The sequence below is a fragment of the Stegostoma tigrinum genome, chromosome 7 (assembly GCF_030684315.1).
Source record: "Stegostoma tigrinum isolate sSteTig4 chromosome 7, sSteTig4.hap1, whole genome shotgun sequence".
In the NCBI taxonomy this organism is placed as follows: Eukaryota; Metazoa; Chordata; class Chondrichthyes; order Orectolobiformes; family Stegostomatidae; genus Stegostoma; species Stegostoma tigrinum.
In genome coordinates, this window is record NC_081360.1 from 86,009,018 (window position 1) to 86,081,106 (window position 72,089).

The 72,089-nt window shown below is 41.0% G+C and overlaps 1 pseudogene; it reads right to left on the reverse strand.

Annotated features, from left to right (window-relative positions):
* Positions 1-3,022: 3,022 nt before the first annotated feature.
* Positions 3,023-46,185, reverse strand: LOC125454035 (large ribosomal subunit protein uL6-like; annotated as a pseudogene).
* Between the last annotated feature and the right edge of the window lie 25,904 nt (positions 46,186-72,089).

Sequence of the window (72,089 nt, forward strand, 5' to 3'; positions counted from 1 at the left end):
GATCTTCAACATTGGAAAAAAACAGAGTTAGTGTTTCAAGTCAAGTGACCCTTCTTCCGAAGAGCAGAAGAAGTGCCAATGAACTCAAAATGTTCACTCTTCTTTCTCTCCATAGACACTGGCAGACCTCCTGAGTTTCTCCAGGTATTTCTGTTTTTGTTTCAGTTTTCCAGCATCCGCTGTTCTTTGGATTTATTCATGATCTTGATGCCTCAGTCATCATAACCACTACCAGGGCAAAGGGAAATTCACAAATTGCCAAAATTTATTTAATTTACTTATATGTGCAGGCCTTTTATGGCATTATTGGCAGCTAAACAGAGTGTCATGCTAATTTTTTTGGTTAAAAAAGAAAAGCAATTTATTCTGATTTTGTTTGAAATATTTTTGATACGCCCCAGTTTTAATCGTGATTTTACAAGCATGTTGCCCTATGGATTGGTTAATTTTTTTGTGTGAAACATGCAGAAAAATAGTAATTTCTTACTTTTTTATTTGAAGAGAACAGGAATGAGAATTGCATCTTTGGTGAGTGTTCATTTCCACTCCCAATACAACCACCTCACACACATTCCTCCTCTCTCCTTTTGTCTCCTGCTCTCTCTGTCTCTGTCTCTCTCTTTCCAGAAACTAGTGACTGTGAATGCGCAGATATTAGCACACAGACCGGAACTGCACTCTAAATCGACATTTTTCCTGTGTGCTCCTGAACTGAGTGTTGACAGATCATTTAACTGTTGCAATCGCCATAGGCGAGACCAATCCCGTTTCCACCCACAATTTACAGCAGGAGAAGGCAGGACATCAGTGAATAGCATTTATACATATCTAAGATAACACAGGACAAATGAGGAATAGAATCTGGAGCTTAGTGATCTGGCTCAGTTCCAAACTATGCATTGCCTTTGAACTCTGAGTCAGACAGGGGTGCTGCTATTTGTGTGTTTTAAAAAATATTACATTTAATTCATGTAAACGTCAACTGGGTTCCTCTGTGGCCTTTCTGTGTTGGATTTGCCTGACTGAAAAATAATTGGATGAAATAAGAATTGGCAATATCCTGACTGTAGCTGCCTATAGGAGAAAGTGAACTGTCTTTGTCCTGAAGTGATCTTAAATCCAGTGTTCTGCCACTCTGCACATCCATTTTGATCTTTCATGCTGTTGTGGCTTTTCTTGTAAATTCTTCATGGAACAATGAAAAAGGAGAAAAAGTACTCGTCACCTCAGGTAAACTTACATTTCAAACTGATGTAAAGCAGTCGGCAAAGGCAGGCAAAAAAATTGCCAGTAGCAAAATTAGTTTTAAAATTCAAATGTTACAGTGGCATCAAGAAAAGGAGTTAGGCCTCTCGCTTAGATCATGGCTGAGCCACACCTCAAGGACATGTTCCCACAGCTGTTCCATATACCTGATACTTTTGCTGAACAAGCATGAAAAATCTCAGTCTTAAAAAAAATCACTGTGCAAACATCCATTTCGAGGCACAATTCCAGATTTCTACTGACTTTTCTGTGAAAATGTATGCGCTGACTTGACTCATCAACAGTTTTTTTTGTAAAAACTTCTGCTGGAGAGATGGAACCTGATTACCCATCGGGAGTTGAAAGTCTGATCACAGTGCATTATTGGGCAGAAGAGATAATGTGAACTGCAGCTGCTGGAGAATCCGAGATAACAAAATGTGGAGCTGGATGAACACAGCAGGCCAAGCAGCATCTTAAGAGCACAAAAGCTGATGTTTTGGGCCTAGACTCTTCATCAGAGCCCGAAACGTCAGCTTGTGTGCTCCGAAGATGTAGCTTGGCCTGCTGTGTTCATCCAGCTCCACACTTTGTTATCTCAGATTCTCCAGCATCTGCAGTTCCCATTATCTCTGATACAATTTTAACCTCACTGCGAAGCATCTTCCAGGGATGCCTAATCTGAAGAAGTTACCCTCCTCCCTCCAGCAAAACCCTCTCCCCATCCCCCTTTTCTGATGAAGGGTCTAGGCCCGAAACATCAGCTTTTGTGCTCCTACTTGGTCTGCTGTGTTCATCCAGCTCCACATTTTGTTATCTCTATTATTGGACAGAAGTTTAGTTGGTTGATAAGTACAATTGGAGGAAATTTTCCACCCTCCACCAACACACCCCCCCCCCACCTCCCCATGTGTAGGAATGGAAATGGAGTTTGGGGGAGGCAGGGTTGATGATTGGGGCTGGGGTGGACGTTGGTAAAGGACCAGGCTGCTACTCTGGAATGGCTCCTAGCAGTGTAATGACAACAGATTAGGTTCCACTCAATTAATGGTGAATAATAAATTTGAATGATTGGTCAATTAAGGAGTCTTTCTCCAGCATTTTAAAGGTGGCAGTGGAATTCCACTAAATTGCAGATCCAATAGGATGAGGGTTAGAAGCAGGTGGCAATGGGCATGTCAGAACCAGGAGTTGGGATGACAATGTTATTTAACCATTGAGGTTTTAGAGTAGATTTGTAGCTCAGGTTGTAGTTGGCTGACTCACTGAGCTGGCTCGTTGTTCCACAGACATAACATTACCCTGCGGGATAATATCATCAATGCAGTCTCCGATGAAGCACTGCTGTGTTTTCCCGCCTGGTTTGCTCTGTTGAGCTGGATAATAAAACGTCTGCAGAACAATGAACCAGCTCAGCGAGTTAACCAACCACAACACGATTAACCATTGGTCTCTCGAGTTGGCCCTACTTGCTTGGCTCACTTTAAAACCATAAAACACAGGAGCTGAAGTCGCTCATTTGGCCAATTGAGTCTGGTCCATCATTAAATGAGGTCATTACTTCTCTGACAGTCCTCAACTCCACTTTCCTGTCTTGATTTATTCACTGATTATAAACCTCTCTCAACCTAAAATATTTTCAATTTCTATTCAGTCCATAACATTTACTCACTGGTTACTGTCTTAAAGAAACAAAAATGAACTCCAGTGCTAAAAATCTGAATCAATAAACAGAAAGTGCTCAAGCAACTCAGCAGCTGTCTGAAAGAGTTGGGCATCAGAAAGAGCTGAATATTATTTGCTGAACTGCAGAATAGCAGTGGTCTTTTTCACTCACACAGATACCACTCATGAATGTATGAATGTTCTTTTTCATGGTTGCCACTTGTTGAACAAGAGCAGCAGAGTTCAACACCAACTCAATGTTGTTTCCCTCAAGAGCAAACTCATCATTCTGAGACTGGGAGGTTATACATGAAACATCTAGCTTCATATATAATATACTCTCTGAATATACTTCTGTGAGAGGAGTTGAGGGTTTCTACTAGAGATCCTGCTTCCTGAACAATCACATTAATGAGGAAAGGAGCATGGACTAATCTCAGAAAACTAACACAACATGTTCTATGCATGACTCAGACCTGTCCGCACTATGGCCAGCTCTTTACAGTTACTGTAACATTTGTCAGCTCAAAGCTTCTTTATCTCAGTGGCAACAAGGCTGATTTCTGGGTTAATATAATTACATTCCCTGTGTAATGTTCCTTGTGGTTCTTTTGCAATGATTTCATGGCCTTTCAAGTTAACATCGATGCTGTCAAGAATGTCAGCGATCTGGTTGCTGAGAATAGTCTCCTGTGGTCTTACTTAATGCTCACCTTTTTGAGAGTGCCTCAAAACGGAACAGTGCTATGTTCTCCTTGATGCCTCAGCTGCCTCTTCCTGGCTGAGGCTCCAGCTCTGCTGATCCCTTGAGCTGGCTGACAGTCTGGAAAGTTGCTTGTCGCCTTTAATTAGGCACCTCTCTCACTTTCCAGCCCTCGCTGACCTCCTCCTGACAGGATTGTTGGAGGATGAGTCTTTTTTCACCCCAGCTTGCTGGCCACACAACAACCACCTCAATAACAGCATTCTTATCAGTGTGATAAAATCTCACTTAATGTTGCTGTACTCCCATGTTAAGCAGGGGGAGGCAATGACCTCTTGGTATTATCGCTAGACTATTAATCCAGACACCCAGATAACATTCAGGGGACTCAGGTTCAAATCCCGTCCATGGCAGATGGTGGCAATAAACTTTCCAGAATTAAGAATCTAACAATGAACCGATTGTCAATTGTTTGGAAAAACACATCTGGTTCACTCATGTCCTTTCGGGAAGGAAGCTGCCATCCTTACCTTGTCTGGCCTACTTGTGACTCCAGACCTACAGCAATGTGGCTGACCCTGAACTGCCCTCTGGGAAATTAGAGATGGCCTGGTCAGAGATGCTGTTATCTAGTGAATGAATAAAGAGAGAAAAAAAACATATACTTAGCTAGTATCTTGACTGAAATGAGTTGTCCCACAACACTTCACAGATGCTCTATAAAATAAACTATGATACTGAGCCACAAGAAGGAGGTAATCTGTCAAATGACTAAATGGATTGTCAATGAGGTAGATCTTGAGAAATGTCTGAAGGCAGGAAAGTGAGGTAGCAAGGCAATGAGGTGAAGAGAAGGTATTCCAGAGCCTGAGTTTGAGGTTACTGAAGGGAACCAATGGTGGAGAGATTACTAATATGGATGCACTGAGACAGAATGGAAGGAGTGGTGTTATATAATAGGGCTGTGAGATTGTGTGAGGCTACCGTACAGAATGTATCATTCTAGGAATCACTAAACTGCCAGACAGATACAGCTTCTTTTCTGCACTTTGCATTATTTTACAATATTCTCTTCCTACATCAATTTAATGAGGCTTATTTACTTGCATTGTTTCGTGTAATGGAAAAGTTCAGTTAGGTACCCTCAAAAGTTATCATCTAAGCTGGAAAATTGGGATTCATTCACTTAGTGATCGTTTTCTTGGAGAGTATAATGTATCTAATACGTTCATAACACATTTGTTAATTATTAATGGAAGTTGCCTCACTCCTAACCTAGTTACATTAATGCATGCAGAATAACGTGAAACAGTTATGAATAGTAAAAAATGTTTCATCCAGACATAACACTTAGCCTTAGTTATGATTTAACTAGGCAGAAAATGCTCAGCAGGGTTTTATTGAAATTTCCTTGGTGTGAATAAAGCATTGAGAGCTAAAAATCAATTCCCCTCTGCTATCGGTGTACTATTGCTACAGTGTGTACAATGAGGCAGCTCACGAGGGTTTCTTCAGCAGCATGTCCAAAATCTGTGACCTCCACCAACTGGAAGAATCACTGTCTGAGAGCTTTCTGCCTTAATTAAAGGAGGTCTGTTCATGCCTCAAATGCATGCAAATATAGTCTTGTATGTGTAAGAGATGTCTTTGGTTTATTAGGTAGATTCAAACTCCACTGTTTTGTTTCCTTGATAAGTTACTATACAGAACCAATTTGTGACAATATACATAAAGATATTTTTATGAATAAGGTATATTTTTGAAATTAAAAAATATAAAGAAAGCTGGAGCATTTAAAACATTGCATTCTTTCTGTAAATAGACTGTCAAAAAATTCAGCAGCTTGACATATGTCAATAGTATTTTCTACATAAGATTGTTTGAAAAACATAACTGTTTTCATCTACATGATGTTAAAGAGACACTGTTCCAAAGCTGTATAGCAAACCTGTAATTTAGCAGATCTGAGTTTGACTGTGGCTGCATATTTAGATGTTCACTGGGAACAAAAAGTAATGATCATGGGCACTAACTCCATGTATACCAATTCAAAGTTTTGATAATTGTTGGTTTTTAACTTTTACTTTCTACACTGTAGAAATGTATATCAAAATTTAGATGAGCCACAGTTTGGTGGGGCATACTATGGGTGAGCTGCATTGTCAGAAATTGGACCTTTCAGAAGGGATGTGAAAATGATGTCTCTATTTGTGCTTTCAGGTGAACATAAACAGCACATGGCAATATTTCACATTAGGGGAATGGAGTTGAGTTCCATGGAAGCCCCAGCCAATATTGATCCTTCAACCAATTTCTGAAGAAGGGTCCAGGCTGAAGAAATGCCAGCTTTCCTGCTCTTCTGATGCTGCTTGGCCTGCTATGTTCATCCAACTCTACACCTTGTTATCTAAGAAACACACAGTTTGGTCAAAGCTGTTGTGGGCACTTGCTGTGCGTGAATTGGCTGCTGTGTTTCATACATGACACCACTTTAAAAATGCTTCTTGAGCTTTATATAGAGAATTTTGTAGCTTCCCGAATTTTTGAAAGAAATGCAGTAAATTCAATGCCTTGCTCTGAATCTTACAGCATTTTATGGCCAAGTATCAGTTGTATCGAGTTTTTTCGAGGGTAATTCTGTTGAGATTTGTGACTGTATCTTGACTAACCTGTCTCTATGGTATCCATCTTATCTGATTCTAGGTCCATCTTAACTTGTTTCATTTCTGAACCAATTTGCCTCACACCAGGTTTGCCATCATCCCTGGAGCCTGGTCCATATTTAAAAAGCTGCTGTGCAGTCTGAAGCTGCCCTACTCAGTCATGGACAAAAAACCTGACAATGTCAGAGAAAGAGAAGATGGCAGCCAGCTCTGAGTGAGATATCCACAGTCTGGAAGAACAGCCAACAAGAAGGTTAATAATTTTCTCCGACCCACAAATGTAAATCCTACACTCTTTCCTTTGCCCCCTGACATCACTGTATCTCTGATGCTACACTCACCTCCCAACAAGGCTCACACAGTCACTATTGCCTGCAATTTCTTCCATCATTCTCTTTTACCGCTTCAACATCTCATACCACGAACCCTGCAAGTTAACACTGCCTCCTCACTCTCTTGGAACACTAAGGTGTATAACCAACTGCCCCAAGCACATAATCATCAGGCTACCACAATAGGCAGGTTTAAATAAACTTACTTCTCTACGGTTGGATGGGGGAGTAATGTGGAATGGAATTGACTAGATAGCTGTGCATGGAGACCACATGGCCCTCTTGTGTTGAATGACGTCCTTCTGTGCGAAAATTATTCAATGATTTGACTCTAAGCTACAGTGACTTAATGGTTCATATAAGCATTTGCCGATTTTTTAAGCTTTACTGATCGTTTCAAACCAGAATGACCTCAGTGAGACAGTGCGACCAGAAAATTGTTCTCTAATGTGTTAGTGTGTGAACAAATTGTTTTGACAATTTCCAACATAATAAGTAGAGCAACAGTTTTTCTACATTATTGCTTTACTCTTCCAAACCAAAAGACCATAGTTAAGTAATTTGGAACAACTGAAAATACTGCAAAGTCTGCAATTACGAAATTAAAATGGAAGGAGATGTGTCAGTGTGTGAACAAATTGAAGAAATGATGCACTGAATCCACAAGAACCAATAGTCAAAATTCATAGCCCACCATAGCTTTCATTTCAGTTAAAAAAACTTGGTCTGAATTCCCAGCCCAGTGCCTTGAAATTAGTCAAAGATATTTTTGTACGATTATTCAACATACTTTGCAGCAAATTCCTCTATGCTATTTCAGTGCAGGTGGCACTTCATTTGGAATGGAATATACAGACCTGCCAAGTTTTGCTCACATTGAATGAGGTTTAACTATGTGACCTATTTTGGCATATTTCACTTTTGAAAAATAAACATAGTTCCATATGTTTAAAAGGCCTTGTGATCTTCCTGAGCCATTTTCATCATAAATCTCACTCCTACAAGTTCACTGATCTCAACAGCTTTGGAAATATGCCAGTAATTTAACTTCCCTCATGCATCCAACATTTAAATTCAGCAAGTCCCTCTGCTTGAGCTGATTGCAGTTTGCAATCTCTCATCTGATAAAACATGGAAATACAGAAATACAAAACACTTACCAACATGGGTGTTACAAATCTATCTTCCCATGTTCAACTTGCACAGAAAATGAAATTACTCATGTAAAGTATTCAACAACATTTTTCATGTCTGAGAAGTTATCCATGAATATTCAATACCTCTTCCTTTATTGTCATTGATTCATAGAGTTTAAATACTGAGATTTATATTGTGCCTTTCTCACCCTCAGTCCATTTCAAAGTTCTTTACAACCAGTGAAGATCATTATTAAAATGTAGTTGCTATTGAGTGAAACGTGACAACCAAATTGCAGGTAGTAATATCCCACAAACAACATTTGTCTTAAAGGTCAGGTCATCAATTTTCAGGTATTGGTTTGGAATAAATATTGATCAACATACCCTGATCTTCCACAAGCTGTGCCAGGAGACACTTTTTGTCAACCTGAGAGTACAGATGGCGCCTCATTTAAAATCTCATCTAAAAGATTGTCCTTCAGTCATTGTAGCACTCTTCGGTATATTGCAGTACAATGGCTAAATTCTGTGTTCATGGATTTGGAGATGACACTAACCATACCTAATGTGCTAGACTTCACTGTGAAAGTAAATGTTCTCAACATTCATTGTTACTTATGCACAAATTGTGCGGCTATTTTTAAAAATTGTTCGCAGATGAGGGCATCACTGTGTTCATTTCCCATCCCTATTTGTCAAGAATTAAGAACCAACCAGATTGTTGTGGATCTGGAGTCACATATAGGCCAGACTTAGTAAGAAAAATAGTGAACCAGGTGAGTATTTTATAATAAATCGGCAATGGTTTCATGGTCAACATTAGGCTCTTAATTCCAGATTATTTTAAAAATTCAAATTCAACCATATCGTATTATGGGATTCAAACTGAGGTTCCCAGCAAATGCATGGATCTCTGGATTAATAATAAAGCAATAAAACCACCAGACCATCATCTCCATCAGTAGATTACAGAAGTTGTGCATATGGACTAAAACAAAGAAATCCAGACACTGCTGTCTAAGAACATAAGACCATTTGAGATGCAACATTCCTCTGTTGGTTTCCTGGAAACACTACCTCATTACTAAAGTCACCATTTAACCTGTTGGCCAGTGCAAAGTTTCTGTATTTACCTCAAAGCTACAGAATAAACTTACAAGAAAGAAAAGGTCTTGTGCATTAGATAAAAGTGCTTTCACGATGGTATAAAAGTGTGGAATACTATTTCTTAACTGGTGTTGGAAATTTTTAAAGAAGTGCTAATAAATTATTATTTGCAATTTATTTTTGTCTGTAATTTAATATATTGATGAAATAGTTCTTTCCTATCTTTATTTTGCTTTCTGGATATGGTTCTGCACCTTCTTCCACAATGCTTGCAAACCCAAGAACTCTACCGCCTAGAAAGATGAGGAGAACAGATACATGGAAACACCATCAGTTTCAAGTTTCCCTTCAAGTGACACACCATCCTGAGTTGGAAATATATCACCACCCCTTCATTGTTATTGAATCAACATCTGGGAAGTCATCTCACCACCATCACCTTCTCAAGGCAAATAGGGATGTGTAATAAATGCTAACCTAGCTAGTACTGCCCACACCCTTTGAAGTTTTCCATTATTTTTGAAAAAATGAACTTGAAATAAATATTCTGACTGATGTTTCTTGGTTCACACACTATGCTGTTCATTAATGATTTTTCAATTTCAATCCTGTAGCGGAAACTGAACTTTCAACATGTTTGACTGTCAGGAACTTCCTATTCAAAAGACAATAGATAAGTGCAAGCATAACAAGTGACAAAGTATATATATAGCCTCTTAATTCACATTGACTTCTTAACAAAGTACATTGACCTTTTCCAAGTGATCACTAGAAAGATGATGAATAGGATTTGTGCAGAACTGGGTAATAGTGAGGACAGATTGCATGTTGTCAGTCTCACAATCTCAAGCTGACCTTTCTTTGTGCAATGGCACAAGTCAGTTTAGAGAGCTGGAGATAGTTTCAATGGCTGACTAGGGTGCATTCTGTGTCTCAACATACTTCTACTCTAAAATACGGTGCTGACATGCCTTAATGACCAATGGATATTAGTTGCTCTTAACTGATGTCCAATCCATGAGTATTAGTCTTTGTGCACAAACATGAACGAATAACTAAATCAGCGTGGATCATTCAAAGTAGGGTCTAGCCATTGCCACATGCTAATTTCTTAAGGTCACAGCAGTGAAGGTGAGGGGCAATATAGAATGAATTTTCTAAACAGGACTGAACCCTCCTGGGACAGTTGCAATCCCTCCCTTACATCCTTATAGTCTAACCACAGTCTGATTCATCTCCAAAGATTTAATTTGGTAACATTTCACGGATTAAATCAGAAGGTCAAGGGTTCAAGCCCTAGAGTTCAGTGTTGAACTTATCCTCTAAGCTGATAGTAATAATGTATTGAGGCAATATTGTGTTGCTGAAGGATCAGTCTTTCATACATGACATTAAAGAGCTTTTGTGCTTTCTCAGGTAAATCTAAAAGACTCCATGATGATATATAAAAAGCAACAGAATTCTTCTGAATCCCTGACCAACATTTGTCCATCCACCAGTAGTGGAAGTCTCTCAGGTTTCATTTAACTCATTGTTCCTTGAGGGTCTTTTCTATGTGCGCATTCAGTACAGGGTAATTTGTTTAAACATCAGTTACGATGCTTCTGTCTCTCGGACCACAGCTGAAAAGCCAGGGAATATTTGCTGCCTAAACTTAAACGGAAAGAATACTTGAAACTGGGACTGAATTGCTGCTAGAGTCTGTATAACTATGGTAGTGTTACATCTTCTGGAGAATCAAGAGTGAGGAATAAAATAATGTAAATTGAATTTGATGGTACATATTAATTTTTACAGAAATGTCCTAATGGTAAGGCACTTTATTGAAACCAATGTATGTCAAGTTGAATTTTCTCAGATACTCTCTCAGCAGTGAACGGTCAAGTGAATCCCCTCATACCACTCATTATAATCAGTGATGCTTATAATCTGCTCAGCCACATTTAAGCCAGGGAATTGCTTACAAATTCCATTGCAGTGAAAGTCCCCTACATGCTTCCTCCAGTCATATGATGTTGTTAATTTGACATTGCATTGTAAACAGCTGGCATCTGGGCTTTATAAGTTTTCCCGATTTCTCCAATCTCACTTGAGGGAGTCAACTCCCTATTGATTTCTGCAACCATAAGGATTTCCTCTTTGAGGAGGCTGTCAGAGCTGGATAGAGTTATGACAGGAAGGACATCCGCTGTTCTGTTCCAGCCTTATATTTTTCCCTTTCTTTAAACCTAGCAACATTTTTTTCCCTTCTAACTGCAATTTGAGGATATATTTTATTCATATCAGGGTATGTGGCCATGAGACATGAAACTAAGTGGGCTGCTTTGTTTCTATAAGAATCATATCAGCCCACATTGCTTTAACCAGTATTATTGCACAATGTCCCACAATAATATACATGCATTGAATATCTACCTGTCTTGGCAGACTGGCTGGCTGGAGCAGCAGTCAACATGATTCGGATCCATCATCCTTATGTTGCAGTGTCTCCATCAATACAGTTTGACAACACTTGAAACTGCAGCTCTACCTGTGTTTTGTACATGCGTTTCAAACAGTGTGGCTTAATAATTTTTTGTTATTATCAGTCAAAGGTGACATCCATATTCCATGAACAAATATTTTTTAAAAAGTTAATCACATGATTTGGTATCCAAATAAATAACATACTATTACCCAAACCGTACCAGAAAACAGCAATCATTTATTGATCATTGTAACATGGATATTTCTTAAACCAGCACGCATTGCTAGTCACTAATATTAACTCGAACTGAAACATCACTGCTCCAGTTGATGCTGTTGTTTGTGTACTCTGAACAGACTATATCTGAGGGTAGAGTTAACCTGCTCACAGTCCCACTTTTCTTTCTCACCTTGTTTCACAGCCACTTCACCTGGTTGAGCTCTCAATATCATCACCTAACAAACAGAGAGAGTCTGGCATTCCTGTAGAGCTTGTCATAACTTCTGAATAACACAAAATGCTTTACGTTCGTATAAACAGAAGCAGAGGTAGGCCACTCAGCCTATTGAACCTGCTCCACCACTCATCAGTTCATGGCTGATCTGATTGTAACCTCAAGTCCACCTTCCTAACTACCTTGGTAACTTTTACTCTCTAGCTTAACTTTAGCCTCTCTTTATCTTTTTAGATATTTCAAGAAGCTCTTGCTGTCTGTTTTGATGTCACTTGCAAGTTTATCCTCAAACTTTAAATTATCCCTCTTTTTATCTTGACCATCTCTTTTTGGTTTTTAAAACTCTCCCAATCCACTGGCTTTTTCCACATTGCATTTTTGTTTCTTTAAAATTGACGCTATCTTTAACATTCTTGGCTAATTATGATTGGCTTGTCCTTTCTTAGAATTCCTCTTTCCCTTACCTTCCTGCCCGCATGTAATTTGTTAATTTAAATTGAGATATGGCTGATTTGTTGGTTGTTTTAAAAAAAGCACATTTGTTACTCTGAGTATTTGCTACTCATATATCAACTGTCGGGAACAGAGTATATAACTCTCTGTAGTGCATTGCATTGATTTTGTGTCCCAGCTCGAAAGTGGACGACAAATTTTTATATTTTAAAAAGTAATTGATGCAATCTTAGAAATTTGGGAAAAAAACACACATTCTAATCAAAATAATGTAGTTCTGGTAACTTTAGTGATTAATGCACAGATCTGTACATCTTATCTGTACTCATAGAAACCAAGGTTGTGTATGAATTTTTCGTTGTCCACATGTATTATCCAGTTGGCCTTCAAATAATTTTCCAAATATCTACCACCAGGGTATTGGAGTCTTTTCTAGAATGGCCCTGCTACTATCGTGCTGTGCGTTTATCTCAAACAGGGTGTCTTATCTGTTGCAGAAATTCTAATATTATTTCCTATAATATAAGAAAATGAGGCATTGATATCATGGCATTGAAGTAGATAACAAACATTTCTGAAAACTAACTGCGGTATACAAGCATTACACACTGCAATCACATAAATGCTTGGTGACTGTGATCTATTATGTGACAGGGTGATCTGAGGTAAGAGTGAGTGAGCATAAGATCTATATATCCTCAGAGTATATGCACTGATGATATCATGATCATGTATTTTAAAGGTACACTGACTATGAGGCATAACACAACAGTAGAGAAACTGGAGGAAGAAGCATTGCATGGCAGGAGCTGAAATTGGGAAGGGGGTGGGTTCTGCCAGGAGGAGGAAAATCCAAGGGGGTGGAAAAACTGCAAGAGGTAACTGGAATTGAGGAAACAGCAACATTTGGGGAACAACAGTGGGGAAGATGAAGGATGAAATCACATGTATAACAGCATGGCTTATAGAGGGGAGGATTGCCCCGCCCTTCCCTGAAACTGGGACTTACTAAAACAACCTCTAAAACTTTGTGATCTCTGGTTTAATTATTTCCTACGATAAACTCACAAGCTCTGAGATTAGTTTTTTAAATCATAGCAGGCTTCTGATGAATGCTTTGATATGATGGATTCTTTTTCTGTTTCCTTCATGCCAATTCCATGTCGGTTCAACATTTCAAACAACTCTGCAGATAACTAATATTCACAACTGAGGTCGTTCAAGGGTTGCGTAATTTCATTTCACGTCGATGATTTCAATTTATTGCTATCGGATTTCAAGAGGCAACTAAATGAGTGCTTCAGAATGCAGGTCATCGCAAATGAGTGAAAATGAATATTGCTGAGCAAAGAACTATGTCAAAATTTTCCAGCAGGAATTTCTTCATGAAAAAATAAATTACAGAAATGTTATCCCCAACAGTGCCTTAACATTGCTATTCACTCCACACCACACTTACACATTCCGACACACTTTTCACAACGTTGCAGTAATTATAGGGAATTGTTGAATGACAAGCTCAATTTCCAACATACATACTTCTTTTCCTTTTGCTGACACATAACACTGAGTATATGTGTATTAATGTTTCCCTTGGCATTTGATAAGTTCCTAAACCAACTTCCAGTTGGTTTCAGCCCAGAGACCCCTTGCCCAAACTTTGCGAAAGAAAAACCTTCCAGTGTCCTTTAGTTTCCATTGGCTCTAGCTTTCCAACCAGTGGACATCCTCCCACTTACATTATGCCCAGTAGTTTACAGAGAAACGGCCTTTCTCCTTCTGTTGATCACCGCAGCTATTAACTGTTATGATCATGGTAAATGCGGATTATCAATATTCAATTTCCACTTTTGATTTTTAATACCAAAGACTGTAATGCACTAAGACTTTTAAAAAGGACATAGACAGACTTAAATTTGCTTGTAAAGTCTTATAAATTTGCTCCTTCATTCTGTACTCATTAATCGTGTTTTAAATCAAGTGTGACAGTTGGATGCAAAATAAAACAAAAATCTGTTGCAACTGAAACAGGGTTAAAAGGAGGGAAGTCTATAGCCCCCTCCACACATGGTGATAATAGTCACTCTCTCATTGACAGTCTGTCATTCATTGCCCGTGGTTTTGTTTAAAATTAGACTACTTTAGAGTCTCCATGACTGCATGAGGCAAAATAACCTTCCTTTCTCTTTGGTTTCAGGTGTATAACATGGCACTTGTGTTTCAATAAGCCTTGACCATTTCCTATAGTAACCACCAGTTCCTGTTTGCAGCCAAAGTCTAACACAACTTTCCACCATCCCATTTTTCCCATTCAGTTTTACCTTAAATTTAAAGAGACACTCTAAAACTTAACTATCTTATAACATACCAATAACTCCAACAATTTTTAATACACTTTAGCATGCGGCTATTGCACTTTAATTAAACATAAATAAACAGATCGAAACGTAACAATGTCTCAATTTTAAAATGCAGATTCCTGTTTTTCAGGAATCATCCATGGTTTTCTCCATCTTGTGTTTGTAATATCTTCCAACCCTATAATCCTCCAGGATATTTGGAATCCTCCAATGTTAGTCTCTTGACCATCACCAGTTGACAGTTGTATCTCCATTTACCAAGATTACTTGTTCTAAAATTCCCTCCTTAAATATCTCTCCCTTGTTTTCTCCCTTTAAGATGCTCCTTACAACCTATCTGTTTCCTCAGGCTTTTAGCCATCTGCTCTACTATCCTCTCATGTGGCTTGGTGTTGATTTTATTTATCCAGATTCCTGCAAATCACCTTGGGATATCTTACTACATTACGGGCACACTATAGATACAAGTAGCAGTAGCTATTAAAAATTCTTTGACCAATAAGGTGCACATGCAGATATCGTATGAGGTTTGGATAAATCCATTGAAATAGAACAGACTGCCAATCTTTCCTGGCTAAAATCACACAAGAAAAATAGTGCCCTGTATATGATTCTAGAGATTTTACCCTAGCATACAAAATCTGCTGAAATAGAAAGCAAAAAGATGTCAGTTAACAATCTAAGACTTTTTGTGTTATTAAGTTCACACATCTGAAATGCCCACAATTTTTCACTGCAATTGACGTCACTGTCTGTGTTGGGTTATGTATTGAAAGTAATAAAGCTTACCATTAGCTTCAAATCTCTGTGACCACATTGGAACTTGCCATAATGTTTAACCTTATGTTCAAACAATGATTGGGTTCATTAAAATATAATGTTATTTATACTGGATCAAATCAGACATCAATATACTAATTAACTTGTGCCAACATGTGGTTTTATGAATACTGTAAAGAACCATTTTGAATACCCTAAGTGCCCCTTTGTCAGAATTGTTGTAATGCGAGTGTTATGGAAATATTTAATCACGAACACTGTCTTCTGTGAAGCTCACAGCTGGGTAGTATAACTAAGCAGTGGAATCACCGGAATTAAACCAGCACCAGTCACATTTATTCATAGTCTACAATCTCTTTGGAGGCAGATTTGGCCATCAAATATAAGAATAAAGATATGGCAAACTATGTTTATGACCATTAATACCTTCATTCTTTTGAACCAGAAAGTACTAATTTCACCCCACAATGTACTAAGTTAATTTTGTGAAAAGCACATCTGATGGTTCATCAATTATGGAGAGTGACAATAACGGTGCCTTTCATGGTGCCAACTTTTAATTTATGCTAAACATATCTAAGCATAAGGTGCTTGCAGATTAATTGATTGCCAATTTGATAAAGTATTGTTTACATGCAAAGGCATAAAAAGGTTGGTTGCTTACCTCAGCTCCAAGTCCCTGCAGTGCAATGATAAACATTGATAAACAATGATAAATGATGCAAAGGTTTTTCATTGAAGCCATATAGTCATAAAGTTATAGTGTCCTACAGCACAGAGACAGGCCCTTAGCCCAAACTGGTCCATCCCAACCAAAATGCCCAACCACGCTAACCCCATTTGTCTGCACTTGGCCCATATTCTTCTAAATCTTTCCTATCCATGTATTTGTCCAAATGCCTTTTAAATGTTGTAAATGTATCCACCTCAACCACTTCTTCTGGCAGCTCACTCTATATGTGTAGGACAATCTGCGTAAAAAGGTTGCCCCTCAGGTTCCCATTTATTCTTTCCCCTCTTACCTTAAACTGATGCCCTGTAGTCCTCGATTCCCCATCCCTGGGAAAAAGACTGAGTGCATTTACTCTATCTGGGCCTCTCATGATCTTACACAGTTCTATATGATCCCCCTCAGTCTCCAATCCTCTAAAGAAAAATGTCCTATCTGATCCAAACTCTCCCTGTAACTCAGGCCCTTGAGTCCTGGAAACATCAGTATAAATTTTTCTGCACTCTTTCCAGTTTAATAGCACCCTACCTAAAACTGAACGCAATATTCCAAGTGTGGCCTCATCAACACCCTGTACAACTATAACATGAATTCCCAACTTCTATACTCAATGCCTTGACTGATGAAGACCAGTGTACCAAAAGCCTTCTTCACTGCCCTGTCTACTGGTGACTCCACTTTCACAGAACCGTGCACCTGAAGCCCAAGGTCCCTCTATCAACTATACTCCTTAAGGCCCTACCATTCACCATGGAACTCCTACCTTGACTTGACATTGCAAAATGCAACAACCCACACTTACCTATATTAAACTCCAATTGCCATTTCTCAGCCCACATCCCCAGCCGATCAAGATCCTGCTGTAATTTCTGATAATCTTCCTCACGGTCCATGATATGACCTATTTTAGTGTCATCAGCAAACTTACTAGTCCTGCCTTGTACATCTCATCCAAATAATTAATATAGAGAACAGGCAGCAATGGGCCCAGCACCGACTCCTGAGGCACACCACGAGTCACAGGCCTCCAGTCTGGCAAGCAACCTTCCACTAATATCCTCTGCTTCCTACCATCAAGCCAATTGTGTATCCAATTTGCCAGCTCTCCCTGGATTCCATGCGATCTAACCTTCCAGAGCAGCCCACCATGTGGAACCTTATCAAAGGCCTTACGGAAGTTCATGTAGACTACGTCTATCACCCTGCCCTCATCAACATTCCTGGTTACTTCAACAAAGAACTCTAACAAATTTGTTAGAATTTTGTTCAGACTAAATTTGTTTTATGCATGATCTCCCACACAAAGCCATGCTGACTACTCCTAATCAAAACTTGTCTTTCCAAATGCATGTATATTTTATCCCTCAAAATCTTCCCAAGTAATTTACCTACTACAGGTGTTACATTTGCTGGCCTGTAGTTCCCCGGTTTTTCTTTGCAGTTTCTTCTAGAATAAGGGCGCACAATTACACAAAGTTACAGAATGCAGCCACAGATACTCTTTCCTAAAAGTATTTCAATGCTCATCAAAACTGCTGACTCTTACATAAAAATATACTGTGACGTTTCTGGTATGAGCAGGACAGACTTTCATTCCTATGGCAACATCATTGGCATAATATTCCACATGTTAGTGGAAAGAAGGATTGAAAATCAATGAAAATGAGTAGTGGAGTCTCTCTGAGTGTACTTTATTTTTAAACACATTTACATCTAGATAATTATAAGCCTGACACTGTAGTACAATGGACTCCTTAAGTTTGCGAATACTTCACGAAAACACACTGTACATTTGCCTGTTCAACTTGATTGGCAATTAATATATTCTTTATTATTTTTTGCCTTTTGATTGCAATGAAGATACACTGATTGAAAAGAAGTTGCAGTGTTTTACTTTAAGTATGAATCAAGTTACAAAGATTTATGGTTGAATTGTCTTATTGCAGCAGTTGCATGGAGAATCAGCCGAGCGTCTAAAGATGTAATATATTTGCTAACTGCTTACAAGCAAACATTTCAAAGGGGAGGAATGAGGGCTGTGCTGAGTTTTTGCATTCTCCGCCTAGTAATTTGTCATTCAGGGAATGTCAAGAGTTTCTTGTTAGAGTGATTTAAAAAATGAAGTGCCATTAGCCGTGTTTATTCAGTCTCAAACATGGTTAAGGGGAAATGAATGAGGGACCTCTGATGGTTTTATAATTGTTGCAACCCAAATTCATTGTTGATTGCTTCCTTCCTTCGCTAATAATGATGGAATTCACACCAGCTGCAGCAGTTCAATTTTTTTCTCTGGAAACCACTTGCTTCTTTTTTCTAGGCAATAAAACAATGAATATTGGCAACCCTTGATTTCAAAATGATTGATCTTCATCAAATATCATCTAGTGCTTAGGACAGTAGAAATGAGATTATGCTGGGAGCTGCAAAGTCTGGCTCACTGGAACTTTTTGTGAGTTAAGACCATAGGCAATCTATGATTCTATTCTCTTCTATGCTTTGTATGTCTCCCCATCTGGGAGACTCAATTGGTTGTTGTTAGCTTGAGGGGAATACATCATTAGTATGGGGCAAGATAAAGAGGCAGGTCTTCAGGAACTAGTGCAGCAGCTATGAGAGTTGAAGCCGTGCCATGAATACCATTCTGACTATATAGCCACCTGAATGAAGCAGCCACTGCATTCAGTGAGGGTGCACTGAGGATGGCAATGACCGAATATATTCCCCTAGTGTATTGCCAAGAGTGCTTGGTAGTAACACCAGTCATCAGCTGGCTGAGTCTTAAGGATATTCCTGTCAGACCAGGCATGCAGCAAGTGGTCAGGCAATCAAGAAAAGGGAAATCCTGTCAGATCTTGTTCTCATAAACCTGTTGCAGATCCATCTGCCTGATACATTTGAGGTAAGAGTGACCAGCTTCGCACAGTCATCACAAAGGCAAGATTCTGCCATCATACTGGGGGTATCCTTCAGTGTGGTAAATGGCATCACCACTGGAAATGATAAATTCAGAACACATCCAGCAGTTCAGATCCTCCTCCATGAATCTATTGGCCATTGTCATCAGCTGCAGCTGAACTGTATTCAATCCAGCACCTCACAGTCTGTAAGCTCTACCTCAGATAGGTGGAAATTGTACATATGGAGCAGGTTGAACTGAGGAAAAAAAGTCTGAACCCAGGATGAAATGGTGGAATTTTTGACCAAATCCAGTGCATAAAAGAGATGATCATTTGCCTGGTAACGTGTCAAACCAATTACTTCATGTATAATGGGATAACAAGGTGTAGAGTTGGATGTACGCAGCAGGCTAAGCAGCATCACAGGAGCAGGAAAGCTGAAGTTTCGGGCCGAGACCCTTCTTCATGCATAAGTTCAGTTTTATTTGTAGGGCTTATCTACAGAAAATTGTATTTTAAATGAGGATATGTAAACAATAATACTGGGCAGTGAGTTGTTCCACACATTCTCTTACAGCCAGTATTGTAAAGTGAACAACAGAATGGCCAGTATGATCTCACAGTTGAATGTGGGGTACTTCTGGTGAAGAATAATTCCACACTAAAGCTTATTTCACAGAACTTTCCAATTGTACAACTTCAAGTTTTCTTTCAAAATCACACAACTTGGACGTATACTACTGTTCTTTCATTGGCACTGGGGAAAATTCTTTCTCATCTTACAGCACTATTGGATATCATCTTCATTCAGGCTGCATCAATAAGAAGGTAGGTGATGCGAGTCCTGGAATAGCGTGCAGGCAACAAATGCCAGAGCAGTGCAAGGGCAATGAGTCCCAGAGAAGCATGCAGACAGTGACTCCTGGGCGGACACTGGCGCCAGGTGAGGCAGTCCTGGAACTTACTTTGGAGCAGCTGAGTTCTGGCATGGAGCAGACTGGAGCCTTGGAGCAGAGTGCAGACAGCTGTTGGACTGGGATCTGACACTGGTGATCAAACCACAGAGACCCTGCACTGAGCTGCTACAATGTAATATTTATTTTGACTTTTTTTTAGTCTAATCTATGCCAATCCTTTAACAATGTCTTATTTCTCACTAATTTTTAACACCTGTAAAGTAAAGTAATGCAACTATTTTTATTCTTCTTCTGTATCCAAGATTTGTACCTCGGTACTTGTATCGTAAGATGGGGCCATAAGAGGCTGACATTATAAAAGCTTTTCATTGTACTTCGACAATGGAGTACATGACAATAAAAGACGTTCTAATCCAAAAGATGCTCTATTCTAAGTGCAACTGGTCTGTCAGAAATGCTGGTATCTCTAGATGAGTGATTTGTTTTCTTTGCCCTGCATTATAATAGTTATTATTTTGTAAGTAAATTATTGTTTAAAGTGCTCTGTGATGTTTCATTGTGGTAAAATACTCCTATCGATGAAAGTATTTCACTGTAAGTCTAATGTAATTATCACCTGAGCTATACTTTCGCTGTTACTGCCTTTGACATACAATCTCACTCTTATCAATAAGAAATCTAAATATTTTATGTTATTATTGAAATTAGGTTTTATTTCACAAAGAATAACAAATATCTGTCATTGAGTTTGTATCAGTAGTTCAATCTGTAAATTCAACTTTTGTCATGAGCCATTCATTCTTCTCTCTTGTGGCTTACATCATTAGAAGCACTCGACGTGAATTATGTTAAGTATAAAGTTACTTCATTTATCAAAGATTCCACATTTTAAACCTTTCGTTTCTTAGCTAGTTAGGGCATCTCTCATGTGTACATCTATCTTTCAAGAGCCCACTGTAGATAGGTGTAGAATCAAAGCATTGATATTGATATCACATCTTTCGGCCATCCCAAAGCACTGCTCTGAATATGAATTATTTTCAAAAGCATTGTTGGCTATAAAGGCAAATGCACTGCTAATTTTCTGTCGAGCAAGAGATGAAGGAAACTAACAAGAGCAATAGGAAAACTCACTACTCCTCTCCAAACAATTTTGAACATTCACCTGCACTGACCAACAGGAACTGACAATTTTTTATACAAAGGACAGTGAGGAATGCATTGATAGACTTCAAGCAGACATGGACAAATTGACGGAATGGGTAAGGGCATAATGAATGAAGAGAGAATAATGAGATGGTACAAAATGGTCAAAGGACCTAAGAGTGTTTGGGCAAAGATTTATGGAAGTTGCTGGTATGATGCTGCAATTGGTAAAGTATTTGTGTGTTATGAATAGAGGCATAGAATATAAATGAAAGGATGAATTGCTTAGCCTGCACAAAACAGTTGAGTGATCCTGGACAAAAAAAATTGTACTCAGTTTTGGGCATCATGCTTTAGGGAGCATGGGTATATTTGGAAACAGTATGGAAAGATTAGGTGTAAAGTTTCTAGGGGTGAGGGATGTTAGATATGTGCATAACTGGACATATTGAGGTTGTTCTCTAACCAGGAAGGTTTTATATAATGGCAAACTGTTCCAAAGGCTAAAAGCCAGGATGCATTGACTGAAATTATTGAGTTGAAAAACTGGAGGTGACAAGAGGAAAAATCTTTTTGTGTGATACATGCTTGGGATTTGGAATGCACTCCGTATCAGAATGATGGCTACAGATTCAATAGTAATTTTGAGAAGAGATTAGTTGAATATATTAATGAGGAAAATATTGCAATTACAAGAGAGAAGAGTGAAGAAATGGGACTAATTGTCCCATTCAAAGGAATGAACAGACATTCAATGAGCTAAATAGTGTGCTGTGACATTATACTGCCCTGTGGTTCTGTGACTTTATCCCAACCTAGGTAAGGATTAAGGATTCATGTTCTTGAAGGTTCATATTGTTGAATGGGGCTTGAACACTACCTACTAAACACAAGTGTACTACTTCTGTGAGCTGAACCACATCTCCATTATAGAATAATTATAGAAAATTCTAGATCACAATATTTCATTGCTTGTAAGGATCAAAACTAATTATGTAACATCCTACTGTAACGGTTACTTCACAAGCACAGACCAAGTAGTTCAATCAGTTGAGAGTAAATGCAAAGTCAGCAGTTAATTGATTCAAATCCTTCTAAAGTGACAATATGAACAGACACCTGAGGATGCCTATCAGCATCCTAGCCTTAAAAATCTGAATCTTGCAAGGGACCAGATCATGATCACTGCAATGTTGCAACATCTCCCCACTGTTTGATAACATTCAGCATTTTAAAGATTTCAAGGCCAGAATTTTGAACTTAGAAAAGGGCAATATGAGGGTGTGAAAACTGAGCTGGCAGAAGATGTTAAGGGATAGAACAATGGAAATGCAGACACTTAAAGAGATAATCCAAATGCGTGGAATAAATAGATTGTAATAAGAAAGAAAAATTCCAAAAAGAGGACCCACCATCTACAGTTAAACAAAAAATCTTAAAGATAGTATCAATATACAGGAAAACCACATAATCATGAAAAGGTGGGTTGTAGGTCAGAAAATGGGATAGAATATTTTAAAAAAGGGAATGACTACATAAGATTAATAGGGAGAAAAAGGCTGGAGTACAAGAGAAAGGTAGGTAGAAATATAAAAACAGATAGGAGGAGTTTCTGCCAAAACGGTTGAAGCTATGCAGTCACACTGCCACTGGGAAAATCCAAGCATGTGAATCAACATGGCAACACATGCTTCTGTTTAGGGAAGACTCTGTCATGGAGGAGGCTTAGGAAAATAGTTAGAGGGAATGGGACAAAAAGAAAAATTGCTGGAGAAATGCAGGAGGCCTGGCAGTATCTGTGGAGATAAAGCAAGGGCTGCATTGAGGACAGTGGCTTCTCATCAGAGTGAATATTGGCTTCTACAGATATTCGAGAAAGAAGAATTAATGAAGTGTGTAGCTCTCGAGAAAGTGAGTCAGGTGAATCAAGAATGGAAAATTAGTTCATAGCAGATGAAATTATGAAGAATTTTGCATGAGTTTTGACTAAAGAGGATGGAAGTAACATGTCAGGAAGAGTTATAAGTCGTAAAATGAAAGGAAGAGAAGAACTCAAGAAAATTACAATCAGTAGTGATGTGGTACAGAACACGTTTTTAGAGCTGTGGGCTGACACAAGATCTTTCTTCTTGTGGAACTATCAAGAACTAGAGACCACTACTTAAAAATAAGGGATCACCCATTTAAAACAGAGATGAGAATATTTTTTTCTCACAGAGCACCATGAGCTTTTGGAATTCTTGTTAAAGCGAACGTTGGAAGTGCAGACTTTGAATATTTTCAATGAAAAGTTATGTTGCTTCTTGATATGCAAGGGGTGAAATGTTATCAGCGGTTGTGGGAATGTAGGCCAATCAGATCAGCTCTTATTGAACGGCAAAATAGGCATAAGGTGCCAAATAACTTATTCACATTCCTAAGTTTTATATTCACATGTATGGATGTAAACCTTAACAATAACCTGTACCTCTACTTTTTAAGCTTGGAATCAATACTTGGTTGCCATCAAAAAGAGGCAATAGTGTGTAGGGTAATTGCTGCAACTCATATTTTTGGTAGAACAATGTATCAAATCACAAATATATGTTATATTCCAAGGATTACTGGCTACAGGGTTCTTGTCTGGTCAGCAGCAATGTGATACCATGTTTGCAGCATCGTTATTCACAGTGGCATTTCATGTTCCTTGAAGTCCATGGTGTGACCATACAAGATCTTTCACATCTTTCTGAAGTGACCAATTAGATCTTGATTTAATGATCCATCTAAAAGGTGTCACTCCTGATAGCGTAGCACTCCCTCAGGATGTATTTCAGTATCAGTCTTATTGGTGTGTTAAGCCCTGCGATGGGGCTTGATCTCGATAATCTTCCACTTCAGAAGCAAGAGCGTTATTATCTGAATAATATATGATGCAATTAGAGGAGAAAATAAACTAGATAAATAAAGGAGATAAAGAAGGAAAGATCTGGTGGAAACCAATAAACTAATTAACAGTATTTTAGATAAAATTAGATTAAAGTTATCAAAGGATATGGAGATAAAGTGGGAACATTGCATTCAGGTAAAAAATCCACCATTATCTCGTTGAATGGTGGAGCAGGCTTGGTGGCAAGATAACAAAGAACAAAGAACAAAGAAACCTACAGCACAGGAACAGGCCCTTCGGCCCTCCATGCCTGCGCTGATCAAGATCCTCTGTCTAACCCGTCATCTATTTTCTAACGGTCTATGTCCATTTGCTCACTGCCCATCCATGTACATGTCCAAATATATCTTAAAAGACGCTAACATGTCTGCGTCTACCACCTCCGCTGGCAACGCGTTCCAGGCACCCACCACCCTCTATGTAAAGAACTTTTCACGCATATCTCCCTGAAACTTTCTTCTTCTTCCTACTTCCCATGTTCTGTTATGTTTAGCTGGGTATTGCATTGGAAATCGAGCTCTGCTATTCCTGGAGATTTACAAAAGTTAAAGACTTTTTTAAAGTATGCAAAATTCCCTGACTTACACAAATTTCAGACTCAGGTTGGCAGAAAGCATAGGTTAGGTTTCTGTACTTAACACCAATTACAAATAGATAGATAATAAAGTGTGAAGCTGGAGGAACACAGCAGGCCAAGCAGCATCTCAGGAGGACAAAAGCTGACGTTTCGGGCCTAGACCCTTCATCAGAGAGGGGGATAGGGTGAGGGTTCTGGAATAAATAGGGAGAGAGGGGGAGGCAGACCGAAGATGGAGAGAAAAGAAGATAGGTGGAGAGGAGAGTATAGGTGGGGAGGTATGGAGGGGATAGGTCAATCCAGGGAACACAGACAGGTCAAGGAGGCGGGATGAGGTTAGTAGGGAGGAAATAGAGGTGTGGCTTGAGGTGGGAGGAAGGGATGGGTGAGAGGAAGAACAGGTTAAGGAGGCGGGGACAGGCTGGGCTGGTTTTGGGATGCAGTGGGGGGAGGGGAAGAGCTGGGCTGGTTTTGGGATGCAGTGGGGGGAGGGGACAAACTGGGCTGGTTTTGGGATGCGGTGGGGGAAGGGGAGATTTTGAAGCTGGTGAAGTCCTCATTGATACCATTGGGCTGCAGGATTCCCAAATGGAATATGAGTTGCTGTTCCTTCAACCTTTGGGTGGCATCATTGTGGCACTGCAGGAGGCCCATGATGGACATGTCGTCTGAGGAATGGGAGGGGGAGTAAAAATGGTTCACAACTGGGAGGTGCAGTTGTTTATTGCGAACCGTGCGGAGGTGTTCTGCAAAGCGGTCCCCAAGCCTCCACTTGGTTTCCCCAATGTAGACGAAGCCACACCGAGTACAATGGATACAGTATACCACATTAGCAGATGTGCAGGTGAACATCTGCTTGATGTGGAAAGTCATCTTGGGGCCTGGGATAGGGGTGAGGGAGGAGGTGTGGGGGCAAGTGTAGCACTTCCTGCGGTTGCAGGGGAAGGTGCCAGGTGTGGTGGGGTTGGAGCGCAGTGTGGAGTGGACAAGGGAGTCACGGAGAGAGTGGTCTCTCCGGAAAGCAGACAGGGGTGGGGATGGAAAAATGTCTTGGGTGGTGGGGTCGGATTGTAGATGACGGAAGTGTCGGAGGATGATGTATTGTATCCAGAGGTTGGTAGGGTGGTGTGTGAGAACGAGGGGGATCCTCTTGGGGTTGTGGTGGCGGGGGCGGGGTGTGAGGGATGTGTTGCGGGAAATGCAGGAGACGCGGTCAAGTACGTCCTCGACCACTGCGGGGGGAAAGTTGCGGTCCTTGAAGAACGTGGACATCTGGGATGTGCAGGAGTGGAATGCCTCAGCCTGGGACCAGATGCGGCGGAGGCGGAGGAATTGGGAATAGGTGATGGAATTTTTGGAGGAGGGTGGGTGGTAGGAGGTGTATTCTAGGTAGCTGTGGGAGTCAGTGGGCTTGAAATGGACATCAGTTACAAGCTGGTTGCCTGAAATGGAGACTGGGAGGCCCAGGAAGGTGAGGGATGTGTTGGAGATGGCCCAGGTGAACTTGAGGTTGGGGTGGAAGGTGTTGGTGAAGTGGATGAACTGTTCGAGCTCCTGTGGGGAGCAAGAGGCGGCGCCGATACAGTCATCAATGTAACGGAAGAAGAGGTGGGGTTTGGGGCCTGTGTAGGTGCGGAATAGGGATTGTTCCACGTAACCTACAAAGAGGCAGGCATAGCTGGGGCCCATGCGGGTACCTATGACCAGCCCCTTTGTCTGTAGGAAGCGCGAGGAATCGAAAGAGAAGCTTACAGAAATTAATGAAGCGAAATAAGCTGGTTACTGGGGGGAGGCAGTGCCCTAGTGATATTATCACTTGGCTATTACTACTGAAACTGACCTAATGTTCTGGGGTCCCGGATTCAAGTTCTGCCAAGGCAGACATCGAATTTTAATTCAATAAATAATGTGGAATTAAGTGCCCAATGATCATCATGAAACCATTGTCAATTGCCTCAATAAAACCCATCTGGTTCATGAATGTCCTTTAGGGAATGAAACTGCCATCCTTACCTGATCTGGCCTACATGTGACTCCAGACCCACAGCAATGTGGTTGACTCCTAACCATCCTTTGAGCAATTAGCGATGAGCAACAAATGCTGGCCTAGCCCACCTACGTCCGTGACACCACCCGAGCCCTCCACCTCCTCCAGGGCTTCCAATTCCCTGGCCCCCAACGCCTCATATTCACAATGGACGTCCAGTCCCTGTACACCTGCATTCCGCATGGAGATGGCCTCAAGGCCCTCCGCTTCTTCCTGTCCCGCAGGCCCGACCAGTCCCCCTCCACCGACACTCTCATCCGCCTAGCCGAACTCGTCCTCACACTCAACAACTTCTCTTTTGACTCCTCCCACTTCCTACAGACTAAGGGGGTGACAATGGGCACCCGCATGGGCCCCAGCTATGCCTGCCTCTTTGTAGGTTACGTGGAACAGTCCCTCTTCCGCACCTACACAGGCCCCAAACCCCACCTCTTCCTCCGGTACATTGATGACTGTATCGGCGCCGCCTCTTGCTCCCCACAGGAGCTCGAACAGTTCATCCACTTCACCAACACCTTCCACCCCAACCTTCAGTTCACCTGGGCCATCTCCAGCACATCCCTCACCTTCCTGGACCTCCCAGTCTCCATCTCAGGCAACCAGCTTGTAACTGATGTCCATTTCAAGCCCACCGACTCCCACAGCTACCTAGAATACACCTCCTCCCACCCACCCTCCTACAAAAATTCCATCCCCTATTCCCAATTCCTCCGCCTCCGCCGCATCTGCTCCCACGATAAGACATTCCACTCCCGCACATCCCAGATGTCCAAGTTCTTTAAGGACCGCAACATTCCCCCCACAGTGATCGAGAACAACCTTGACCGCGTCTCCCGTATTTCCCGCAACACATCCCTCACACCCCGCCCCCGCCACAACCGCCCTAAGAGGATCCCCCTCGTTCTCACACACCACCCTACCAACCTCCGGATACAACACATCATCCTCCGACACTTCCGCCATTTACAATCCGACCCCACCACCCAAGACATTTTTCCATCCCCTCCCCTGTCTGCTTTCCGGAGAGACCACTCTCTCCGTGACTCCCTTGTTCACTCCACACTGCCCTCCAACCCCACCACACCCGGCACCTTCCCCTGCAACCGCAGGAAATGCTACACTTGTCCCCACACCTCCTCCCTCACCCCTATCCCAGGCCCCAAGATGACATTCCACATTAAGCAGATGTTCACCTGCACATCTGCCAATGTGGTATACTGCATCCACTGTACCCGGTGCGGCTTCCTCTACATTGGGGAAACCAAGCGGAGGCTTGGGGACCGCTTTGCAGAACACCTCCGCTCGGTTCGCAACAAACAACTGCACCTCCCAGTCGCAAACCATTTCCACTCTCCCTCCCATTCTCTAGATGACATGTCCATCATGGGCCTCCTGCACTGCCACAATGATGCCACCCGAAGGTTGCAGGAACAGCAACTCATATTCCGCCTGGGAACCCTGCAGCCATATGGTATCAATGTGGACTTCACCAGTTTCAAAATCTCCCCTTCCCCTACTGCATCCCTAAACCAGCCTAGTTCATCCCCTCCCCCCACTGCACCACACAACCAGCCCAGCTCTTCCCCCCCACCCACTGCATCCCAAAACCAGCCCAACCTGTCTCTGCCTCCCTAACCGGTTCTTCCTCCCACCCAACCCTTCCTCCCACCCCAAGCCGCACCCCCCGCTACCTACTAACCTCATCCCACCTCCTTGACCTGTCCGTCTTCCCTGGACTGACCTATCCCCTCCCTATCTCCCCACCTATACTCTCTCCACCTATCTTCTTTACTCTCCATCTTCGGTCCGCCTCCCCCTCTCTCCCTATTTATTCCAGTTCTCTCTCCCCATCCCCCTCTCTGATGAAGGGTCTAGGCCCGAAACGTCAGCTTTTGTGCTCCTGAGATGCTGCTTGGCCTGCTGTGTTCATCCAGCCTCACATTTTATTATCTTGGATTCTCCAGCATCTGCAGTTCCCATTATCACTGGCCTAGCCAATGTTGCCTTTATCCCATGAATGAATTTTTAAAAAATCCTCAGACTTGAGATGTTTTTTTCTACTGCAGAGCAGAAACACAGCGCTTTTGCTTCCAGAGATCTAACTGCTTCTGTCCAAACTTCCACACCTCCAAGATAAGCAGATATGGGAGAAAATCACTTCATTGCTGGCAGCCAGATAACCTTTGTCATCAATTAACTGGTCACTAGTCCACAGACTAACCAGCTACTTAGTGCTGGCCAAATCTATATTTACACACATGTCCCTGACTCGAGTTCGTCTTGCACTCTTGTTTGAACAAGCAGCAGTGTAAACAAATCTTACAATGGATGTCAAGTTATTTGCCTTTAAAGCGTACCACAATCTTTCAACAATCCCTTGTTGGGAAAACTGTTCTTTTCCCATTTTCGTCCAAAATCAAAAACAGAGTAAAATATAAAGATATGGTTTACACAGTTCCTACTCTAACAGTACACCAAAACTGATTTTACACTTCCTACTGTACAGAACAGTACGGATTTAATGTAGTTGGCAAAATAATGGAAGTCAACATAAGTGGAAGTTTCTTAAAGCAGAGAGATGTTATATCTAGAAGTGATGACACAAGTAGGTTTAATAGTAATTTTCAAAATAGAACTTTTTAATTTTTGTGAAATAAGAAACTTGCAGAACAAATGAGTAAGGATGATGGCAGTAAATGGAAATAGTTTGATGATCCTTTCAAACAGCTTGAACAAACATAATGAACTGAGCAGGCTTATTCTAGACCTACACCAATCTGATATGTTATATTATGATAACATTACCTCTGTGATAGAAATACTTGATTCATGAGCTTGTGTTTCTGTCGCATTGACATTTGTAGCAGATTGCCTATATGACAAATATTGTAAAATTTAAGATATTTCATTAGATTCACTTAATAAAATATTTTTATTCCATGGATACTGTTTAAGGTGTGTGATGTGACAGGGCTGGATTGGGGATAGAGAGACATTTGTTCCCATTAGACGGAGGCAACTCCCCCTTGCAATGTATATGCGCAGAGAAATGGAGTATTATGTTTCATCCTCCTTAGAAGGCTGCAGACATGGCGTTTCTGGAGCAACAGCACTGAGAAGGTCAAGGATCTGAGTAGTTCTTTGGCAAGAAGCAGTCAGTTTGCCAAAGTAAACATATCCAGTACTTATTTTCATTTTGTTAAATGGTGCAGCGTGTGAGCAAATTCAGTGGAAATGGAGATTTGGAAATAGTCAACATTTAATTTAAGTTGCTGTCTCTTAAGTATCGCCCTTTGCCCTCCTTGCTACAGCTGCAATGCAACAAACAGCTTTCCAGTCTTGCCGTTATTGTCAACAACCTCTGGACATTCTCCCTGATACTTAACTTTGACTTGTCAAATAAAGTCTAAAGGAAAACTGTGCAGCAGCACGTCACCTTGGATATCTTTGCAGAACTGTCAGATAAGACATCCACAGACAGGCCAAAGCGAGGCAATCTCATTCCAGAAGTCTTCACCTTAAATCATTGTATCCTTGTAGAAATACATGCTTAATTTCATATTGTTCAACTGATAGTCATGGGATTTTTGACTGACATCATCAGCATAGGTCAAGAGATTTATTCTGGCTGCCCAGAATGCACTTATCTATTTCAATGTCCATGAAGTAATGGTGCCACTATGTGACGTGATGGACAAATCACAAAATGATTGGCAAAACAATAATGATGATACCTTATTTGAAGATGAAACTAAATACAATTAGAGTTCACTGGGAGATAAATCCAACATATGTTACGTTTCTTCATGTTGACCAACAAATCTTGGACTGATATTTAACATGAAGGCAGATAGTGAGTGACAGCTGTTTAGATATGGAATGTTAAAGGTGGAAATCGTCACCAGTTGGTTTTGTAAAAATGCAATGTGGTATTACTCACAGTACTTGGTAGCCTCTTGTGATGTGATCCTGATGTTGCATTTCACCCTTTGTTTCACAAAGGTTATACCACAGCTAAAATAGATTTATAAGAATTGTATTAATAAGACCCTATATTGCTGGGATCCCAATCTCCTACTGAATCTTTTATTGGTAAGATAAGCAAGGCCAGTAACTGATTGAGCAATGCTGATTAATGGAGGCAACTTAACAGGAAATGTTCAGGCACAGAAAGTCCCATCCTGGCCTCAGATAAAGGTTGCAGATCAGGCAGCACATTTCTGAGAATGTTCCTCTGTTACACAACAATCTCCTCAAAACTTTCTGAAATTGCTATGGCATGTCTTTTGTTTCACTTGCTTGGATATCAGTGTGGCTCAGATAGCATGGAAATATCTTTTGGAATTCCTCCTTATCTTCCACAAAGGATCCCACCCTATGGATTACAAACAGTTAAAAAAAATCAACCAGACAGAAAAGAAAATGAAAGAACCAAAAATGAATTCTGCAGAGCATGGAGTATGTATGAAATGAGTTGCCAGAAGAGATGGCGGAGGCTGGTACAATTACAATATTTAAAAGGCATCAGGATGGATGTATGAATAGGAAGGGGTTACAGGGATATGAGCCAAATGCTGGAAAATGGCACTAGATTAATTTAGAATATCTGGTTAGCTTGAATAAATTGGACTGAAGGGTCAGTTTCCATGCTGCACATCTCTATGTCTCTATTGCATCTGGATTTTGTTTAGAACGCATTTGCAGCAAGGTTAGTACCAAAAGACAAACAAAAACTCTCCAAAAGAGAGCAACGTGTCTTTCAGAAGATTTTTTTTTCTTAAAGACTAAGAAGGTAGGTTCAAAATGTGCTAGAACTTTATTTACTGGACTGCCATGTGAATTCTACTGCATAGGAACTTTGGAATGAGAGAGCACCTTTACTGCAGCACATTCTGTATGTGTTAGAGGATTATTAATGGCAATACATTAGTTTATTCCAAGAATATTTATATGCACAGAATTGCTATAAATCAGTCTCTGGCTGAAGATGGGCACTTAGCCAATTCACCTTTTTAATTACTTATCATGTACAAATATCAGCATTTAAATGTGTAGGCTTAGGATGATAAAATTCCCCTTTTGGGAAATCATATTGAAGGGAACTCCATTAAGGGGTTAACATACAATTCTTCCCTTATGTTCAGTATAATCACATTTAAACAGGTTTTCTTCAAAATAATAAACAATATAAAAGAGGGTTCTCCTGGAGAATCATAAGATAAATGATCCATGTCAGTGCTGTCTTGTGCTATGACATTGACTTGTACCCATCTCTGATAATGTCTTGGTCTTGTTCAGAACCAGTGGACACAGTTTAAAAATAAGGGGTAGTCCATTTAGAACAGAGTTGAGGAAATATTTCTTCACCCAGAGAGTGGTGGATATATGGAATGCTCTGCCCCAGAAGGCGGTGGAGGCCAAGTCTCTGGATAGTTTCAAGAAAGAGATGGATAGAACTCTTAAAGATAGTGGAAACAAGGGTTATGGGGATAAAGCAGGAACAGGATACTGATTGTGGATGATCAGCCATGATCATAATGAATGGTGGTGCTGGTTCGAAGGGCTGAATGGCCTACTCCAGCACCTATTGTCTATTGTCTATTAAACTAGTGTTATCATCACTTTCATTAAAACAGACAACCTAGTATCTTCATTCTCCAATTCCCTTTGTTTCTGAAATCCTGGAATTTGCCAATGCCTCATAATTTCATAAGAGCTTCCAAATTAGCTTCTGCCTTGATTATAGCAATATGACAACCTTGGTCAAATCAACAAATGGCATCTGTTATGACTATATACCAGTAGCAATTGGTTTCACTATAGAAATCATGTTCTTTCTACTACCTTCGACAGTATTAATTATTCCACATATTCCATATAAAGTAGCTCCCTGTATATTTTCAAGAAAGAACAAATACAAAAGAGTCCAGAAGGACAATTTATTCACACAGAGGGTGGTGAGTGTCTGGAATGGGTTGTCAAATGTAGTGGTGGAAGAGAATACAATCTTGTTATCTAAACAATATTTAGACAGGTACATGCATGGGATAGATATGGAGTGATATGGACCAAATGCAGGCAAATGGAGCTATTTTAATGAGTGAAAATTATGTGGTATAGGCGTATTGGGCTGAATGCTGTAGACCTCTGTGACTCTATGTGTTAGACCTGTTTTTAGGCTAAAATCCCTTTTTTACAAAGTATAGTCTTTATGGAAAGCACATGGCCCACATGATTTCTTGGAATGGTTTTGATGGTCTGGAGGCATTGGTTTTTCAAAGTATTATTTCCCTCATTAGCCCTTTGCTTTGTCCTCTGTTAGAGCATTATATGGTCGGTGGATAAGTTGGTGAGAAAGCAGTAGAGGAAGGTGAAGAGTATTTGCCCTGATGATTCAATAATCATTTTACAGAGCTGTCTTGATTGACCAACTGTTCTATTCCTGCCTCTTACTGCAGTATGTTTTTAATATGCCTTTTTCTGCAGTCCATCTCCATGACATTACCTTTTCTTGGATTCAGTCCCAAAGTCACACTACCTGCTCCAAAACATTCTTCTCTCATGACTTTAAAAGCCTCTCACGTGTGCCCCACATCTCTATTCTTCTTCCCCCATTTATCTACATGTTTTCCTCTCAACAAAGCCAAAGTTAGCATGTAGTTAGCTGGCACATGCTGATTTTACTCAGCTTTGCCACCAGACTTCAATTTCCTTTTTACTAGTGTCTAATGGAACGCAGAGCTGAATGAATTATTAACAATTTCCATCCTCTTTGGCTCCCACTGGGGTTTCTGTGCTCTCAAAGGTTTGCTCCACTTCCTTAAACCCAACCAGGAAGCTTCAACCCTCTCTTCCACATGTCTGGGCAACCATCACTTTCATCCACTTTGAGAATGTTTCTTACCTTCTGTTAAAGTGCCAGAGACGTGTAAGAAGCAATCACTCAGGGTCAGAATTTCAAATGTCAATGGGGTGAAAATTGATGAAAATCTCTGCCTTGGAGGTCATTAATGATTTTCATTGGATTACTTCTGGAATAGTCCTGAATTTTCAAAATACTGACAGGGCTGGGAACAACAGATACCAACACACTTCCAATTGACAACTCATTCAAGCTCCCTTAGGATTAATAAACATAAATTGTCGGACAAATACAGCAGGCTAGCAGCATCTGTGGAGAAAGAAAAAGAGCTAATATTTTGAGTCCAATACACCTCTTCCCATAAATTCGTGGGCTCAAAACATTAACCATTGACCAGAGACTGATCTGGTTTATCTATCTAAGTATTGTAGTGACAAGAGCATGTCAAAAGCTAGGAATCCTACAGCTGAAATCCTGATTTCCCATAGCCTGTCCACCATCTACAAGCCACAGGTCAGGAGTGGATGAAGTAACCCTGACTTACCTGGATGGATGCAATTCCAACACCTAAGAAAACTGACATCATCCAGGGCAAAACAACCCAAATCATTGGCACCGCAATCACTCCAACCATCATTGATGTTCAGTAGCAGCAGCATCTACGCGATTTCTTACAAAAACTCACCAAGGCTCCTTAGAAAGCATCCTCCAAATCCATGATGACTGACATCTTGAAGAACAAAGGCACCAAATTGTTGGGAACAGCACAAGCTGCAAGTTCACTTCCAAGCCCCACTCACCGTCTGGACTTGAAAATATATTAGCGTTCCTTCATTGTCGCTGGGACAAAATCATGGAGCTGTCTTCCAGGTGGCATTGTGGACTAACCTACAGCAACTGGACTGCAATGGTCAAAGAAAGCAGCTCACCATCAACTCCTCAAAGGCAGCTAGGGACAGGCAATAAATGGTGGCCCATCTAATTAGTAAGTTAAAATAAAATCAGTTTCTTTCTCCAACCCGCTGAGTTTCTCCAGGACTTACTGTTTTCATTTCAGATCTCCAATGATTGGAGTATATTGCTTTTGTATCAATAAGCTCCTTTAGGAATTTATTATCCGCAGGAGAGGGTGAGGACAGGATTTTCATGGGAACTTTTGTGCCCGGCTGTTGGATTCACTGCAGGGACATCTGTAATTTAAACAAAAATTCATGAAAACTAATGTTTCATGGTTTACCTTGAGCTAAACCAAAGTTTGTACAGCTATTTTTCCTGCATGACTACTTTGTCCACGTTAGTGCAGCTGTCCCTCAGAGGAACTGCCAACTCTTTTGATCAAGCAGTTCCCATCATGGCTGCCATCTGCCACCACCTTTGGTAGCACCATCCCATCACCAACTGATGCCACTAACTTGGCATTAAGTTCACATCTGGGACAATTTTTTTAAAAATACAATGAAAAAGTTGCATCCATAAGCCATAACAATGAGGTGTTGGATTGGGACCCAGAATCTATCTATGTACTAGCTTCCCAAAGAAAAGAAATTTGACTGGAGAAAAGTAAAGTGTACATCAATATGGAATGATTGAATTGTACAGGACGATGCTTTAAACAAAGATTAATGGTGGACAAGTGTAATTTTTAACAAAGTTGTTTTTTTAATTCACCAATTGGAATGCATTTCCATGGAGCCAGGATAAAATTCAAAATTGTCAGAAAAGATTGTTGGCACTTCTCTAACACTAACCCACTTCAAAACTAAATTCAACTCTTGTTGCCATATGCTGCAAATAATACAGCAGTGAAATGGCTGAGATGATTATTCTGGAATGACATAATTGCTTCTGTTCAGCATGTTCAATCTATGAATTCAGCATTGATGTAAAGAAATTTCCACATTAAAGTAGTTCACCATGAGCATAAAAAATGACTTATAATACTCATTAATGAATACTGGGCAAGTTTTTTTCTCCCATTCTTATGGCATTTCAGTTAAGTAATTACATTTTCTCCACTGCATATTTTAGTATTCTTTATAATATTAAAAGGGAAGAAAATGCATGACAATGCCCGTATATTCATGGTGGCCTTTCCTGTAGCAGAGAGGCCAATATTTTGAAATGTCTTTCGTCTTTGTTATGTCCTTTTTTTGAAAAAAAAACAGGTGGAGAAATGTGAATACTTTATTATTTAAAACACTGTTTATAAGTTCTCACAATAACTCAATTTTCTACGAACATTTAAACTCCATTGTTGCTCATTTTCAGCACAATGCAATTCCGCTACATTTCTCCAAACCATGAGTGATTCAGATTAAATAGTTGTTGTTTGCTATAAATGTTTTTATGCTGTCACCAAACTATTTTTGAACAGAGCTATTCGTGTTAGTTTGAGTTGACTGACCACTGAGACACACACCCAGTGATCTAGGTCAGGGGCTGAGGGCAGTTCCCTGTTCCTTTATAGCTGTTTATATTTCTGTTTCAGAGAATGTACAAAACATAGAGATTATGTAGCGGCATGGGCCCCCAGGAGCCAGTGGTCTGTCAGTTTTACTGTCAGAACTGGCACAGGCGCTGGGAATAAAGAAAAGTTTAAAAAAAGAAATCCTTTCCAACAGCTTTGTGTGAAGTAAAAGTCAATCAAAAGAATATGCTTTTCAGGCTTATTGCCAAGCCCCAAGTGCTCAAATATGTGTGTTAGTTTTTAAAATTCCTCCTGGATTATCTTTTAATGGGGAGAGGACATCTGCTTCACATCTTACTGAAGTCAGATTTGCAAGCATTGTTAGTGCAAATTTGGGAAAATAAAATTACTTTTTGATGCTACAAGTGGCTTTAAAAGGTTAAAATGGTGTCTGTGGTACATGCACACACTTCTGGTGTGGGTCATATTGGATGCCAATTGTGTAGTTGTGAGCAACACAGGTGGAGCACGAAGTCAGCTAGAGAGTAATGAATTGATGCCTTTACGAAACTGGACGATCCAGCAATGTCCTCTCTTAACCTCACAAGATTGAGTTCAGCAGCAGGAAGGTCTGTCCGACTGTGCTATTTAAAGGAATCATGGACTACTTAGAAAAATAACAAAGAGCTATGGATGCTGGAAATCAGAGGCAAAAACCGAAAAAAAATCAGGAGGTCTGGCAGCGTCTGTAGTGAAAAAGCACAGTTAATATTTTGGGTCACTGGAGGGTCATTGGGCCTGAAATGTTAAATTCTGCTTTCTCTCCACAGATGCTGCCAGCTCTGATGAGTTTTTTCATTAACTATTTAGAAGTTACTGGTGGATTTCTTTTGGCTCTTGCGTCAACTTTGCAGCTGTTCGATGCTCACTAGAGTTCTTAGATGTTATTAAAAGTCTGCAAGAAGTCAAAAGACTTGGGCCTGACTTTAAGAATTCTGCACAGACTCAGTTGCTCACAGACAGTAATAATAAAAAGTCTACTTGGAGTACAGCATGATGGGAAGAATTTACAGAGGAGTCACAGAGCAGGGCAAACTTTACAAAGTGGGAGGAAGAGAAGGAGGAAATGGCGAAAGAGCTCTTAGCCTGAGGCTAATGAATAGATTCCTACAGCCCTTTAGCCCATCGAGTCCACACCAACCCTCTGAAGTTTATCCCACCCAGACCAACCACCAACCCTAATCCTATGAGCCTTCATTTCCCATGGCCAATCCAACCAGCCTGCATTACTCTTGCTCAGAGAGTTCAGGGATGAATCTCTCACCTGAATTTGAACGATGAAATGTGTGAAAAATTTATGGTTCTGTGTGTATTTCCCCAGTGAAATCCGCCATCTGCAATAGACTAAACTGCAACATCAAAGCAAACTGAACGCTACACTGTCAGTGATGGTGGAAGTGAGCATAATTATTAACATTTATGCGTTGGGCCTCTTCCTGGAAGAAGCTGGAGATATATGGAGGATCGCATTTTAATGTAAGAAGAATCATACCAGCCAAATCCAATGTCCTGAAAGCACCCATGATGCCTTCATTCCACAGAAATGTTCTGTGCTATCTGCATCAGAACCATTTGTCAAACCAAAGAATGTCTACTGGACAGCGAGGAGTACTGCATTGAGAATGTGGGTCAGCACAGCAAGCACACCACCTGTTTAGAGATAATGGGAACTACAGATTCTGGAGAATCCAAGATAACAAAGTCTGGAGCTGGATGAACACAGCAGGCCAAGCAGCATCTCAGGAGCACAAAAGCTGATGTTGCGGGCCTAGACCCTTCATCAGAAAAGGGGGATGGGGAGGGGGTTCTGAAATAAATAGGGAGACAGAGGGAGGTGGACTGAAAATGGATATAGGAGAAGATAGGTGAAGAGGAGAGTATAGGTGGGGAAGTAGGGAGGGGATAGATCAGTCTGGGGAGGACAGACAGGTCAAGGACGCGGGATGAGGTTAGTAGGTAGGAAATGGAGGTGCGGCTTGAGGTGGGAGGAGGGCAGAGGTGAGAGGAAGAACAGGTTAGGCAGGTGGGGACGCACCTGTCTATCCAATTTATATACAGTGAAATCCATATTAACAGATGAAATGAGAAGATATTGGGGTGTTGAACAATACTTCCACAGGCTGAGCCACTCGGGAGGATGTCTGCATTAATCTACAAAGCGTACAATAATAGGATATACAAATGGTGATTGTGTAACTGATAACGTGACTCTAACATCTTTAAGAGAAATTGAAACAAGACTGGAGAAACATGAAGACAAAGGTCTGAGGTTCTACACCAGAGGGTTGTGCTTGCTATTACTAAAGGAGGGGTAACTTTGCAGGAAATACTCTATTTTCTTACCTGCATCTGACTCTAGATGCACAGTAATGCATTTGGCGATTTATTGCCTGTGAAATACCCAACAAGCAAGTCATTTTCAAGGCCAGAAAATGCTCACATCCCATGGATGACTAAAGAAAATAAATATAGATGGAAATTATTGTAATGTTGGGTCTGAGTTCTGAAGTGCTTATGGACATACTGAACTTTTGGACAGGTCCTTTTAAAACATTCAAAGATTACAAGTCAAGGCTGACTGCGAATGTAACTTCTGAGGTTGGAATTACTGACTGTCAAAAAACTCCTTGTATGAACCCTTGAAGCATTGCACCTTGTAAGTGAGGGTCATGATGGCACAGTGGTTATATTAGATTACAATCCCTACAGTTTGGAAACAGGCCCTTCAGCCCAACAAATCCATACGGCCCCTTGGAGCATCCCAGCCAGACCCATTCCCCTATAGCCCACACACACCTGAACACTGCGGGCAATTTAGCATGGCCAATCTACCTAACCTGCACATCTTTTGACTGTGGGAGGAAACCGGAGCACCCGGAGGGAACCCATGCAGACACAGGGAGAAAGTGCAAACTCCACACAGACAGTTGCCCGAGGCAGGAATCGAACCCAGGTCCCTGGCACTGAGAGGCTGCAGTGCTAAGCACTGAGCCACCGTGCCCCCCATGATGTTGTTACTAGACCAGTTTTTTCTTTATTCATTCACAGGATGAAGGCATCAGCTGGCCAGGCAGCATTTATTGGCCATTTCTGATTCGCTAGAGGGCAGTTGAGAGTCAACCACATTATTGTGAATCTGGCATCATATGTCAGGCAGGCCAGGCAGTTTCCTTCCCTAAAGGGCATTAGTGAATCAGGTGGGTTTTTCCTGGCATTGTATTCATGGTCACCATTAGACTCTTAATTGCAGATTTTTTTAACAAATTGAATTCTAATTTCACCATCTTCAAACTTGGGTCGCCAGGGCATCACCTGGGTCTGTGGATGAACTGCCCAGTGATAATACCATTGGCCATCACCTCCCATTATAGAGCTACAGGCTTGGGAGAGAAGGGTTTAAATCCCAGCATGGTAGATGGTGAAATATGAATTCAGTCAAAGAAAATTTGGAGTTGGCGTGTGAAAAGGGCAGTTAGTCTAATGGTGACCAAGTAAGCATCAAAAAGCTATTATTAAAAACACATCCATATTACTAATGGTCTGTAGGAAAAGCAATCTGTCATTGTTGCCTCACCTACACATGTCTCCAAGCCCACAAAAATGTTGTTGCTTCCTACTAGCCTTCTGTCATGGAGAGAGGCAATCACCGCAAGAGCAAATAATGGATGAGGAACGCAAGCCAGTCTTTTCAGTGACACCCACATCCCATGTGAGAATAATAAAAACAAATCTTCAAAGACAAACTTCAATGCGCAGAGTTGCCAGAAAACCTAAATGTCTCCTCTCAGCAGAAAGTCGTCTCCATGTGGGTTATATTCCAGAAAGCGGGTATGAGTCAAATTACATGTTTATCTTTTACCATTCCAGAAAAAAAATGGAAATAAAAAGGCTAAAAATCAAATTCCATCCCTGGTCTGTTCATTTCAGGGAGCTGATATGCCAGTGTAGATGAGGGTCCTATGAAGGTCACAGCTTGAGGCTAACTATGAGTCATCCCTGCAGTAGAAATAAATAATACTTTCTCGGTCTGAGTGCTGGAAGCAATCGTCACTGGGAGGAAAACAGGACAGAAAAAATTTAGTTAACCCACAAAGCTAAGGACCTTAAAATCAACTGCCTTAGTGCCTAAAGTCAATGCTGCTGTTCTCACCCAAAGTAATGTTCTGCCTTACACTCTCCATGAAAATTTCACATCCATGTATCTTTTATCCTTCCGTGACTGATTTGTCATGGCTATGTTTGTGAAGTGTGTTGCATATAATTGGAGAAAGTCTGGTTAAATTGGCTCCCTTAAAAGAAAAGTTCATTTGGACTGGCAAAGAGGTACGCTCAAGGAAGAAGACCCTTTTCATACACATTGTTGCGACCAACCAAGAGAGTGGGTTAATAAAGAAGGTGAAACCATTCATTCCTCTTCACCTGGGGTATCATTTTATTCATAGAATCCCTACTGTGTGGGAACAGGCCCTTCAGCCCAAGAAGTCCACACTGACCCTCAGAGCACCCCACCCAGACCCACTCCCCTATAACCCACTTAATCTACACATCCCTGAACACTATGGGCTATTTGGCATGGCCAATCCACCTACCCTGCACATTTCTGGATGGTAGGAGGAAACCCATGCAGACACAGAGAGAATGTGCAAACTCCATGCAGACAATCACCTGAGGATAGAATTGAACCTGGATCCCCAGCACTGTGAGGCAGTCATGCTAACCACTGAGCCACTGTGCTGCCCTCTTCTTTATGGAACTGCAGCAAATTGGGGACCACATCTGGGGATTTGTGGTAACAAATAAAAGAGTGAATAGAATTTTCCATTCACTGTCATGAGTGGCATGGGCAATAGTGGAAGTGTCAGGGAAATATGGCAGGAATAAAAATATAAAATTCCTGATGTCAAGAAAATACTCTCCGATCATCCCCTAAATGTTTAGATGATGATTCCTACATCATACTAATAAGTGGTGACTACCCAATTTCCATATATTTGCATCTCATTGTTAGTTCATTTTGCCTCATTTCCATGTAGCTCCCAATCTCCCCACCGCAACAAGAAAGTAGATCATGCTAATTCTTGTCATGAACTGCCAAGCATCTATATGGCAGCACAATTTGCTGCTTGCATCTCTGGATGTTGATCCAAATCCACCATTGACACCACTTCCCGATGTGGTGCATGGAATTCTACCCTTCATCAATTGGGCATTGCCAAACCACCAACCTCACCGTAACATCATGGTTACTTTCTGACCAACTCTCCCTTGACTTCAGCTGCTCAGGGCTTTACAAGGGAGCACAGGGACATTTATGAATTGCATGCTGATTCTGGGTCACATTGCATGCAATAACATATGTGCATCTTGAGCATCTTTATTTGATCCTCATGGCTGTTAGCTTCGTTTTTAGCATTCATTCAATTCAGGCTCACTTCAAGGTTGCCAGCCTCTTTGGCTTCCATTTCATCCTAGCACAGAGAGACAGCTAGGCAGCTTTTCACTGTTCAGAGCCCAGGGCAATCATGGAGATGGACATGTTGCCCTATGGCAATGTCATACCATCAACAAATGCCAGCAGCAAACGCACTGCATGTACTTCAATCAAATGGGCACATTTATAAGTCAAAGGGACCAGTCCTCAATGGGATTAAGGGGGACGACAGTCAATCAGAAGCTAGGAGTCACAACCAATCAAGGTGCTTGTCTGGTCTCAGTACAGGAGTTGATCACTTTGAATCAGGTACTTGCTCTGACCAGATTCTAATGATCACTGAATAAAAGTCTGAAAGAACTGCAGATGCAGAACAGAAATTGCTTGAAAAACTTAGCAGGTCTGAATAAAATCTGAAAGAACTGCAGGTGCTGTAAATCCGAAACAGAAACAGAAATTGCTGGAAAAGCTCAGCAGGTCTGGCAGCATCTTTGGGGAGAGATCAGAGTTAATGTTTCAGGCATGAAGGGCATGGATAGGGTGAATAGACGGTTTTTTTCCCTATGGTGGAGGACTCCAAAACTACAGGGCATAGCTTTAAGGTGAGAATGGAAAGATTAAAAAATGACCTGAGGGGTAGCTTTTTCACACAGTGGGTGGTGCATGTATAGAATGAGCTACCACAGAAAGTGGTGGAGGCAAGTGCAATTACAACATTTCAAAAGCATCCGGATGGGTAAACGAACAGGAATGGATAAGTGGGATATGGGCCAAATGCTGACAAATGGGACTAAGTCTGATCGGGATGTCTCGTAAGTGCAGATGATATGGACCAAAAGGTGTTTCCGTACTGTATAACAGTATGTAGTGAAATCTGTTAGGGAAATGCAGTATTTGGATCAAGTCTTGTTTGAATACCTGACTGTATGCAAGCTGGAGATGAGTCATTGTGGACTTGCTGGGCTAAATAGCCTATTTCCACACTTTAGGGATTCTATAAAAATGCATGTGAGTCTTGCAGTATTAGTGAATGTGTGAGGATGTTGGGCCGTATGAATGTTAGGTATGCGTAGTGAATGAGAAATTGTTCATAATAGAGTGATGGTGGGAGTGGTAGAAGAGTACAGTCCAGTACGGGTCCTTCGGCCACAACGTTGTGCCAACCTATTATTCTACTCTAAGATCTTGCTAACCTGCTTACCCTTCACTTTACTATCATCCATGTGCCAATCCAAGAGCTTAGGTGTACCTAATGTATCTCACTCTACTACCAGTGCTGGCAGTGCATTCCACACACTCACCTCTCTCTGTATAAAGGACCTGCCTCTGACATCTCTCCTATACCTTTCTCCAAGCACCTTAAAATTACGGCCCCTCATGATAGTCATTTCCATCCTGGGAAAAAGTCTCTGGCTACCCAATGTATCTATGCCTTTCATTATCTTGTACACCTCTATCAAGTCACCTCTCATCCTTCTTTGCTCCAATGTAAAAAACTCTAGTTCCCTCAATCTTTCCTCATAAGACCTACCCTCCAGTCCAGGCAGCATCCTGGTAAATCTCCCCTACACCCTGCCTAAACCTTTCACATCCTTCCAATAATGAGGCAACCAGAATTGAACACAATATTCCAAGTGTGTTTAACCAGGGTTTTATAGAGATGCAGCATAACCTCACAGCTCTTAAACTCAATCCCCCTACCAATGAAAACCAACACACCATATGCCTTCTTAATCACCCCATCAGCTTGGGTGGGAACTTTGAGGAATCTATGGACGTGGACCCCAAGGCCTCTCTGTTCCTCCACACTGCCAAGAATCCTGCCATTAACCCTGTATTCTGCATTCAAATTCAACTTTCCAAAATTAATCACTTCACACTTTTCTGGGTTGAATTCCATCTGCCACTTCTTTGCCCAGCTCTGCATTCCGTCAATGTCTTGTTGCAACCTACAACAGCCCTCACAACTATCCACAATTCCACCAAACTTCATGTCATTGGCAAACTTACTAACCCACCCTTCCATTTCCTGATTCGAGTCACTTATAAAGATCACTAAGAGCAGAAGTCCCAGAACAGATCTTTACAGAACACCACTGGTCACTGAACCCAAGGCTGAATACTTTCCATCTACTCCCTCTGTCTTCTAGTGGGCAGCCAATTCTGTATCCAGACAGCCAAATTTCCCTGAATCACATGCCTCCTTTCTGTCTGAATGTGCCTGCTATGGAGAACCTTATCAAATGCCTTGCTAAAATCCATATAAACCTCATACATTGCTCTGTCTTCATCAATGCGTTTTGTCACATCATCAAAGAATTCAATAAGGCTTGTGACACATGGCCTGCCCCTCGCAAGGCCATGCTGGTTATTTCTTATAAAATTGCACTTTTCCAAATAATCATATATACTATCTCAGAATCCACTCCAATAATTTGCTCACCATAGAAGTAAGACTGACCAGTCTGTAATTCCCAGGATTTTCCCTAATCCCTTTCTTGAACAAGGGAATAACATTTGCCACCCTCCAGTCATCTGGTGCTACTCCACCGGACAGTGAGGTTGCAAAGATCATCGCCAAAGGAGCAGGAATCTCTCTGCTCGCTTCCTGCAGTAACTTTGGGTATATCCCCTCTGGCCGGGGGAATTATCTATCCTCATGTTTTACAAAATTTCTAGCACATCCTCTTTCCTAACATCAGCCTGTTCGAGCATATCAGCCTGTTTCCCACTGTCCTCACAATCTACAAAGTCATACTCACTGGTGAACACTGAAGCAAAGTATTTATTAAGGACCCCCCCTACCTCATTTGGCTCCAATTACAAGTTCCCTCCACTGTCCCTGATTATCCCTATCCTTATTTTGGCCATCCTCTTGCTCAAAATATAAGTATAGAACACCTTGGGGTTTTAATCCTACCTAAATCCTACCATGGCTTTTTCATGACCCCCTTCTAGCTCTCCTAAGTTCATTCTTCAGATCCTTCCTGGCTACCATGTAACCCTGTAGACACCTGTCCGATCCTTGCTTCCTCAACCTTTAGTAAGCTTCCTTCTTCTTCTTGACTGCATGTTCCACATGTCTTGTCGTCCAACGTTCCTTCACCTTACCATCCCTTCCTTGCCTCAGTGGGACAAACCGATCCAGCACTCATAGCAAGTGCTCCAATCTCCACATTTCTGTCGTGCATTTCCCTGAGAACATCTGTTCGCAATTTATGCTCTGCAGTTCCTGCCTAATTGCATTGTAATTCCCCCTCCCCCAATTAAATACTTTCCATACTGTCTGCTCCTATCCCTCTCCATGGCTGTAGTAAAAGTTAGGGAGTTGTGATTGCTATCACCAAAATGCACTCCCACTGATAGATCTGGCACCTGGCCTGGTTCGTTGCCAAGCACCAAATCCAATATGACTTCCCCTCTAGTCGGCCTAACTACTTATTGAGTCAGAAATCCTTCCTGCATACACTTGGCAAAATCTGCTCCATCCAAACTATTTGCAGTTAGGACGGTCTAGTCGATATTAGGGAAGTTGAAGTCATCCATGACAACAACGCTTTTACTTCTGCGCCATTCCAAAATTTGCCTCCTAATCAGTTCCTCAGCATCTTTGTTGCTACTGGAGGGTTTATAGAAAACTCCCAAAAACGTGACTGCTCCTTCCCTGTTACTGACTTCCACCCACACTGACTCAGTAGACAAACCCTCTTTGATGACCTCCTTTTCTGCAGCAGTGATACCATCCCTGATTAGCAATGCCACTCCCCCATGTCTTTTACACACCTCCCTATTTCTTTTGAAACATCTAAACCCCAGAACATCCATCAACCATTCCCTCCCCTGTGATATCCAACTCTCTGTAATAGCCACAACATCGTAGCCCCAAGTGCTGATTTATGCTCTAAGTTCGTCACCCTTATTTCTGACACTTCTTGCACTACAGAAGCACTTCAACCTGCCGCTCTGACTGCAACTTTGCCATATTAGATTAGATTACCTTCAGTGTGGAAACAGGCCCTTCAGCCCAACAAGCCCATACTGCCCTTTGAAGCATCCCACCCAGACCCATCCCCATCCCCCTAAACACTATGGGCAATTTAGCATGGCTGATCCACCTACCCTGCCCATATTTGGACTGTGGGAAGAAACCGGAGTGCCCAAATGAAACGCACGCAGGCACGGGGAGAATGTGCAAACTCCACACAGATAGTTTCCCGAGGCTGAAGTTGAACCCAGGTCCCTGTCACTGTGAGGCTGCAATGCTAACCACCGAGCCACCGTGCCGCCCCAATCAATATCAACTGCCTATCCTTCCTCACAGACCCTCCTCATATTGTGTCCTGCTGTACACTGACTACCTCACCCTCTTTTCCATAGCTCTGGTCCATAGCTGTAGCAAACCTCTTGTCCAGGATATTGGCGCATGTTCAGTTCAGGTGCAACCTGTCCTTCCCGTACAGGCCCCACCTTCCTCAGAAGGTTTACCAATGACCCACATATCTGAAGTCCTTCTTCCTATACAGGCTCTGTAGCCACATGTTCAGCGGCACTTGGTCTCCATTCCTAGCTTCACTAGCCCGTGGCACCGGTAGTAACCCTGAGATTACTATTCTGCTCATTCTGCCTTTTAGCTTGCAATCTAACTCCCTATATTCACTTTTCAGATCCTCATCCCTTTTCCTAGCTATGTTATTGGTACCAATGCGTACCATGACTTCTGGCTGCTCACCCTCCCCCTTAAGAATTCTGTAGACTTGGTCTGAGACACCCTTGACCCTGGCACCCAGGAGGCACATACTATCCGGGAGCCTCATTCACGGCCACAGAATCTCCTGTCTGTTCTCCTAACCATTGAATATCCTATCACTTATTGCTCTCCTACGCTTCCCCCTTCCTTCTGAGGCACAGAGCAGGCTCAGTGCCAGAGACCTGTTTGCTATGGCCTTCTCCGATAGGTCGCCCCCAACAGTATCCAAAGCGGTATACATATTATTGAGGGGAACGGCCACAGGGGATCATTGTACTGTCCGCCAATTCCCTTACCCCATCCTTACAGTCATCCAGCTATCTTTGTTCTGTACCTTGGGTGTGACAACCTCCCTGTAACTCCTGTCTACCACCCCCTCAACCTACTGAATGATCCGGAGTTCATCCAGCTCCAGCTCCAGTGCCCTAATGAAGTCTGTGAGGAACTGGAGGTGGGTGTACTTCTTACAGATGAAGTCAGAAGGGACATTAGTGGTGACCCTTACCTCCCACATTCTACAGGAGGAGCATGCAACTACCCTTTCTTCCATTCCCTCTACTCTAGACTGCCAAAAGAGATAAAGAGAAAGAAAAAAGAAGCTCATCTTACTGACCCTCCTCGCAGAGTCTTTTTTTCAGTTAGAGGAGGAGGATGGTTGGGAGACACTGCATGTATAGTGTGAGATAACAAGGTGTACAGCTGGAGGAACACAGCAGGCCAAGCAGCATCAGAGGACCAAGAAAGCTGATGTTTCGGGACTAGATCCTTCTTCAAAAAAAAACCCATGTAGAGTTTCAAGTTTAGCCACTACCCGAAGATATCAGTTCACTTACCCAGCAGTCCCCTTTTTCTGCGTTAGCTCTTGCTCAGCTTTTGCTCCACTTATTCATGAGGCTTGTTTTTTACACCATAACCTAACCTTCCCATCTGCCCACTGGCTCGCGTTCTAGATTACATTGAGCAATATATCAGCCTAGTGGTCCAGGTGATGAAATGACTTGAAGATACAGTTGCTGACATTCGTAGGAGGTCTTTGAACTTTTCTGCAGCACTACATCCAGGTCCTTATGGCTCGATTTCTGTCTTGACTGCCCTAGCTTTTGCTCCTTCTGCCTTCTAATATTGTCAGGAAGACATCCTGGACCCCCCTGTGAATGGAACGTATCTCTCCTCCACAACTCTTCACAATCCATGTCCCTAGCGCTTTGTCAGGATATTTTGTATGCCATTCACTCTCAAACTGAGCCATTTTTATTATTTATTTCCATTATCAAGTGAACCCCATATATTCTTCCATGACATGTTCTAGCCACACCCTTAAAAATGTGCTGGATAGCTTTAACCAATGCCAGCCTCTAATGACTGTGGGTTCCATGCTGAGGGGTATGTTCACTCACCAGCAAGGTTAGCACAACAATCCACAGTCATTTCACTGAGTAGGCAACACAATGTTGACATACTTCATGAACTGGAAGTATTCAGCTCAGATTAATACCACATTATATTCCACTACCAATTAGAGGCGGTCTCTAGAACTGAGTTCCATTTGTCTTTCCCCTTTGTGAGCTCATAGGATTAACTTGATACTCTTGTTCCTTTATTGGCAGTCGATGGTCAACAAACACAGTCAATAATAACGAATCAATCAGGAACAGCGTCAGCAGAGACTCTACCGATCTCAGTCCCTTAGCATCACCAGATTTAAATCCCAGCTCAAAATCAATGTTTAAAGTCTGATGGGGAGCTTTTCATCCCCTTCTTACTTCACTACCTACTCAATCATCATGGTAATGTCTAAGGTACTTGAAACTGGGAAGAAAATCATGAATGGAAGTAGCAAGTGTTACATTCTTCTGATGATAGTTTGGCAAGATGGCAAAAGCCAAAACATTACAACAAGAGCTCAAATCCCACCCAGCATTTGTTCATGGCAGTATCTCATTCAGCTGTTCATGTCAATAAAGTAAAAGTTGCCATTGTCCCACCAGACCACAGGACCGCTTTCGGAGATAGTAAGAACTACAGATGCTGGAGTCAGAGATAACACAGGGTGGAGCTGGAGGAACACACCAGGTCAGGCAGCATCAGAGGAGCAGGAAAGTTGATGTTTCAGGTCAGGACTCTTCTTCAGGAAACATCAACTTTCCTGCTCCTCTAATGCTGCCTGGTATACTATGTTCCTCCAGCTCCGCACTGCGTTACCTATATAGGACTGTTTTCTTCATTAGAGAGTGATATCGGTGAGGATTAACCTGAGGGCTACTGCACTTCAGTGAGAGGTCAGGTTGAGAAGGTACAATACAATATACAATATCCTTTTTATACAATAACTTTTACACTGTCTGCCTTCTTATGGTGACATCCTAGACAAGTATCTAGGTACAGGTCTTGGATATAGCAGAGGAATAGAAGTAGTTGCTTAAATACAAAGTTGAAAGTAAGTTAAAAACAGGAAAGTATTAAGAGGTTAAGATTAGAGTGTTCCAGGGTAAGTTCTAAGCAAAAACCGAAATAACAGCGGATGCTGTAAATCAGGAACGAAAACAGAATTGCTGGGAAAGCTCAGCAGGTCTGGCAGCATCCGTGAGGGGAAAAACAGAGTTAACATTTCAGGTCCAGTGACCCTTCCTCAGGACTCAGTTCTCAGTTCTGAGGAAGGGTTACAGACCCGAAACGTTAACTCTGTTTTTATCATCAAAGATGCTGCCAGACCTGCTGATTTTTTTCCAGCAACTTTATTTTCGTTCCAAAGTAAGTTGTCAGGTAAGAATTTTCCCTTCACCCCAGTCTCCGCCCAGGACTCACTGCCTGCTACTACGGGGCTTCTTCCCCGTGCTGCTCCAGGGCTCTCTGCTCACAGTGTTCTGGGGCTCATGGGGTGGGACTGCGGGCCCTAGAGCACAAAGCCATGCTGCCCTTGCTGATTCTATCATGGAACTCGGCCCGTGCTCTCTTCCAGCCGTCATGGGACTTGGCCCACTCACTCTGCAACTCTAGGGGTGTTGGGGGTGGGGCTGGGGGTAGAAGGGAAAAACCATAAGAGGAGAGAAAAATAAAGGGACTGGCGAGCAGAGAAGCTCTGCGGAGGTCTAACTGGAGCGTCCTACTCTGCCACCATTTTGGTGTGACTTTGCTGGTGACATCAACCAGTATAGGAATGGAGCCCATGACACTGGCATCAGTCTACAGCACAAGCCTGCCATCAAGCCAACAAACCCCTTATGCTCAACAGTAATGAGCTGGCATTTGAAGCACCAGTCTTGTGCATCTAGCAGCAACCATGAATATGCCTGCCAAAGTTGTTAAAGGATGCATTTTCCTTGGTGTTCAGTCTTGCTGGAACTGGGATGGACAATATTTGGCACCAGCTGGATGTTTTATTCGTGATGTTTTGATATCACGATGCAACTACACACAGAGCTATTTTTCTTCTCATTGACACTTGAACACAATGCCATAAAAGTATTTTTTGTGCCTGTGCGCTTGTCAAAATGTCCCAGCCATATGCGTGTGTAGGCGGTGGTGAATTCCTCAGTGAGGCAGGTTTATGGGAACACTGGCTGCTCTGCCTCCAGCTAAGTGCCAGAAATCTGCAACATGACAGAAGATACAGCTTATTACAAAAGAGTAACATGAAAAGTGCAGAAGCTGGCGTGTTCTTGTCTTCCCACTGCAGGAAGAAACCTGTCAGCAGTGGAACAGCAAAATAAATTTATGAAATCTTTCCTGGAGAACACTGACTGATTGTAGTTTGCAAAGGATGTTTGAACAGGGCATCACATTGTACTGGGATGTTTTCTCAGGAAACTTGAGTTCCTGGAAGAGTCAGTTGCAATACAGCCAAACGTTTGGAGACTCTATTCGCAGCACAGATTCTCTCTCCAGGGTGAATAAAGGCTAAGTTGATGACTGGAAACATAATTGCCACTGCACCTGAATTTTTGGTCTGGAGAGGAACAGCTAAAGGTTGTTTAGGTCAATATTTTCTCAAAAAAGCATCGGACAGTTTAATGTACACTTTCAGCAACTCTGCTGTTCTGTGGACTTAGCTTTAACCATCTCTATCCCAGGGTAGATGGAAAAGGATATTACAAACTGAAATTGATGGAATTGAACGTGCCATGCATACTTCTGTGTATAGACCAGCAAATGCATTCCAGCATTTAATTAACTAATGTTCCTGGTGCTTAGGAAACGTAGCAGAAAAATGGAGATAGGAGCTGCTGTCTCCCATAGGGACTCTTGACACTGCTTGTGGTTAGTGTGGGTCAGGACTGTTCTACTGGATCCCTCAAGGAAAACCTGAGCTTTCCACAGTTCGGTCCTTCACCTCTCCACATTCTCCATCCTGCCCCTCTCTCCAAGTCTTCCCCATTGTAAACCCTCCCTCCCTCCTGCTGCTCACTTCCTTACCAATGTAGGTCTCCCTCAATTCCTTCCCAGCTTCTTGTTTAGGCACTATCACATATAGCCCTGGTCACAGCCCCCTGCTTTCAGTATTCTCCCTCATCATTGCTCAGGCAAACTGCTAGCTGGAAGATAAAGCTACAAGTTTGACAGGACTTCTGAAAACCCTCACTGGTAAATTAGACATCTACACCCTCATGACTTCAGTGATTACCTAAGGATATTGGGGCCTATATTTTCCAGAATTTTTTTGGCATTTCAGGCAGCACAAGGGCTCTGTGGGCAGTACTGCTGCCTCGCAGTACTAGGGATCCAGTTTCAATCCTAGCCTCAGGTTACTGTCTGTGTAGAGTTTGCACATTCTCCCTGTGTCTGTGTGGGTTTCCTCCAGGGGTCCAGTTTCCTCCCACAGTCCAAAGATGTGCAGGTTTGGTGGGTTAACCATATTAAAATGTCCATAGTGTGTACGGATGTGCAGGCTAGTTGAATTAGCCATGGGAAATACAGGGATGGGTTGAATCTGGATAAGATGCTTTACAGAGGGTTAGTATGGGCTGAATGGTACCAATGGCTTACATCTTAGGGATTCTATGATTTCAGTTTTTATTAAACTGCTCGAAAGATATACCAACTGTTTTGGGTAAACTGACAATCATTGTGTCAAATTCTGTGTAAATGCAAGTGTATTTATTAGTCTGTGCATACTTGCACTGCACAACTGTCACTTAAAATAGGTTCTGTTTGCAAAAAAGGAGATTTCCTTCTAGAAGCAAAGTGTACAATGGAGGTACTGAACAAGGAACTTAGATCTGCCTTCATAAATCAAGGATGCTGACAATGTCAATATAAGTATGGAGGGGGTAACAATATTGTTAAGATAAAAATGAATAGAGCTCGCATTGAAAAGGTCAGTAGTAGCCAAAGCGTAAAAGTAGAAGAGAAGGAAGATACCCTAAAATGCTTGGGAGATAAAGGTACAAATTGTGGATACTCCAGTTTAATCTTCCAAACCTCTTTAGATATGGAGTGGTCTTTACAGATTTTTAAAATTATTTCTTCATGGAACGTGAATGCGGCTGACAATAAGTATTTATTGCCAATGCCTAAACATGCTAGAGAAGGTGGTGACAAGCTTCCTTCTTGAAGTACTGCATTCCATGTAGAGTATTTATTATTATGGAGTGAATTCCAGCATTTTGACCCAACAGTAGTGAAGAAATGGCAGTATGGTTCCATGTCTGAATGGTATGTGACTTGAATGGGAACTTAGGGGCAAATAGGGTACCCACATATCTGTTGCTTGGTGTTAGATATCGCAACTTTGGAAGATATTGCTGAAGAAAGGTTTAAGAATTGGTATACTCGATCCTGTACATGGTACACTCTCATGTGATGAATGGCACATACTTTGTAGAATGGATGAATGATTAAAGTTGCTGGTGGGATGTCATTCACATGGGCTGCTTTCTCCCGGGTAGCATTGAGCTCTTGAGCACTATCAGAGCTGCAGTCAACCAGACAAGTAGGAGTAATCCAAGATAATAAAATGTGAGGCTGGATGAACACAGCAGGCCAAGCAGCATCTCAGGAGCACAAAAGCTGACGTTTCGGGCCTAGACCCTTCATCAGAGAGCTCTCTGATGAAGGGTCTAGGCCCGAAACGTCAGCTTTTGTGCTCCTGAGATGCTGCTTGGCCTGCTGTGTTCATCCAGCCTCACATGTTATTATCTTGGAATCTCCAGCATCTGCAGTTCCCATTATCTCTGATACTATTTTAACCTCACTGCGAAGCCTCTTCCAGGGATGCCTAACCTGAAGAAGTTACCCTCCTCCCTCCGGACCAACCTCAGGGAATCTCTCTCCCATTGCAACTCTCTTGTAATCTCTTCGGCCTTGAAACTGCTCGACCATGTCCTGAAGCAAACCAGGTACCACAGCCACATCACCTTCCTCAGCACCTGCCTACGGAACCAGCTCTCTGATGAAGGGTCTAGGCCCGAAACGTCAGCTTTTGTGCTCCTGAGATGCTGCTTGGCCTGCTGTGTTCATCCAGCCTCACATTTTATTATCTTGGAATCTCCAGCATCTGCAGTTCCCATTATCTCAAGTAGGAGTAATCTGTCAGATTCATGACTTTTGCCATGTCGATGATGAAAGGTTTTGTGAACTCAGGTGATGAGTTATTCCGCAGAGAATTCCCAATTGCTGGCCTGCTCTTGTAGCCAAACTTTTTATATCGCTTGTCCAGATAAATGTTTGCTTAAAAGTAACTCCCAGAAAGTAGATGGAGAATTACACTATGAGAACCTATTTAGAAATAAGAATCCAAAACAAATTTACCAGTTGAAAAAGCTAAACTTCATATGTGAAAGCAAGCAGACATTTGTTAAAGCCAAATTATACTTGACTCACTAACTTGACTCTTTTGATGAAATAACAAAGAAGATAAATGAAGATAGTATGGTTGATGTTGTGAATATGGATTTTTAAAAGGCAGTTGATAAAATTCAATTTCATTGGTCTGCTGGCAAAGTATAGCTTATTGATTGAAATGGATACTAGCAATACCTTTCTCGGCATCTTCTCAACCTACAAATTCTACCACCTACCACAAAAGCATCAGACGCATAGGAACTCTACCATCTGCATAAGCACCCCAAGCCACACAACATCCTGACTTGAAACTGCATTGCCATTCCTTCATTGTCACTTGGTCAAAAGCCAGAACTTGCCTCCAAACAGCATTATGAGTGTGCCTACACCATATAGTGGGATATGGGATTTGGACTTCACTGAATGGCCAGCACTTATTGCCTGTTGTTAGTTGACACAAAATATCATAGGGAGGGAATTCTAGGATTTTGACCCCATGACAGTGAAGGAGCAACGATGTATTTCTAAGTCAGGATGGTGAGTGGCTTGGAGGGGAACTGGAAGGTCATATTCCCATGTATCTGCTATCATTGTCTTTCCACATGAAAGTGCTTGTGGAGTTAGAAGGCTTTATCTAAGGAACTTTAGTGAATGTATGCAGTGCATCTTGTAGATAATACACACCGGTGGAGGGATTGCATGTTTGTAGATGTGGTGCTAATCAAGTGGACTACTTTTCCTGGATGGTATCAAGCTTCTTGAGAGTTGTTGGAGCTGCACTCATCCAGGAAAGTGGGGAATATTCCATCACACCCCTGACTTGTGCCTTGTAGATTGTGGGCAGGCTTTGGGGAATCAGGAGTTGAGTTACTTGCTGCGGTAACCCCAGCTTCTGACTTGGTCTTGTAGCTGCTGTATTTATATTGTGAGTCCGATAGAGGCTCTGTTTAGTGGTAATCCAAAGGATGTTGTTAGGGGCAGATTCAGTGAAGGTAATGCAATTGAATGGCATGGGGCCATTGTTAGATTGTGTCTTATTGATGATGGGTTAGGGTCAATCCAAAACAATTTTCTGGGGTTTAAAAAGCAGAAATGTTATTGCCACTTGTCAGCCCAAGCCTGGATATTTACAGATCTTGTTGCATTTGAAAATGGACAACTTCTGTGCCTGAGGATTCACAAAAGGTGTTGAAGGTTGTGCATTCATCAGCAAACATCCCCACCTATAACCTTATGATGGAGAGAAGGTCATAGATAAAGTGACTAAAGATGGTTGGGCCCTGGAGCTGGGATTACTCTTGTGCAGCAACCACTATCACCATCCTATGTATCAGGTATGACTCCAACCAGCAGAGAGTTTGCCTCCTGATTCCCATTGATTCCAGTTTTGCTAGGGATCGTTGATGCCGCACTCAGTCGAATGCAACCTTGACGCCAAGAGTATCGCCCACACCTCACCTCTGCAATTCATCTGCCTTTGTCTATCTTTGAGGTCAGGTGGTGGATTGCCCTGGCGAAACCCAAACTGGGCATCACGCAGCAGGTTATCGCTGAGCAGGTGCTACTTGATAGCACTGTCGATGACACTTGCTATCACTTTCCTGAAGACCAAGATTAGACTGAGGAGGTGGTAGTTGGCCAGGCTGGATTGTGATGCTTTTTGTATACAGGGCAAATCTGGGCAATTTCCCACATTGCCGGGTAGATGCCAGTATTGTAAGTGTACTCGACCCATATGGTATGTGATTGATCACAAGCTGTAATATGTTTCCAGTTTATTTTCACAATACCATCCTTCAGATTTTGAACCCTACATTGGTATTGTATGCTCCAAAACAAAAGGAGACACTAACATTGGGGGGCCAGGATTGCTGATGCTGCTGGTAGTGACTAGAGGAATCAAAGACATTGTTGCTTTTTTTTAATTTTCACGCATTAAGGCTTTTGAGGCTTGCCAATGTCCAGTTTGTGTATAACATGCATCAATGTCGTGGATGAGACAAGTGATCACTGTTTAGGTTCTGACAAAAGCTTGAGAGATGTGTCAAGCTTCAAAGATTTTTAACAACCCAAGATAACAATTACCTTTAAAGTGTATTGTCAGTCAGATATAATAACAGAATGAATCTCTCGAGTAATGTGAATCAGGTCGTTTCTATTTGCGGAATATGTAAAAGTGATATAAGAAAATGTATATGTAAATAGGGGTTTGAATTACAAACCCTTATTTAAACAGCATATACCTTTCATTTTACTTTCACTTCCCTGAGCATTTTAATTTATGATACCTGTCATAGGCAGTGGGACACAGAGAAGAAGCCTTTTTTACAACAATCAGGCAAGATTGTGAATAAAGTGCTTGGAAAATACAGCAGTAAGGCGTAAGATATTTTCTAATTAACCTGTTTGAAGATTTTATCAAGCTGTTATTGCACTGATCTGGAGCAGGTGGTACTTGAACCGAGGCCTCCCGCTACAGTGTCTCAGATACAAACTGATGCTGCCTCATCACCAGAAGACTGACCCTTACTGCACTTTGTTTAGGACTACTGCTGTCCACAGCCTGGCAGAAGTGTAGTGTGTTTGTTTGCTGAATAAGGCCAAGTGTAAGGCTCAAGTTGGTAGGCAAAGGTGTTCACCCCGTGTGGTCAAACCTCAGATACAACATGAATGTCCAAAGATTTCAGCAACCTGTTAACCATTAAACTTTGCAGGGTTTTTAAAAGTGAAGCGAATGGTGCCACAAGGATAAAAATGCTTTTGGAAAAAAATCTGTCAATCTCCAAAGTTGCTTCCTTTTGCAGGATCTTTATGCAGGTGGGTACTCTTTAAATGAATGAGCACCTATGCATCATATTTTATAAATTTGAATTCCGTCTGGACCAACAATCTTCGACAGAAGCTACTAGAGAACACAGGCTGGCACCAATACTGGGATGTTTGAGCTGCAAATTTTTGACCCACATGTATCTCTGGCTATAAACTTTAAATGAGTACAACATTCCTTGTCCATTCGTAGTTGCCCTAGATAATGTGGTGGTGAGTTGCCTAATAAAACTGCTGCAGTTTTTTGGGTGCAGAGCTGGAAGGAAGTTCCAGGGTTTTGACCCAGCAACAGTGAAGTAATGACAATAGGCTTCCAAATCAGGATAGTGTGTGGTACGATGTTCCAATTCATACGCTGCCCATGTCCTTTCAAGTAGGAGAACTCATGAAGTTGGAAGGTGCTGTCAAAGGAGCTTTGGGAGTTACCGTAGTGCTTCTTGTAGATGGTACAGACTGCTGTCAATGTGTGATGGTTGTGAGGCAAGTTAATAGACAAGGTGCTGGATGGAGGTTAGTAAGGAGGACTGCTTTGGCGTGGATGTCATCAAGCTTCTGAAGTATGACTGGAGCTGTATTCATCCAGGGAAGTAGAGAAAATTCTAGCACACTTCTAAATAGTGCTTTGTAGAAGGTGAGTAAATATTGGTGAGGCAGGAGGTGAGATATAATCACAAAATTCCTAGCCTCTGACCAGCTTTTCTACCCTCAGTATTTATAAGACTGAAGCAGTTCAGTTTCTGGTCAATAGTGTTATGACCTGAAAGGGGGCAATATTCCCAAATTAATTACAGTTCCAGATGGGATACCTCAAGCTTACAGGTGAACTGACACTCTTTCTTCATTCACACACCTGCTTGGTTGCTTCCAACAAGGTTAATTTTAAAAGAATTCCCAAATGAAACATCACATATCTGTATATATATGGGGTTAATCTTTCATGAAACCCTTCAATTATCATTGCTAATGCAAAGTATCCACCAGAGTGGAAAAAGCTTCAGTATTTATTGTTATGGGGCTCCAGTTCTCAGCACCATCCTGTAAATCACCATCTGCATCAGATGTACTAATTGAACCAGGGTATAAAATAATGGTTGGATGATGTTGTAGACTTGTTTACTGAACCAATGAATTTAATTGCTGGACAAGATTGTCAGTGCACCTCTGGTGAAGTGTTGGTGTTCTGACCGCTTGTTATTTATATGCCTCAGTTTGCTGGGGTGGTCGGCATCACTTCCGGTTCTGTTTCTCAATGGTTTGTATATTAGGTTCAGTTCAAATACATGTTAATGTTAAAATTGTACGAGAAACTTGAAAGACCTCACCTAGACTATTGTACACAGTCCCGGGTGCTACATCTTGCTCGAGATGTGATGGCCCACAGGTTAAACTCTAATGAGAGAGCAGTTCTTTGGTCCCCTGGAGCTATGGAAACAAAAAAATCCTTGATTAAATGGATTATTTTACTGGTCAATGTGGGGACACTTGTTCTTAAGGATTCTGACTTCTGTACTTGTTGCAAAGAAGCACTAAATCCAGCCCTTTGAGTTTTGAAAGTATAGCAGTGATTTTCACATGCATGCTGATGACAACAGCTTTTCCTCACTCAATACTCTTCACTTTTGTTGTTATCAGATTGTTGCTAATCTGATATTCAATATAAGATTAGCTAAATTGCCTACAGATACATGTTACTTGTCCCCATCTCAGTTTCTGTTTTTACACCCATCAACTCCAGCCGCTCCCTGTTGGTGGTGAAACCAGACTACTCGCAAACTTGATGTTATATTTGACACTAAAATGATCTCCCATCAACTTCCCTATTATCACTCAGATGATCTATTCCATCTTCAGGCAACTGTGGAGTTTACACATTCTCCCCCTGGGTCTGTGTGGGTTTCCATTGGGTGCTCTGGTTTCCTCCCGAGTCAAAGATATGCAGGTTAGGAGGATTGGCCATGCTAAATTGCCCATAGTGTCCAGGGATGTGTAAGCTTGGTGGGTTAGCCATGGGAATTGCAGGGTGACAGAGATAGGGTAGGTGGTTGGGTCTAAATGAGATGCTCTTCAGAAGGTCGATGTAGACTCAATGGGCTGAATGGCCTACTTCCACACTGTAGAGATTCTATTCTGTCTCCATATCACAATGTGACTCCTGCCGTCCGCATCACCTCAGTTTATTTGTAGCTAAGATTTAAATACTTTTGTTATCTGTAGATTTAACTGCTTCAATGCAATTCAGACAGGCCTTCCAAACGCTACTGTCCACAAACTCGAGGTAATTCAAAACTCTGTCACCTTGTCCTTATTCACACCTAATTCCAATCACCTTTGAGTTTGCTTTATTTACAATGATTCTCAGTTAAAAAGGATCTTGGTTTTTTCAATAACTACATAGAGGTTAATATCCCATCACCAAGCCACCTTTATTTACAGGTATGTAGTACTTGACACCAGCAGGTTTTCTCAGAGTCAACTCTCAGAGTAAACAGGACATCTGACAATTCTGTTTTATCTGCCAGCCAGGGCTCCCTGATTGAACCAGGCCTACAGCTCCAATCAAGGAACTCATATTCTATGAGGTCCACCTGGCTGACCTCATTACAATCAAAGATAATGGGAACTGCAGATGCTGGAGATTCCAAGATAATAAAATGTGAGGCTGGATGAACACAGCAGGCCAAGCAGCATCTCAGGAGCACAAAAGCTGACGTTTCGGGCCTAGACCCTAGCTCTCTGATGAAGGGTCTAGGCCCGAAACGTCAGCTTTTGTGCTCCTGAGATGCTGCTTGGCCTGCTGTGTTCATCCAGCCTCACATTTTATTATCTCATTACAATCAAGCCAGTTTTAAAATCCTTAGATAGTTTTGAAATCCCTTCATGGAGTTGACCGATCCAATCTCTCCAAAAGCTGACTTCTTATGCGTCTCTAATTTTAATCATTCTGCTGTAGGAGGCATACCTTTAGCTGACTGTGTGCTATGCTCCGTAATTCACTCCCAACATCTTTCCATTTCTCTCTCCCTGCCTTGCTTTAAGACATTCCCCAAACCATATCTCTTTGATCAAAATTTTGGCTCTCTGCCTTAATATTGCATCATGTGGATCAGTGCCAAGCTTTGCTTTACACCAATTCTGTTCAGGGTCTTAAGATGTTTATTATGTTACCGCTGAGGTTGGAGATGAGTATTATCTGTTAGCCTATAGACCCACTACTCCAGTCATTTTTTTTTTGACCAGTTGTTGATATGGACAGCTACTGTATATTCTACCTGTTTCAGAATACAAATCGACCGGACTTTCTTTATAAACAACAAAGGTGTTTATTTACTATAAAACAAGATTATTTGGTAAAAATGTAAATCGTAATTTCATTGTTTGAAGCATATCTACACATGCGCACGTAGACACACACACGCACACACATCCTTCTAACAAATTAGTTAAGAGATGTTATATCCAGCAAATGTCTTCTTAAAAATATCCAAAGTTTCCTTTGTTAAAAGAAGTTGAATTTTCACATGATAATAAAGTGTGAAGCTGGATGAACACAGCAGGCCAAGCAGCATCTTAGGAGCACAAAAGCTGATGTTTCGGGCCTAGATCCTTCGTCAGAGCTCTGATGAACCATCTAGGCCCGAAACGTGAGCTTTTGTGCTCTTAAGATGCTGCTTGGCCTGCTGTGTTCATCCAGCTTCACACTTTGTTATCTTGGATTCTCCAGCATCTACAGTTCCCATCATCCTTGAATTTTCACAATCCTTTTAAAAGTTAGCTGTCAAAAATTTCAATGATAATCTAATATTAAGTGCACTATAAACTTACACTTTGTTGCTGTTACCCTTGTAACCTACCTCTCATTCCAGAAAATCTAACTAAAGCCAGTGCCTTCTCTATCCCGTCGTTTCATCATTTTATTATCTGATAATCAGCATTGACTTCTTCATGAAAAGAATCTAAATTTTTCATGTCATTCTTCGAAGTTGCATTTTCATGAGCCAGGCGTAAATTGGCATAATGAACTTGGTCATGATTTGAAGTGAATCTCCAGAGAAGAGCAATTGCAAAGAACTTTTATATGAAGCCTTTTAACTTTGGATGGTTTCTGTATTTTGAATTGAGATGTATTTGGACAGTGGGATTGATAATCTAAAAAGATTGAATTTATTATCGATATTTTCAATGTTTGTCGTCATTCAGTGCAATGTTCTACAATCCCACCTGCACCAATTACTCATGTCTCTCAGTGAAGGTGCCACGATAATTGGAAATCCATGCATGAAGGAAAATTGTCAATGGCTTTTAAGAATGATGTTGTGCAAAACAGCTTCTGACTAGTGTAGCTTCATGCTGGAATAGTGGTAGTGGGGGATGTGGGTGCTGTGTTGTGGATTGCTGATAGATTAAATTTCAATGAGCAACAGAATCGGGTCAATGTAACATTTCAAGGATCGAAGCTGACCAAAGTGTGATTTTTTTGCTCATTTCTCTTTGATGTAGAGCACTGGCTTATTACACAGCATGCAATTCCAATATGTGACTATCTCCTCAGCCGTGTATGGCATCAGCTTACTATGCACAAGTGAGGTTTTCCATGCTAACATCATCCTTTCCTCACAATCAAGCCCTTTCCACAGTTCTACAGCTTCTGGAGCAACCAATTTTTCTCTTTCCTAGAGGATAATAACAAGGGATAGTAAACATTCAAGCAGATTTACTCATTCTAAGAAGCAGATCCAGTTCTAATCAAGGAATGAATTCGGAACTTCCAAAAGAGTTGGCCCGTCTAATCCTGACAAAAAACAATTGTTTTACTTGAAGTGAGTTTTACAGTTAATGTTCGCTCTCTCTATTTGCTCCTTGGCTACGTTCCCACAAACTTGACAAAACTAAAGTAAAAAATAATGTTTTGAAGTATCTGTACGGCTGTTCACTATAAATTTGCATTTGCAAATTTATATTTATTTATTTTTTCTTTTATTTTAGCCTTCTGGGGGAGAAGGAATGGGCTGGGTCAGTCAGGGTTGAGATGGAGGACAACACAGTGGGGAATTATAGATTCATGGTTGTCAGTTTATGCAAAAAAGCCATCGCATTGTTTTCAGAGATAATGGGAACTGCAGATGCTGGAGATTCCAAGATAACAAAATGTGAGGCTGGATGAACACAGCAGGCCAAGCAGCATCTCAGGAGCACAAAAGCTGACGTTTCGGGCCTAGACCCTTCATCAGAGAGGGGGATGGGGGGAGGGAACTGGAATAAATAGGGAGAGAGGGGGAGGCGGACCGAAGATGGACCCATCTTCGGTCCGCCTCCCCCTCTCTCCCTATTTATTCCAGTTCCCTCCCCCCATCCCCCTCTCTGATGAAGGGTCTAGGCCCGAAACGTCAGCTTTTGTGCTCCTGAGATGCTGCTTGGTCTGCTGTGTTCATCCAGCCTCACATTTTGTCATCGCATTGTTTTCAATGGCTTTGGTGCCTTGTCAAAATAAACGTTATACTCAGCGTGCAATGTCAATTGGAAACAGTGCAGGGAATTTAAGAGTTTAATTTAAGATTTTCAAGAACAATGAACACTAATTGCAAATGTTCTGGCAGATCAACAGGTCAGGAAACTGCTGGATCTAAACCAACATCACAAAATAAAAGAGACCATTGACTTAATTATATTGAGTCTCCCCATGACTTTTAGGGTTACGTTTTGGGTACAGGTAGCAAATGTCTGATGTAGAAGTTGCTTGAGTAGGATGCGTAGAGCCAATCACATATATTAATCTAAGGCACATTCAACAGCAAACACCCTCATCATCCAAGGCCATTTTTTAAAAATACAGGTTATGTAATTATGTTCACCTTACAATGGCTGCATGTATAGGCGTAATCAATGGCTTCCGGCTCATTCTTGAAAGAAAAGGGTATGCCTGCTCTTTCAGTATGGTGGTCATATATGAAGAACATTTTAATCACACATGTATAACTATCAGGAAGCTAAAGGTGTCATGATGACACCTAATCATAGCCAGTGGAAAAAAATGACCTGGAAAGTTGAGTTGCATTGGAAAGAAAAGTAAAACTTTTTTCAATATATTCTATTCAGAGTTATTACTCATAACTCACACACATACTTAAAAAAATGGTCAACTATTTACTGGCTGTTTGTTCGAGGAATTCAATAAAAATATATCGTCATGAAAATATTCACAGCAGTAACAAAGCACATTTTTGATGTTTCTAGCGATTTCATTGGGCTGAGTGCTATCATTTTACAATATTAAAAGTGAGTGCTTCAAAATTTAAAAACCTGTTTGGGAATTTATCTACTTGAAAAGAAAGTTAACAGTGCTTAGCCTTTGATTCCATTATGATCTTGATGGCCGTACTTCACTGAGTCATCTTCTGTCAATAGACCCCATTGCTGCTATTTGTTATATAAGTATATTCATCTGTAAATGTTTGTTTTCTTTCAACTGGCATTCTATTTCTATTCATTTTCTGAATTCCAATTTATATTTTCCTCTTTTTAGCAAGATGAAAACCCCGCAGTTAAATTTCAATTACAAAATAATTATGTTTTTGGAATTACTGAATAATCTATTATTCCAATTAAATCCAGATGCCATCCAAATGCAAGCTTTTAAATTCAATTTATCATCTTGTACATTTGTGCTCATTAATGTTAGATGTGGAGAAAGAAAGAAGTTCCCAGTTTGGGAGTCAATGCTGAGTCAAACATTCCTTGCCAGATGTTAACTGCAAACCACCTTTTTTGGCCCATGGACTCTGAAGATTATTCGCTTATACAACAGTGAGAGCTGTTTCCATTTTTGTTTTCCAGGATGAGATTGCCAACTTAATCAAACTATCATATAAAACCAACGCAAAACAGTTTGTGCCTTGGATTTGCACCTACGTGGAACAGAAATGAGAACACTAATCTCACAAGTCTGCAAAGAGGCAGAGCTGGTTTACAATCCACATTTCCAAAGCTAAGGTTCAATCTGATGATGTAATCTTTGATATTTTTGTAAAGCTGCACATTAGATACCATTGCCCATGCTATAAGGCTTTTCAAGCACTCACTTTATGGCCTTTGAAATATCCAACACTGAAGTACGTCTGGGTGATGAGAGTCCTTGCATTAGCATGCAACAGACTTAATGCTGACCAAAATTTGAGGCGAATTAGGCAACGGCTCCAAAATAGCTCTGGAGTATTTGACTGCACTCTAGGTTCTCAACAGTCATGTACACGAGGTAGGGCATGAGAAGACCATTACTTTATGTTTGGTTCTTTGTCCTATAGTATCTGATAAGCCGACAATCGCAGCTCAGAATGTTAATTGATTTGCTTTTCAGCTTCTAACCCAATAACCTGGCAGCTGTTTTGCCTAAAATGAACTTACTGAAAATTTCTTAAAGTTAACCCAAACATGTTTCCTATATTTATTTTCCAAGAACTACTTATACCAGGAGAAACAGATTACAACAAAATGGGAAATAATAAATTTTACTTTCTGAAATTTGCTTTAATGGAGTATGCTTATGGGAGAGGGTAATAAAGTCTGATAAGAGTTTCTGTCATCTATGAGAATACACGGATTGTAGTAAACAAGATTGGCAAATTATAACCATAGGTTGTTATGTGGAAATACAATGCTGTGGCAGTAATAGATATCTGGATTGATGAATGGCAGAAATGAATGCTAGATATTCCCGAAACCAAAGTGTTTGTGATGTGATGTGGTTTTCAAGATGTTAGCCCAGGCAATATACTACAGTGATTCAAGCCCTAATTGAGACAGGTAGCTTACAACTAACTATGGAACTTTTATGACACCTCCTGTACATATAGTCTGAGCTCAATGCTTACTTATATTACTATTGGATCATGTACATAATTGGTTGGCGGTCTAACCGACTATCTGTTACATAGTCAACTATCCATAACATTAACTGATGAGCTGCAAGCAATGCAGTGAGTAACATGGAGACCTTGTACACTACAGCATCACATGCCATGAAGTCATCCGACTGTTTTAAAGGCACAGCACCTCTCTAATACAACTCTCAGCAAAATATTGGAAAGGGGGAAAAGTGGAGGGTTAGTGCTATCGATCAAGGAGAACATTCCAGCACTGGAGAAAAATGTAAGAACCATTGTATCTACTAGTTAGAGACAAGAAATAAAATAAGGTACAATTTCTTTTATTGATGTTGAGTATAGGCCACTAGCTCGTGAGAAAGAAGAACAAATTTGCCAGGAAATTGCAAAGATACAAAAATTATAATTGAAACATACAAAATAATCAGAGGGTTAGATAGGGTGGATAGGGAAAGCCTTTTTCCTAGGATGGTGACGGCGAGCACGAGGGTGCACAGCTTTAAATTGAGGAGTGAAAGATATAGGACAGATGTCAGAGGTAGTTTCTTTACTCAGAGAGTAGTAAGGGAATGGAACGCTTTGCCTGCAACGGTAGTAGATTCGCCAACTTTAGGTATATTTAGGTCGTCATTGGATAAGCATATGGACGCACATGGAATAGTGTAAGTTAGATGGGCTTGAGATTGGTATGACAGGTCAACACAACATCGAGGGCCAAAGGGCCTGTACTGTGCTGTAATGTTCTATGTTCTATAAGGTGGTTATAATGTGGTGCTTTAATCATTTGATTATGGAATAGGGTAATGGCAATGTACACAGCAGTGAGGGGCAAGGGTTTCTGGAGAATGTTCATGAGAGCTTTATACATGAGTATGCTTCTAGTCTGATGAAAAAGTAGGCACTGCTTGACTGGTTCTTGAAAATGAAGTGGGCTAAATCAAACAAGTGTCAGTCAGAGAAAACCGACGGGACAGTGATCATTGTTTCATAAGGAAAGTCAACTTCAATACAGTAAGAATGGATCTGAGCTGAATAAATTGGAATTAAATGTTAGTGGAAAAAATAGTAGCTGAACTATGGACTGGCGTCAAAGAAAAGATATTTCAGGCACAGCAAAAGTATATTCCTTTGAGAGGAAGATCAAAGATGTTTCCTGCCAAAGACTATCACTTAAGGCTACAAGATATCAGGGCCAAACATTTCACCACTCCAAAGTTGTAGTGGATCTGTTTCTATGTCTTATAGAACTGCATCAGGATTGTTAAAACATTGTTATGGAAACAGCTATCCAGGGAATTGACCACCTTTTTCTGCAAAGCGACAAAGGGAGGGACTGAGCCATTCCGCTGGTCCAGGCCAGCTGAGCGTAGTAGCATTTGTCAGCGGGATTCGGCATTGCCGTCCTTCCCACCATTCCATCCACCAGCATCTCCAGGTCTCTATCAGCAAAATGGGGAGCTAGCTTGTCTTTTTCAGCCATTTTGTTGGGGATAACAGTGTGGGTTCACAGTTTGCAGTGTCTGAAGTGCTGTTGAGCTGGGACTTAAACAAAAAGCAAGTGGAATGAACATTGCAAAGTCCCAGCAGTGGTGAGTGCTTACGCTGCACCTCCCATACAATAAAAATGAAGAGTATAGTAGAGGCACAATGCACAATTAATTAGCTGAAGAGTAGAGGATTGCGTAAGAAATATTTTAATGGGCCATGGCTGGCTAGGTACGTTGGATCTCCTTTAAAAAGAAAGACAGCCTCAAAATGAGAAAACTCAGCTCAGATATAGGTCAGCCCAACTGGTCATTTGTCAGTCATGTTCCACAGAAACCTCTTCTCACTCTCTTCACATAATTGTATCAGGATAGTCTTCTGCTACTTACTCCCTCATGTGCTTGCCATCAATGTAGCTATTCCTTTCGCCTTAAACTCCTTAAATTGAATTTAAATTCTGCCAGCTGCCAAGTGAGATTAAAAGCCATGTCACCAGGACATTTAATTTGGTTTTTGTGTACTGATTGGAATGAAGTCAGCCAGGTGGGCCTCATAAAATATGACTGCGTCTGTTACCCTGGTCCAATCAGGGATTTCAGGTTGACAGATATAATCTGAATCAGGGGTTCTGCTCACTCTAAAATCCATCTTTGATCTAACTGAGTCAGTCTCACATACCACGCGTGCGTGAATAAAGGGTGACTTCGAGTCAGGATGCTGGCCATCATGGAGTTTTTTCATATGGGTTAACAGTTCTATGAAATTAGCACCATGCCATTGTGTTCTCTAGATAAGGTTACATATATATTGCAAATATATACAATTGTAAAACCATGGATAAAATGAGAGGAAATATATTTTATGTAAAAAGAAGTCTCATAATTAATAGTTAACAAAGGAACAACCAGTAAAGTATAAAAGAAATAAAATGGTGTCATATGAATCATTTCCTGCAAACTGCCTTCGTTAAGAATCCCAACAACCCTTGAGAATAATTATTTCTAAATCCAATTTAGCTCTGTCCTTTACAGAGTATTCATTCGGTCCTCGTCTGTAGCCTGAGAGCTCTGATGAACTATTATGTCCAAAAACATTTATTTTTTGAGATGTTGATTAATCTCCTTTGCATTTCCACATTTTTCAATTTTAACTTTTTAATATTGCATTTTGGAGCTCAGATAAACTGATGGCTTGGTTGAAAGAAGCTGAAATATTAACCTACCTTTCAGATAGTTATTATTCAATTTCAGAACTTGATATTTTAGATTGAGATTCCTTGGTATTTTGTTGGCCTGGATTTTGCAGTCAGTGGTAAACCAACAGCATTCATATTTGGCCTCAAAGGAAGTCACACACAAAAATCTAATGATTTCACCTTCCTCCACTGTTACTTTAAAACATGACCAATAATTATTTAATTAAGGAGATTAAGCAGCCTATTCCATCGGAAAATTCTCACAGGCCACAGCTTGAGAAGTAAAATCATTGAATACTTCTCAATAATTAATCACTCAAGAGAGAAATAAAGGCTGCATGTTATATGTGGGGTTGAGGTATAAGCTTAACAAACCTTAATCTATATATGTGCAATTTCAAAAAACCATTGGCATTTATCATGATGGAAAAACTTGATATTTCACAGATATAAAAAGCTTTCCAGCTTCAGAGAGGTTGTTCACCATTAATTACAGCTTATTACCCTGTTAAAGTCTCATTTTCTGTTGCACCAATGCATAAATGTTTCAAAGGTTTTTGAAATGAAACTAAAATAAAAATTCAAAGTTCACATCAATTCAAGTGATGTCTAAGAATGCCATTTGCAAGAACATTAGTTGCATACTCTTTGGAGCAGACAATCAGTGACAGCAAATACTAGATTTTCATACAAATGGCAGACTTGATGCCAAAAATTGCTGCCAAATTTACAGAAAAATGGTAACAAAAAAAATGATAATTTTTCTATTAATCCTGCTGCAAAACATGGGCCAAAATTTTTCCGCCTGGAGGTTAAAGCATTAGGTCTTCAATTGATACAAGTGTGAAATCACATGACAAAGGTTTTCACTTCTGCATCAGTTTTTGTAACCCTTGAGCTTTGGATTCAGCCAACAAAGGAAAATGTCGGGATTTCATTGTGTAGATGGGAAGTTTGAATCAACAAACTTCCTGCCTGGGAAGTTCTGTTTCTTTTAAAATTGATGTACTCATCAGGTTTCCACCACAGGGGGGCAAACGTGGGGTAGACCTGGGCTGGTCACCTTGGGAAACAATGAAGGTGGATAGTTGTCTTGACCTGTGAGAAAATCTACCTCTGTTTAATGGTAAATACCAAGCCCCCAATCTGTAGCCCCTCACCCAATGCCACATCCATGCACCTTGTATCACTATACCAACTCATGACCCCAAGCCTCACATTCCTCCAGACTGTCTCAGTATTAACCAGCAATCCTCCTTTGATACCCTATAAGTATCCACTATGACCTGAGGGTGTCTTTGAAATGTTGGAGAACTGATAGCCTAGTGGTATTATTGCTGGACTATTAATCCAGAGACTCAAGTACTATTCTAGGGACCTAGGTTCAAATTCTGCTGTGAAAAATCGAAGTTTAATTCAATAATATCTAGAATTAAGAGTCTAATGATGCCTATGAAACCTTTGCCGATTTTTGGAAAATTTCATCTGGTCCCCTAATGTCCTTCAGGGAAGGAAACTTCCATCCTTACATGGTCTGGCCTACATGTGACTCAGGACACACAGCAATGTGATTGACTCTTAACTCATATCTGGGCAATTAGGGATGGGCAATAAATATTACCCTAACCAGTGACGGCCTCATCCCACAATTGAATAAAAGAAAATGGGCATTACAAGCATTTATTTTTTGAAATAAATTCTCTCGCTTGGTCTGTATGTTCTACAAAAAAAGCAAAAATAAAAACAACTATTTCACCAACAACATCAAAAATAGACAATTCGTTAACAACTGCCCAAACTCAAAATGTCAGTACACACTTTAGCTGGAATGAGGAGTGTCTGAATTCTTTGAATCTCAACCAATCATTCAGAATGGAAATAACTCTCATAAACCATTGTAGCTCATAGGCCATTGGAGCTTATTGAAATTGCTAAACCATATGGCTATGTTTTCATTTATAGCAACATCAGATCATATCAATCCAAACAATTGAAGGGCAAGTGAACACGTTTTTATTCCTTACTACATTAAACGTACTTAAGGGTTCATTTTTCATTTCAAAAGAATTCCTGGAGTTGAAATTACTCCAGATAATAAAGATTCCAACAGTGTAATGTTCAGTTTTAGAAGTATAAGTGCATATTTCCCCAAAGGGAGAAGTACTGTAATGCATTTCAGTACAAACACAATGATAAGAAATGTGATAATCAACCTATCTTTAAAGGAAAAATGTTCTTTGATCAACCACTGCAAAAAAAACCTTAACCATCTTACAATATAGCACTTAACTAGTGGACCTGAAAAAAATTTTCTTTTGTATTTCAAAGTCTGTCAGTGAAATTACTCCAGGAGTATATTATTTTTGCATGGTTTCCCCACTTGAGTCCAGCATTTCCCCCAGTTCATGGCTCCTCTGAGATACCATGACATATATTTCTGACCAAAAGAAACCCGACTCCAAAACAATAGCGGAGCATCCGAAAAGGCTAAAGCAGTGGAACGGCAGGATTTCTGAATGCTAGTTCCTACACATGTCCTTATCTCATGGCTGTTAGAGCCATATTATTAGCAGGAATCCCAGAATAATGTTTTGTGTGCATTTTTAAATCATGGCCCCCTCCATCATAAAGTTGTGAAAACATAGCCTTCAGACTCCAGGTGAACTCCAAGCTGAACTTGGGCTTGACCTTCTGCTCTTTTAGATGGCCAAACAAACTCCAGTGCAGTCTTTGAAAAAGAGTGGAGAGTTATTTTTTTCAATGCCTTTGTTAACAGTTATACCTCATTAATCACCACTAATACGGATTTCATTGCTGTTCGTTGAAACTTGTATATATTATTGAAGTTGTAAGAAATGGCAAAAATTGTAAGTTTCCTTTTTGTTCAAGATATTGTCTGAAAGGTCCACCCGTCAAAAAGCTTTCTGCACTGTAGCTTAGCCTGTTATACATACTTCTCACTCATTACCTCACCATCTGCAGCTGTGCATTATCAGTTTGGCCCAATAGTTTAGAATTGCTTTCTATTTAGTATCTTCTCATTTAAGAGTGTTTCCAACTACACATACAGTATTTGACCAAGCTTTGTTTCCCTCCTCTTAATACCTCCTTCTTTGATTTGATTTTTATCCAAAACTATGTTCCAGAGGTGTTTTTATTCTACAGTACCCTATTACAATGCAACTTAATAAAAACCAAAAGAACTGTGGATGCTGTAAATAAGGAACAAAAACAAAGTTGCTGGAAAAGCTCAGCAGGTCTGGCAGCATCTGTGGAGGAGAAAACAGCGTTAATTTTTCTGGTCAGTTCTGAGGAAGGGTCACCAGACCCGAAATGTTAACTCTGTTTTCTTGTCCACAGATGCTGCCAGACCTGCTGAGCTTTTCCATCAACTTTATTTTTGTACAATGCAACTTGCTTGTTTAAATACTGTATTGTGCAATTTAGAGCTTCTTCCTAAGTAATAAAAATACCAATGATAATCATAGTAATAATAACATACTGTATCCTATGCCAATGATCTTCACAGTGAAGGAAGGCAACTATTTTTTTAGGGATAGAGGAACACCATAGGAGAACATAGCTGGAGGAGGAGATCATTCATCTCTGAAATCTGTTCTGCCATTCCATTATATCACAGCTAATCTATATTTCAACTCCACCTGCATACCTTGCTTCTGCAACCGTTAATCTCTTTGTCCAACAACATTTTCAATTGACCCCCGAGGCTCAACAGCATTTCTGTGGGAGAGGGTTTGATGTTTCCAGGACACAATGTGAAGAAATGCTTTGCAGCACCATCTCAGAACACATTATCTCTAATTTTAAAGGTTCCTTCCTTTATTCTAGGCTCCTCTATCAGTGGAAATGATTTCTTTCTATTTATCCTATGAAGGAATTGTCTTAAAAATATTACTCATGCTTCAGTATAATGGAGGAGGCAAAATAACATAAAGACTGAGATCAATGAAAATTCTTCTGAGAGACTGCAAGAGAAAATGTCGAAAATGTGAGCAAACCTTGAGAATGACAGACAACAGCAGGCTTGATTCATATTAATGATTGTTAAATGTCAAGCAAGGAAATTGACTACTGAACAGCTATGAAGCTTATGATCAAATACAGGCTTGGACACTTGTTCTATGATCCATGACATTTTAATAATGTGCAGTTTCAGGGCAGACTGCTCAATAACATGGGGATATATGGTACCGTTTGTTTGAAAATCAGGGCCATTTTTCTGCCCATGAGTGTAGTTGGCCAGTCTCATTGAGCATTGCTAATGTTGCAAGATTACTCAAGGTTATATAAAAGGAAGAATTGAAACCTATATCTCACAGTGTATATAATGGAGAAATAGGGATTAGTAAAAATGTCAATCCTAAAAATATAAAGGGCTCATCAGTTAAAGCTGAAATAAGGTGAAAAAATAGTCAAGAATATTTGCAGCTAAGATGTGGTGGCAATGATTTTCTTGCCATCCACCGCAATGGCCAAGGACAATATTTTATGCATGGTCCTTCCTTTTTACTTCATCAACTATGTAAGCAAGATGTTAGGTGTGATTCTTGTGATGAGTGTTAGTCCAGCTCTGACTGTTGCACCTGCACCTAAAAATACTCTAAGAACATAAAGGTGGCATGGCTTCTGCATTATTATAAATAACATATCATTTTTGTTCATGTACTTTGACTTGCACTGTTACAATGTCAGTGCAGTAAAATTTTTGCTGTCAGACCTGGTTAAGTGATACCCGTATGAGAGATGAGTAGCCTCTTCGAACATCCCAAAGATGAAAGAATTGCAATAGTCAAGCACCTCTCATCTGTCCGAAGCTATCAACTCCTTAATTGGAGGGATATTCACATGTCAGACATCCTTAAATCACAATGCTTGAAACTGCAGGCAAGATGTTGCACATTAATGTAGACAACACTGAAGTTTAATGCAATGTCTGCAAAACATGATAGGGCCTGGCCTGCACACATCGTTTCATACTTACACCCACCTTATGAATGGGTGCATGGAATCAGTAATTATTCCATGCGTTTCTGGCGATAAGGGTTCGCTACATCTGCTTTTCAAGGGAGCGCACTGCCAGCCAAGGCTGGGAGAGCCACGGGCAGCTCATATGGCCCCTGTCCCTGAGAGTGGAGCAATTTGCTGAAGAACAGATGCAAAAACTGCTGTCTCTCATAGGTTCATCAATGTCGGACATGATGTCCATGCATTGCAGGACAACTTAGCAGTTCATATGAAATCTGTGGAATATTGAAGGGTCAACAATAATAGAAAAACAAAAGGAAATTCCTCATGGTTCATGTCAAGTGGGGAGGTAATGGTAATTGGACCAGCAATCTAGAATTCCAAGCTACCACCTACCTTGCCCAGCCCCACCCCTCCTCTCTCTATTTATTTCAGAGCTCCCTTCCCACTTCCACATTTCTGAAGAAAGGTCTTGACCCGATGAAGGTTCTAGGCCCGAAACGTCAGCTTTTGTGCTCCTGAGATGCAGCTCGGCCTGCTGTGTTCATCCAGCCTCACATTTTATTATCTTGACCCGAAACGTCAGCTTTCCTGCTCCTCTGAGGCTGCCTGGCCTTGCTGTGTTCCTCCAGCTCTGCACTGTGTTATCTCTGACTCCAACATCGGCAATTCTTACTATCTCTATTGTCTTGGGTCCATAGATTTGACTTCGCACAACGCAAATGGTAAAATTTGCATTTAAAAAAATCTGGAATAAAAGGTAGCTTAGTGGTGGCCTTTTAACCACTGACAATTGTAAAAACATAACTAGTCCATTAATAG